This window comes from Gigantopelta aegis, chromosome 1 (assembly GCF_016097555.1).
Source record: "Gigantopelta aegis isolate Gae_Host chromosome 1, Gae_host_genome, whole genome shotgun sequence".
NCBI lineage: Eukaryota > Metazoa > Mollusca > Gastropoda > Neomphalida > Peltospiridae > Gigantopelta > Gigantopelta aegis.
The window spans coordinates 21416128-21488216 of record NC_054699.1 but is presented as its reverse complement, the minus strand read 5'-3'; the positions used below and the strand labels follow the sequence as shown (position 1 = coordinate 21488216).

Sequence of the window (72089 nt, the reverse complement as noted above, 5' to 3'; positions counted from 1 at the left end):
CCCTAAAAAACATCATCAATATATTATTGGAAATTATTTTGTTTAAAATATGTCCTTCGGACCTCTATTGTTGAATGGTATAGGCCTGCCTGGCGAAGATGTGAATGACTGCTGGTATATATCTATCGTAGCTTTTAAGATTAAGAGTGACTCCTTGTGTTGTATTTGTATTTATGACTATCTTCGATGGTTCTCCTTTTATATGTATAACTGTGCTTTATATTTAGACAGTGGTTGTTATTTATTAGATATATTATTGATAGTTATTCACAATGGTTTTATGTAGCGACTTCAGTATTTGTTCTTTAAACTGTCAAGGCCTTGATTCTTTTGAAAAACTAAAAGATGTTTTCAATTCTTTAAGAGCTAAATCATATTCAATCTATATGTTGCAAAATACTCACTTTACAAAGGGAAAAGAACCTGTTTAAGATCCATTTGGGGTGGTGATTGTATTTTTAATAGTAATAATAGTCGGTCTCGTGGAGTCGCCACCTTATTTAATAACAATTTTGGTTATAAAATACATAAGTATTATGCAGATAACAATGGCAACTTGTTGATAATAGATATTACAATTAAAGATTTTATATTTTCCCCAGTTAACTTATATGGACCTAATAGTGACCAGCCTAATTTCTTCACAACTATTACAGACAAAATAAAGGAATTTGGTAATAATTATTATTTAGTTGTTGGTGATTTTAACCTTAGTTTACAAAAATCATTCGATGCTTATAATAGAATGATCGCGAGATCTCGCCAAAATAGACCTATCTGCAAATTGGGCGGCAAAAGCAATGTGAGGCCACGACCATTGTTCAATTATTAACTGTTCCAATCGCATATGTCCGGAAATTCGTTATCCTTCCATCGATATCCAGCCAATGGATATCGGAAACGTTTTTGTATATAAAGAAAATATATGTATATTTCGGATTATACTCAATAAAATATATAACGTGTGCGTGTGTAAATATATCAAAAAATATATGTAGTCAGGACAGCTCTGTACAGAACGTTCCTATACAGGGCGGTCTAGTATTCTCTACTTAGATATGGTAGTAAACAGTAAATAAAATAAAATAAATATATATTTTGTATATACAGAAAATATATGTATATTTCGGACAATACTCAATAGAATATATATATATATATATATATATATATATATATATATATATATATATATATATATATATATATATGAACTTTTAATGTTATTATCACTCAGTATGTTTCATATTTAATTATAAGTATTGTCTGTTATTACTTTTACGTTCATCTAGGTATGAACAAAAAATCATCCGCAAACTTATGTGAGAACGGCTTCGCCGATTCACACAGTTTACTGATGATTTATTTTGTTTATACCCCGATGAACGTAAAAGAAATAACTCCTTAAATAATAATAATAATAATAATAATAATCTCTCTCTCTCTCTCTCTCTCTCTCTCTCTCTCTCTCTCTCTCTCTCTCTCTCTCTCTCTCTCTCTCTCTCTCTCTCTCTCTCTCTCTCAAATATATATATCGATCGATGCCATAACCTGTCATGTCATAACGTATGGAATCTGTCAAATGTTTTGTTTATACTTTTTACGAGATAGTCTTTTAATCTGGCGTTATCAAAACCCTCGGGTACGAGTCGCAGAGACTTTGTCCAAGTTGTTGCACTGCTTTTTAATTTGAACCATTCCGCTGTAAATTTCAGCGGACCGTTTTCTACGGCCATTATACCATCTAATTCGAAATATGTACATGTTAGTTGCCAAAGTTTAAAGTCTCCTACGAAGCTACTCAAGTCGCCCATAACAACCTGTCTGCCACGCCCCCCAATTTGTAAATAGACTAGTTTCAGTCTATTTTGTCAAGGGACGTTACTCTTCGCGCGCATGCGCAATAGGAATGCGTAATACCTCTATTATCAAAATATAAATAATCCTCGAGCCAGAGAAGAAGACTTACAAATGATGTGTGAACTAGATCTGGTTGAGGTATGGCGCGATCATAATCCCATGTCCCAACAGTTTACATGGAGAAGAAAAAATCCCCTTAAACAAGCTCGGCTTGACCTTTTTGATGTCACAAAACCTGTATCCTTTTGTTATTGACACAAATATAACTTCAGGTTATCGATCAGATCACTCTTTGATAAGCTTAAAAGAGAATTTACCTAACCAACAAAAAAGTAATACATATTGGAAATTTAAAGGTACATTCCTGAGTTTGCTACATTGTAAGATGTTTTCGAATAATAAAATATTTCTACGATTAAACTTTCATATTAAATATAGATTCTGGTTTAGAATATCAGTGTCTGTATATTTAGTGTATTTCTGATGGTCTTAATATTTGTAAGAAGCCCAAATTGGATTCTGTCTTCAAATAATTTCGTACGTACGAAAAAACAACAACATATTTTAGAAAATAATATTAAATTTAACTTAGTACATATATTAGAACGATCAGAAACATGTTTAATATACAGCCACTAATATTTTATGCAGAAAAATGTATTTAATATGTAATTACTATCGTCAAAAAGTATTTTATAGTCGATAACATGTTTAAAATTGCAGCAAACTCGAGAATGTCCCTTTAATAACGGTCTACTGGGTGATAAAGAATACGTAAAGGTGGTCAGAGAAGTAATTTCTAACGTAGTGCAGCAGTATACAGCCAAACAAAATGATCAAATATCACTAGACGATATATCTCTATCTGAAATTAATTTTAACTTTAATGATCAGTTGTTTATGGAAGTGTTGCTTGTGGAGATCCGGGGAAACACAATTTCTTATGCCTCATTTAAAAAAAAAGAAACAAATAAACTTGAAGAGATTTTAAACGTGGAAATAAAAAATAAATTGGAAAATAACATAGACAATAGTGATTTTGATCTGCTAGAACAAAACAAAAACAAAAAAAACGAGTTAAAAAATATAAGAAGGAAAAAGATGGAAGGCATTCTAATACGTTCCAGAGCCAAATGGATCGACGAGGGAGAGAAAGTTAATAAATATCTTTGCAATTTAGAAAACAGAAACTCTATCAGCAAATCTATGACTAAAATTGTATAAGATAATGGTACTATTGTAACAGACAAACGATATATATGTATGTAAGCTAAGAAATGTTATGAAACGTTGTTTTCATTAAAAGAAGATTTAATTCTAAACAATCTAATTAAAATTAGCTCCACTATTACATGTGGATCTAACAGCAGCCCGTTGGAGCTCATGTTCAGTTGACCTTTCATTCGACCAATCAAACTTTACTTGCAAAATCATGCCAGTGATGTGAAAAGAATTTGAAAACATTCGGGATTATGCCGAGGGTATACGAAATGATTCGGGTGAATTACGAAGTATGCCGGAAACTAATTTCAATATAAAAAAATTATATAAAATTCGTTTTAAGAGAAAAAAAAAACCCGTGATGGTATAGCCATAAAATCTGTTTATACTAGTATACAATCCAGAGTTTAATTATTACTGCACTTTTCCCCCTGTTTTTTCAATTTTGAAATAAACCAACAAGTTCGCCTATTGCATAAATAGTCTCGACCGATATTTTTCGAATTTGTATGCTCCCGAATAACGTTATAAAAGGCGAAGTGTAATTGGTCGATATTTAAATCGTTATTTATAGATGAAATGTCACCTGGACATGGGAGTCCATGCAATGCTGTTAGATCTACTGGTGAGACCAGTAGAGCTAATTTTAATCAGATTGAAATCTAAAGTATGATCTTGATTCCATTTTTCAAAACATTTCGTAGTAAATAAATTAAATGACGAAGAAGCAAATTCCCTTGAAGGAGAAATTACTTTTGATGAATTGTTAAATGCTTTTAAAAAACACAAAAAATAATAAGAGCCCTGGCACAGATGGATTTACCTACGAATTTTATAAATTTTTCTGGAAAGATATTGGCATCTATTTATTAAAAAGGTTTTAAAAAAGGTGAACTTTCTGTCACTCAAAAGCAAAGAATTACTACGTGTATCCCTAAAGGTGATAAACCAAAAAAAGTTTTAAAAAAATTGGCATCCAATCTCTCTCTTGAACTGCTATCTTAAACTACTGTCTTCAGTCATTGCTGAACGTTTAAAAAGGTTCTTACAGAATAAATTAGTCGAGACCAAACTGGTTTCATAACAAATAGATATATTGGTGATAACATTCGTTTAATGTATGATTCGTTGGTTAATACTGAATTATTTAATATTCCAGGGATGCTATTTTTAGTAGATTTTGAAAAAGCCTTTGATTCAATATTCTTGTCCTTCATTGAAAATACTTCATCTTTTTTCGGCTTTTGAAATGACATAAACAATGGATCCAAACATTACATACAAAATATTAAATCTTGCTTAATAATTAATGGTACCTTATCTCCATGGTTCGAAATTCATAGAGGCTGTAAACAAGGCGACCCAATATCTCCATATATATTTTTTATTATGTGCAGAGATTCTTGCTCTTATGATTAGGAATAATCCAGATATTAAAGGTTTAACTTTTAATAATCAGAATCTCCTCATGACACAATATGCAGATAACACCGAATTCATCCTGGATGGGAGTACAAAAACTGTTCGAAACAACAGTTATGGTACTCAATGACTTTTCAAATATGTCTGGCCTGAATATTAACTATGATAAATCCCAAGTTATATGGATAGGTTCCAAAACAAATTGTAAAGATGTCTATTTACCAAAACTAAAACCTGAATGGAATCCAAAAATATTTAAGATTCTTGGAATAAAGTTCACAAAAAATATTAAAGAAATTACCAACATTAATTTTGAAAATAAATTATTTGAAATTAAACAAATTATTAATAGATGGATGAAACGTTTTATTCCCCCCCCCCCCCCCCCCCCCCCCCAGGTAGAATTGCTATAATTAAATCATTGCTTATTTTTAAACTCAATTATCTTTTTTTGACTCTTCTAAACCCCCCAGGCCATTTTCTTAAAGAACTAAACCATATGCTATTTAAATTTGTCTGGAATAATAAACCTGATAGAATGAAAAGAACAGTAGCTTGCCGTCCTGTTAGTGACGGAGGACTTGGTATGGTAAATATATATTAATATGTAAAAGAACAGTAGCTTGCTGTCCTGTTAATGACGGAGGACTTGGTATGGTAAATATATATTCATATGTAAAAGAACAGTAGCTTGCCGTCCTGTTAGTGACGGGGGACTTGATATGGTTGATATATGTATATGTAAAAGAACAGTAGCTTGCCGTCCTGTTAGTGGAATTTTAAGACAATTGCGACCCTGAAATATCGTTCGTGACTTATTATGGTGTTGTTCAAGCAATTAGAAAATATTTCTCAAGTTTAAAAATTGTACAACCAGACACCTTCTCTTTACTGGATGACACTAATGTTATGAGGAAACTCCTCTCAATTAAAAAGGGCTCTAAACAATACTATTATATATTAACAAATAAAAAATAACATTATAAAGGCTGAATCAAAATGGGAAGAATTATTTCATTCCGATATCGACTGAACAAAAATATATTCCAAGCCGTTTAAGACAACCCCAGATACAAAGTTACGATGGTTTCAGTGCAGGTTACTACATATAATTATCACAACTAATCTGTTTTTATTAAAAATCAACAAAACTGATAATAATTTTTGTACATTTTGTAAAGGCACTCCAGAAACTATAGTTCATCTCTTTTGGGAGTGTATTCCAGTCAAAGCATTTTGGAATGCTTTTGTCCAGCTGATACACGATAACTGTCCACACATTTGTCTCTTGATTCCGAATTGATTCTTCTTGGTGAAAATAAAACAATAACAGATGATATATTTTATCTCTTTTTATTACTTTCAAAGTTCTTTATTTACAAATGTAAAGTAACGGATACATTACCAAATATTAAACATTTCAAATATGTTCTAAAATCAAGATATATAATTGAACGAAGCATTCATCGTGGTAAAAGTTTACACCATAAATTCCAAAGAAAATGGGCTATGTATCATAATTTATGTAATATGTAGCCAGGCAATACTTGGATAGCATTTTATAGTAATATTTTGTTTTTGTGTGTTTTTGTATTTCGATTGTCATATACAACCCAATTATAATGGTGTATGTTTTTGTGGAGGTTTTTTATAATGAAATGTTGTATGTGTATATATCAATGTATGTCTGTCTGTCTGTCTGTCTGTATGTATGTATGTGTGGATGGATGTATGTATGAGTCTGAACATGTAAGTGTATGTCGGTGTACATCGATATGTAAATATACCTTTTTCATCTTAATGTCTATATATGTGTGCGTGTATGTAATGGAAGGAATATTTTAATAAATGAATCTTCGCAGAACTCCTTTTCAGATTTAACTAGCTTACACCTAGCTTACAGTTTCAACTCTCTCTCTCTCTCTCTCTCTCTCTCTCTCTCTCTCTCTCTCTCTCTCTCTCTCTCTCTCTCTCTCTCTCTCTCTCTCTCTCAATTATAATACATTTACATGTTTAAATATCCATCACTTCTCCCTGGTTGGTGATGGATACAAGTGTAAACAGGGCTTCTGTGAAGAAGAAAAAACTATTACTACTATAATTACTACTACTATTACTATTGCTACCACCACTACTATTGTTGTTGCAGCTACTATTATTGGGGCCACATGCCCAAGATAAATACAAATTTAATGTTCATAGTTCCTAAATTCAAGAACCATAACTCTATTAAAAATGGACTTGATAACATTTCATAAAAGCCAAATTCGATCTGACCATAACTCTGTCAATTCCATCTTTAACAGTTATGTCCCTTTAAGAAATCTCCATGAAAGTCAAAAGTGATCTGTAACTGTACAAGATAAAGCTATATAAAAGCTTTGAGCTCAATAGTGGACTAATAAACATGCTGTCACATGTCATATTTTATGTATGCGTTACTTTTGTTGACGGGCATTCTAAATAAGTGAATTTGATTTGTGTGCGTGACTTTTGTTGTGTGGTGTAGTATGATGCACGGGCAGTGTGTGGATGAGCAGTGGAAGACACAGGATAATGGTGTATTGTATTGGGATGGGCAATTCATGGAAAGCACGTACTAATTGTGTCGGGGAAATGCGTAAATAGAAAGAATTATTAGGTGTTGGGCAGTTATCATTTTCGTTAAGGAGGAAGGTGCTCTCGTATTTCTCACGGTGTTAAGACGTAAGTTTTGATTCTTATTACTAGATTGTTGTAAATGACTTTGTGAATATTAGATACCGTATTTGTGCAATAATGATTATGTATAGTTATAATTTGTTAAATGTTGGGCAATGCATGTACACGTTTATAGTGATATTTGTTTGTAAATAATTTGGTACATGTATATATACTACTCAAAAGAATTTAAGGGTCAGACGATATTTTCGACATTATTTTCTGAATGTCAATTATATTAGCTAGACCATAATGTCACGCATGGTATTGTTCCATTTTGACGAAAGTGGGTCTAAGCAACCTATAAATGAATTAAAATCCACTGTCATTGACACTGTCGACTAGTTCTAATGGCGAAAACATACTTACATTTGCACGTAAATTAGGGCGAAAGCGAAAGGTCTGCTAAGTGCCCATAACTTGCTTTTTCACAAAGCGCTTCATTTGCACGCTTTGCACGTGTATTCCATGTTCCCAATGCTGAATTTCCGTATAATTGGAGCTTGCGTTCGTGTACGGTGCACACTCCAAATTCGACAATGGTACGACTTCAACTGACTATCGACTTGGCTTCAGGATGGCAATACGCAAAGAAATGTTGCTCTGAGACTTGGTGTCAGTCAGAGTGTCGTTGGCCGACTGTGGCAACGGTACCAAGCAACGAATTCTGTTCGAAATCGTCCACGTTCGGGAAGACCCCGAAGCACTACAAATAGAGAGGACCGCTACATCACCAATATGGCTCTACGTCAACGCACAACCACTGCACGCCGATTACGTGACAATCTGCGGACTGCGACTGGAACTCGAGTGTCTGATCAAAACCATACGCAATCGTCTGAGAGCCAATAATCTACGCTGCCGTCGCCAGGCTGTTCGACCACCACTCCTACCACGTCACAGAACGGCCAGACGTCACTGGTGCACGCTTCATCTGCGGTGGCAACGTGTTCAGTGGGGTCGAGTGATGTTCACTGATGAGTCCAGGTTTAGTCTCCAGTTCAACGACGGTCGGGTTCGTGTCTACAGACGTCCTGGGGAGCGCTTCGCTGACGTTAACGTTAGACAACGTCACCGGTTCGGTGGTGGCAGCGTCATGGTGTGGGGCGGCATCTCTATCCACCACAGGACCCCCCTTTATGTGGTGGATGGCAATCTGAATGGAATCCGCTATCTGAATAAGATTATCCGGCCGTTGGTTCTCCCAGGCCTTCAGCAGATTGGCGGCGGGGCAGTTCTGCAGGATGACAATGCCAGACCCCACCGCGCCAGGGTGGTAACGGACTTTCTCAGACAACAAGGTATCGCCAGGATGGATTGGCCAGCATATTCGCCTGACTTGGCCCCAATACAGAACGCCTGGGACGAATTAGGCAGGAGAGTTCGGGATAACCATGCCCCTCCGGCCAACTTTCATGATCTGGGTCAACTTCTTATGGAAACAGTTTAAAACAATTGTGACGTAGTTTTCGCAACTTTAAACAAACACGCGTCATAACTGGCTATGCCACGTGCGTTACATTTACTGTAGTATCTCAAGACGGCTGCGAGTGACGCTGCAATCACCTGCTATTCCATGCGCATGCGCTGATCCAGCTAATATAAAACGACATGAAACAATCTCATGAACAAGCGGGCATAGGCCCGCTAGACCAGTTCTTTAGGTGAGAACAATGTCATGGGAATATAAGTAGTCTCTTGATTAAAATGAATGGCATTTTGTTCAATTTATGAGGCTGAAATCTCACAGCTAGCTGGTCTACTTGGAATTGAGCCCACCACTGAGACCTATCGTCTGTCGTCTGCTCGACTGCTGCGCTTCATCCACATGCCACAGAAATCCTGTGTATTTGACGCAATATTTACCTAAAATACTCCCAAATAAAATCTGTGTGCGTCATGGTTGACAGAAAATATTTCCGATGTCAATCGATGTTATATTATTATTTTTTTAATTCGTAAAAACCTAACGATTACAAAGTTCAAAACGAAAATAGCCAAACGGTTTAACTGGTTCCCAACCTTATCAATATGTTTAACGTAACTTAATGTAAATCCAGTGTGACTGGTGTAGCGTGTTTGTTGTCTAAATGTAGATCATCGCGACAATGTCGAAACCGCGGTCTGTATACGAATATCAGATAACAGTTAACAAGCCGCGAGATTTTAGTTCGATCTATAGATCTTTTTTTTTTCTTCTTTTTTTCTTATTGTTCTTTATTGTTTTAATACATGTATTTAATACATGTATTTGGTTGAGCATATCTCGTAATAGAAGTTAGTCATAATTATTACGTAGTTTGTAAATTTAATTAATCAACGCGTTTGCTATGGTGCTTTAAAGACATTGGTGGAGATTTTCATGCAAAGAATACGGCGATGCCAGTGAAAAAATTATTTACATAATAACAGAATCATTCTTACACCAATCGAAAGATTTCCTTTCAAGGATGCAGTGAAACTTTGGGCAAGGATGACAAATCGCAGACTTACTCACAATTGAATAAATTGTGATTTCTCTGCCTTGCTGGCCATCTATCTTCAAGGTCCTTGGAATGAATAGATTATCAATAGGCTTATTATAGCAAAATAAACAAATGCATCACAAATTATATCTTTTTTATTTCATTCAGCAGTGAAGCATAACAAACTATCAGCACATAAAATAAAACAAACAAACTTATTATTTATGAGCAGGTTGATATATCATATCATATGGTGTTATTACAAGGATCAGAGGAAAATAGAAAAAAAGTACATTAAAAATCTGAAAAAATTCACAAGATTTTAAACTGTATTAGGGGCCTTATGAGTTGCTCAGATCGCATCTGAGGGCCTGCATTAAAAACATTTCCTGGGGGAGGGTCCCCAGACCCCCGCCACATCCGCCTTTTGCTGCAAAATCCAGTGGGGAAAACTTGCCACCACTCAAGAAATCCTGGGCAGAACCCTGTACGTGGTCGATTAATTTAGGAATTTTGTTAACTGGAAGAGCTAGGGATGTGTACGCAAGGTTGAGTAGTGAAGAGGCTAGTGACTATGATACACTTAAGAAAGCATTGTTACATAGATATGATCTTACAGAGGAAGGATTTCGATTAAAATTTAGAGGATCCAGGGTTCAACAGGGAGAAACGTATGCACAGTTTTTGAATAGAATAATAAGTTACGTGACTAGATGGATTTAACTTAGTGGAGCTCCATTAACATATGATGGTTTGTTAGACTTGCTCTTGAGAGAACAAATCTTATTTTCTGCAGGGTCTGATTTGACATTATTTTTCAAGGAAAGAGTACCAGAGAATGCGACAAAGATGGTGGAGTTGGCAGATAGATTTCTTGAGGCAAGAAAGGGGCAAAAATGGAAATAGTCGAGACAGAAGAGTGAGATCAGGAGGAAGTGACGGAGAGATGCACATGGGAAGAGGACGAAGCGGCATTGACCACGGGGGTAGTGGTAATTCAACGATGTCGGGTAATGATAAGAAAACTGAGATCAAGCCGTGGCAACCACGTTGTTTTGTTTGTGTTAGGAAAGGTCATATCGCTAGGGATTGTCAACAGAATAAGACTGTAGATAGACGGAATAGGGAAGTGATAGGATGTTGTGATATCTCAAGGGAGGAAAAACCATGGAGAGTGGGTTCAAATATTGTCAAGATGGTTGTGTCGGGGAACTATGTTACCATACTTAGAGATTCTGGTTGTTCAACAATTGCGATTAACCGTAAGTTGGTACCTGAGAGTGCTATGACAGGGGAAACTGGAATTTGGAAAGGTATTGATGGAGTTGAAGGTGAACGTCCTTGGTGTAGGATAAACATAGATAGCCCATTTTTCACAGGAACAGCAGAGGCACTTGTATTTGATAATGCTATATTTGATATTGTGATTGGTAACATTTCAGGAGCTCGTGAAGTGGTTGACCCAAACCCATCGTGGAATACGTTGAAGATTTATGGTACGAGTGAGATGGAAGATAAACTGAAGAAACCAGAAACAGAGGAGGTATACACAGTAGGAGTAGTGGAGACAAGATCACAGAAAAAGGTAAAATGCACCAAATCATTAAAGATGACCGATGTAAAAGTTGATGTGATGACTGTAAACGAGATCCAGACAGAACAAAAGGAGGACGCGACTTTAAAAAGAGAAGGTCACAGATGAGAATGTTTCAAGATTCATCTTTAGAAAAGGCATCTTAATGAGAGAGTTCAAGTCGAAAAAGGTAGAACATGGAAAAGCATTCACTCAGTTAGTAGTTCCAAGTAGCTTAAGAGCACAAGTAATGGAAGTGGGACATGAGACGATGATGGCGGGACATTTAGGTACAACAAACTATAGATAGGATACAAAGACATTTTTACTGGCCGGGAATGCAAAATGATGTAAGAAGATTTTGTCAATCGTGTGATGCCAAAAGACCATACCTAAAGGAAGAGTGGGGAAAGTTCCATTGGGTCAAATGCCATTAATAGATACACCATTTCAGAGGGTCGCAATGGATTTGGTGGGACCAATTGATCCGATGACGGAACGCAAAACTGACAATTGTAGATTATGCTACGAGATATCCAGAGGCCATTCCTTTACAGAATATTGATACTGTGACAGTAGCAGAGGCATTGATATCGGTATTCAGCAGAGTGGGTATGCCAACTGAAATCTTGACGGACATGGGGACAGTTTACTTCAGGAGTGATGAAGGAAGTAGGACGTTTATTATCTATTAAACAGATGACCACAACTCCATACCACCCAATGTGTAATGGCTTGGTTTAATGCAACACTAAAGTCCATGCTAAAGAATATGTGTTCTGAACAACCAAAATAATGGGATAGATACATTGATGCATTACGTTTCGCATACAGGGAAGTTCCACAAGAAAGCTTAGGATTTTCACCTTTTGAATTATTGTATGGTAGAACGGTTCGAAGGCCAATACAGATTCTAAAGGAACTATGGATGGACGAGGCACAAGGGGAAGATGTGAAAACGATGCACCAGTACGTGATTGATTTAAGAGAGAGGTTGGAGGAGACTCGTTCACTAGCGCAAAAGGAACTGGAGAAGGCATCTACAAGATACAGGGAGTATTATGACACAAAGGCAAAAGATCGACACTTCAAGGTAAACGATAAAGTGTTGTTGTTACTACCAGAAAGTCATAGTAAACTCTTAATGAAGTGGAAACGTCCATTTGAAGTAGTGGAACGATTAGGAAAGATGGATTATAGGATCAGACATGACGATGGAAAAGTAAAAACGTATCACGCTAATCTTTTGAAAGAGTACAAGGTGAGGGATGTTATTGATCAAACAAATGTTGGAAATAAAACGCATATAATATCTGTGTGTAGAAGATGATTCTTCAGATGCAGTGGAGATACATCCAGAGATTGAATTGCCGGTGTTGGAGTCGACTGAGGCTTGGGCAGACTGTCACATACCGAGTGAGTTAACCGAACAACAAACGAGTGAGGTGAGAGAGGTGTTGGAAAAGTATGATGATGTTCTAACAGACAAAACAGGTTCGACGAATTTAGATACATTTTCTGTAAAACTAACATCAGAGGATCCTGTTAGGTCAAAACCATACCCTACCCCACATAGTCTTACGGATGTAGTCAAGAAAGAGCTTGATCAAATGCTAAAGATGGATGTGATTGAGTCATCTAATTCTGCTTATGCTAGTCCAATTGTACTGGTAAAGAAAAAGGAAGGTACATTCAGATTTTGCATAGACTATCGGAAATTGAACAGAATTGTTGTATTCGATGCTGAACCGATCCCCAATATTGAGGAAATGTTTACAAAGTTGTCCAGGGCTTTATTTTTCAGTAAGCTCGATTTTACTAAAGGTTATTGGCAAATACCTGTTAAAGATGATGATAGAGACATAACGGCATTTGTAACACCAGATGGGTTATTCCGCTGGAAATTGTGAGTGCTCCCGCAGTTTTTACAAGAATGATGAGGAAATTGTTACATGGCCTAGACCAAGTTGTGAATTATATTGATGACATTTTGATTTATACAGAAACGTGGGAAGAACATGTGAAAATTCTGGAGTTGGTGTTAGAAAGATTGAGGAAAGCTAATCTTACCGCAAAATCAAGTAAATGTTTTATAGCACATCACAGTTTAGAATTCTTAGGACATGTGATTCAGAAAGGAGAAGTCATGCCAGAGGAAAGTAAAGTTCCAAAGATTCTTAAAGTGCAAAAACCAACGAACAAGAAGCAAATGAGGTAATTTCTGGGTTTGATACGATATTACCAAAAGTTTATTCCATATTTTTCAGCTATTGCAGCACCGTTGACTGATCTGACCAAGAAAGGAGTCAAGAATCATTTGGAATGGAATGAACCAGCCATCCGAGCATTCGAGAGACTGAAAGAGTTGATGTCCCAAGCACCGATTTTGAAATTGCCTAATCTAAATGAAAAGTTCATTTTACAAACAGATGCATCGGGAACAGGTGTAGGTGCCGTAATGTTACAAGAATGTGATGGCAAGTTATTTCCTATTAGATATTTGAGTCGAAAACTGAAACCTCGAGACGAAATATGCTGTGGTGGAACAAGAGTGTCTGGCAATCGTTTGGGCGATAGGCAAGTTGAAGCAATACCTATATGGTAAAGAGTTCATTTTAGAAACGGATCATAAATCACTGACGTGGATTAACCACGCGAAGATGACCAACAGTCGAGTTATAAGGTGAGCCTTAAGCATCCTTAAGCATGCAACCATTCAGGTATGCATGTCGAAGCATCCGTGGTGTGGATAATGTGGGGGCGGACTTGTTGAGCAGATGTGGAGACACCAAATATGAGAGTCTGTAAATAGGTGCTGTATTGTTTTGGTAGCTAATGGGGTATTCTTTTTATGACACATGAATTTGTGGAATTTTCTGGAAGAAATGTCTTAAGTTTGGGTGTGTGTCACATGTCATATTTTATTTATCCGTTACTTTTGTTGACGGGCATTCTAAATAAGTGAATTTGATTTGTGTGCGTGACTTTTGTTGTGTGGTGTAGTATGTTGTACGGGCAGTGTGTGGATGAACAGTGGAAGACACGGGATAATGGTGTATTGTATTGGGAAGGGCAATTCATGGAAAGCACGTACTAATTGTGTCGGGGAAATGCGTAAATAGAAAAAATTATTAGGTGTTGGGCAGAGTTAGCATTTTCGTTAAGGAAGAAGGTGCTCTCGTATTTCTCACGGTGTTAAGACGTAAGTTTTGATTCTTATTACTTAGATTGTTGTAAATGACTTTGTGAATATTAGATACCGTATTTGTGCAATAATGATTATGTATAGTTATAATTTGTTAAATGTTGGGCAATGCATGTACACGTTTATAGTGATATTTGTTTGTAAATAATTTGGTACATGTATATAAAATACGGGATTGTAGAATGCAATGCATGCAATGCATTTTATATTGTTACAGCGGGTGTTCCCAGGTGTAGAATCCTGAGGTTGGGGTGGATACTAAACTCTTTGATTGATGTGAGTGGACTCATATGGTTGGATTCCCGAGGTTGGATTCCCGAGATTGGATTTATGAGGTTACTCTGGCGATTGAATTCCCGAGGTTGGATTCCTGTGACTGGATTAGAGGTTGGATTCCCGAGGTTGTATTTTAGAGGTTGGACTCCTGCGATTGGATTCCCGAGGTTGGATTCCTGTGACTGGATTAGAGGTTGGATTCCCGAGGTTGTATTTTAGAGGTTGGACTCCTGCGATTGGACTCCTGCGATTGGATTCCTGAGGTTGGATTCCTGAGGTCGGAATCAGGAGGTGTATACGAACAACCAGGGTGGTGTGGATTGCAGACGTGGTCTCTTTAAAATTCCGTAGTTATTTTGATATTTATATTTGGAACGTTTGTAACAGCACTGAGTAATTTTCATTTCGGAAACTGTTCTAGAACAAACTGTGTACATTTAAGTACTGTGGTTATGTTTATTTTAGTTTTTTCCAACATGGGGTTGGATTGATGGATGAATGGGGTGAATGAGATGAGTGGTGAGTGATTGTGGGGCTTTGTTGTATATATATATATATATATGTGTGTGTGTGTGGGGGGGGGGGGGGGTTGGTATTAAATATATAATATTTAATTTTTGTTGAGTTATCTTTTCCATAATCTTTGGTACGTGACCCATGCATATTATAACGTTCAGGCAGAAAGTACATGGAACAAACTCCAGATACAAAATATTTCTATATCAGAGAAGTTATATTTTTATATTTTCATTTACAAATATTGTAAATTTTGTGTTTCGAGTGTCCGCTTTTCATTACAAAACTCTGTATACTGAAACGACTCCTTCTTTTCCATGCAAATAGACAGGAAATGTGTTCTCCGTTTCGAGTCTCAATTTTCCCTCTTCTGCCAGTTTCTTGAAGAGAGGCAGCGTGGTATCTCGGTACTCGTCGATCTCACTAGCGTTTTCTGCCCGCGTGACATTCACAAACACGCCACCTAGAAACAGGGATGTAAAAAAAAACAATACATTGAAACACAACAAACCTGGAGACTGGTAGGTAAAACAACACAACAAACCAAGCTACACTTCACCTAGGGATAGGCGGTGAAAATACTACATTGAAACACAACAAATCAAGCTATACTTTATCTAGATACAAGAAGGTAAACATACTACACTAAAACACAACAAACCAAGAGACAGGGAGGTTTTAAAAAAATTTCTGTGAAAAACTTTATAGAACCCTGGATACCAGGTACAGAGCTGGCAACTCCATAGCAAACATGGTCCCCAGGCTCCATATTCATAAACGTACTTAAGTCAATGTATGATACCTAAATACATACTTAAAGTACATAAATAAGTATCATACATTGACTTAAGTACGTTTATGAATACGGAGCCTGGGGTCTACCAGGGACATTTTAATATTGGACTACATGTTAATAAAGGCCCCTGCGTATGCTATAACCTCACCGTGGTGCAGGGGTGTAACATTCTCTTTGAGAATGACCAATACAGCACAAAATTGAAGTTTTGAGTAAAATTCTGTGATATTTGTGCTTTTGCACAGTTCTTTACACTGTTTTTGTTTAAGTCTTGAATTTTTATATTGATGTTGATCATCACTTTATTTATTTGCATTACCATAGTTTGATACCCAATAGCCGATGTATTTTTCGTGCTAGGGTGTCGTTAAACATTCATTCATTCATTCATTTGTTAATAAAGGACTACATTTCATTCATGTACACATCACAATGTTGTCATTCAAACCATTAACACTGTATTCTCTTTTTGAACTTTATTATATTAACAAAATTGCTAAAATATCTCTACAAATGCCTTCCTGTCCAATCATTTCATCATAAAGACCGGCTTATTGTCGAACTTTCCATCGCTGAATTCGTCATAGAATTCACTGAGCGTGACATCATTGTACACACAAACGCCAAACCAGTCCTTGATGGGTCGGTAACGACCTTCAATGACTATTGATGCGACAATGAATGACATACTGACCCGTCTTTTTCAAAATTTCAATGAATGCGGAATTTGCATCACAAAACATCCATTTTGTTTGCGGGAGTAGCAGCCAATTGCTGCTATCTAGACGCATTTTTAACAGTTTGTAACAAAATAAAAAATAAAATAAATTCAGGGGCGGGCGCATTTTTTCAGGTACAGGCGGGGACTATCACCAACTCTTTTTTTATATATTTGGCCTTAGATGTTTAACGTCACTCCACGGGGAAAAAATACATCGGCTGTGGAGTGTCAAACTATGGTAAATGCAACAATAATGTGATGATAACCATCAATATAAAAATTCAACAGTTAAATTAAAACAAAGTGTAAAGAATGTGCAAAAATACAAATATCACAGATAAGTCAAATTAAAATTTTGAATAAAAGTCAGTGTCATGTAAAAATTGTAATAAAGGTTCTGGATGAAATCGAAATGATTCCAGCACATTTCTTTGACCAAATATATCTTTTCTAGTTTCTTTTAAATGAGTACACTCCACCAAAATGTGCCGTACCGTCTTAATACACTGACAGTGGCCACACTGAGGTGGAGGATCCTTCTTCAAGATAAATGAATGGGTCAAGTAAGTATGACCGTTTCGAGCATGACACAAGACCATTTCATCCTTCCTGCACTGCCTATAGGAGGACTGCCATTCTCGCAAAACCGGCTTGATACCATGAAGCTTCTTCGCAACCACACCGTCCCAACCATGTTGCCAAGTCAAAAAGATAAATTGGTTGAAACTATATTTGAAATCAGTATACGGCATACCAACCCTGGCATGAGGCAAATCCAAAGCAAGACTTGGCAGCTGAATCTGCCTTTTCATTACCCTTGATGCCAACATGGCTGGGCACCCAACAAAATACAATATCTTTATTGGCAATGGATAAAAAGACACGCTTTCGTATTTCGTAAAGCTTGGAGACACGAAAGTGAATCTTGTGCAAATAATAAATTTAGATGCACTAGAATCCACTATTTCGTCCAAAGCTTTAATGACTGTCCAAACTTCAGCACTAAAAATTAATGAGGAGTCAAGGTTGTAAAACAAAATATGAAGGAGTTTCCAAAGTGTCTGCTAAAACAATGTTGGAAATCGACAAACAACGCTGAATGTGAAGACCAAATGTACGAATAGGATATGGCCTTGCATCAAACAACTTCATATATTTGTTATCAAACACTGCTTAATGTGTTGGGATGTTTTGGTGATGATTTAATCTTGGTAACATACTCTTGAGAAAGCTTTGCATGTCTAGCACCGAAACAAGGTTCGCGCGCATCAACATATACTCTTCAAAAGAAGAAACGCAAAACCACATGGTCGTAACATTTGGAGAATTGATTTAATTATTGAATGGTGAGTCCGATAATTACCAAATGTTGCAGGATTGTTCACAATTCACTCTAGTCCATTGTGAGTAAGTGATAGGACACACCACCAAGGTCAAGGTCATCTGGAGTCAATACCGGGTGTGGCCTCCGCGTGTGTTGACAACTGCCTGGCACCGCCTGCCCATTGAAGCAACCAGAGTACGGATGACGTCCCGGGGGATGGTGGCCCACTCGGCCTGCAAGGCTGCTGCCAGCTCGGGCAGGGTCTGGGGCTGTGGTTGTCGCTGTCGGAGGCGTCGGTCCAACTCGTCCCATAGATTCTCAATTGGGTTCAAATCTGGTGATATCGATGGCCAAGGAAGGACATTAATGTTGTTGTTCTGTAGGAAAGCCGTTGTGAGACGTGCTGTGTGAGGCCTGGCGTTGTCATGTTGGAACACTGCGTTGGCGTTGGCCATAACTGGAACGATGTGTGGCCGGAGGATCTGGTCAATGTAGCCCTGTGCATTCAGGTTGCCCTGCACGTGGACCAGGTCAGTTCTGCCAGTGTGTGAGATGACTGCCCACACCATGACACTACCCCCGCCGAATCTGTCCACTTCCTGCACGCAGTTTGCCGCATAACGTTCACCACGACGCCTATACACGCGACATCTTCCATCATGACGTCGGAGCAGAAATCGGGACTCGTCACTGAACCACACCTGTCTCCATCGCAGTTGAGGCCATTGTCGATGAATCTGGCACCACTGCAGTCGGAGTCGACGGTGTTGTGGTGTTAAGATGACACCTCGAACTGGACGTCTGGCACGAATTCCTACCTCACGTAGGCGGTTCCGTACGGTCTGGTCGGATATCCTGCGCAAACCTGGTATTGCTGCGGCTGTGGAGGTGGCAGTAGTCAATCGTTCCCGAAGGTGGCGTACCCGGATGTAGCGGTCCTGCCCGGGGGTAGTGACCCGTTGTCGACCGGATCTAGGGAGGTCACGTGTTGATCCATGTTGCTGGTAACGGTCCCACAGTCTGGAGATGGTGCTTGGGGACACATGGAATGCCCTGGCAACGGCCGTTCTGGATTCGCCTGCGTCTAGTCGGCCGATGGCATTGTTTCTCTGCGGTTCACTGAGACGTGGCATGTCCTGGATTGTCAACTGTCGGCCAGATACAGAGGCCAGGCAAGCGAACACCCTGCACTTTTATACTGTCGGTGTTCATGTTGCACGTGCAGACAACGCACGTGCAGTGGTGACATGGTTTGCACGTGGCTGCGTTTTTACGAATATTCACATTTTGGAACTTTATTGTACAGTAGCTGCGTTTTATCGAATGTAACCGTGGGAATGTGTTTGGGACATGCAATGACCTTATATTCACAAAGCATGATCCGGTAGGAAACATAAAATCGGAGTTATAACCCATTTGTACCCTTTTGCGTTTCTTTTTTTGAAGAGTATACAAGCTCTCTTTAGGAGATGTTCTAAATGCACAAAGACAAAGCCAAAGTCCCTGCTTGTGTATAAGATCTAAGTAAGACTTGCGTGTCGACCCATACACAATGCATGCATAATCAAGTTTTGACCTAAAAAGAGATCGTTACAGACGGAGCATAACCTTGCGGTCTACTCCCCATTCCGTATTACCAATAACTTCTAAAATATTGAGAGCTTTTCAGCTCTTCTTTTTAACATATTTAAGATGGGGCACAAAAGATAGCTTCCCGTCAAATATAACCACCAGAAATTTAGTCTTCTCCACAACTGGAATTGGATTTTTGTTCAATTTTTATCTCTAATTGGAGACCTCTTTCTGGCAGATATGCATACACACCGTTTTGCCTTTGAGAATCTAAAGCCATTGTCAGTTACCCATGGTAAAGTTTGTTTTATTTAACGACGCCACTAGAGCACATTGATTTTTTTTATCTTATTGCCCATGGATTAAGTTTATTTAAACAAAGCTGCAACTTACGTTCAATGATACTCATATTGGACGATCTATAGCAAATCTGAAAATCATCGACATGTAACGAGCAATCGACACCAGGTGTTAAACACTGGGTGATGCTGTTAATTTTCACAGAAAATAAAGGTACGTACAGGATACTACCCAGATATACACCCATCTTTTGTGGGTGAATATCGGACAAAGTAGACCCCACCCAGACTTTAAATGATCTATCTTTTAAAAATTGAGAAATAAAAACAGAAAGTCGACCTCTAAGGCCCAAGTTGATCCCACCCGGATCTATCTTTTAAAAGCTGAAAAAAAGGAAGTCAGCCTCCAATGCCCATGCCATGGAGATCGTTTAAAATCCCATACTTCCACGTGGTATCGTAAGCTTTCTCCAAATAAACAAAACACTGACACTAAGTGCTGATTATGGACGAAAGCTTCCCTACAAAACGTTTCAAATCAAACAAGATGATCAACTTATCAATTTATGGGATTCAAAATACCAGACAAATCTACGATTGATCAATCATTCCACAGTTTCACAAATGCAACTTGTCAAAGCGATAGGTCGATAACTAGTAGAATTAGTTGGATCCTTGCCGTGCTTAGGAATAGGAATGATAATTGCTTTCCTTCAATCAGAAAGAAAGTCACCAGAAATCCAGATATTATTAAACTTATTTAAAAGAATCATCAAACCATGATTCAGGTAAATGTTTCAATAATCGATAACAAATTTCATCTGGTCCTAATGAAGCATGATGTGCTCTATGAAGAGCATCCTGCAATTCCTCCATAGAGAATTGTTTGTTGTATACTTCATTATTTTCAGATGAAAAATGTATGGACTGTTTTTCAGCTTTAGTTCTGACAGATATAAAATCATCTGTACTGAAAGCAGAAGATGAGTTATGAGAAACGTTGTCTACCACTGCATTAGAAATGTTACGACGATGAACTATATTACTGGATTCTTTACCCTTTATTTTACGGATCCTATTCCAGACAGATTTCACATATGTTTCTGAATTCAACTTGAAGACAACATTTCTCTCCATTCGACAACATTTCGAAATAACTATATTTTAGACACCAAACAGCTGTGAATGCCTGGTAGTAGTTCAAGAAGAGCACTGGTGACGTACATAATACGCCAGTGAAACGTAGGTCGCGGTGACCTAGATATGGTATGCAACACATCACCATTCGATGTTGTACTCACATGCAAGGTTTGATGAACCTATATGAATTGATAAGGAAGATATGGCCAGGACAACGATTTCCCATTAATGTACTGTAATGCGTCAAAAGTAGGTCGCGATGACCTAGTTCATGTTAGACAACAAATAGCCGTAGTGTAAAAATGTGCTGATAAATCGATAAGCAAATATTCACAGATGCTCCGGTCCTTTCCTGGTACATTCCCAGTTTTCTCCGGCAGATGTCAACATTTGGTTGACAAAACGTTGAGACTTTTACAGAGTGGTTTTAAACAGAGACTTGTTTTTATTATACATACCTGGTTTTATAACAGCCAGGAGTTCCTTGAAACCAGCCACTGGAACACAGTTATGTCCTACCCCTCCACTCATCGTTACTGCGTCATAGATTCCTGCAACAAATAAACAATTCATTAAAGAATAGACCCCCCATGGCTCAACCTTTTTAATGACTGATATAAATACAATTAATATATATATATATATATATATATATATATATATATATATATATATATATATATATATGTATGTATGTATGTATGTATGTATGTATATATGTATATATGTGTATATACATATACATATACATATACATATACATATACATATACATATTGTTATTATGAAAATATAATGAATACATATACATGTAGCAATATATAATAAGACTGATTTAGTACATGGCTTATTTGGAGATCGCAGGGTTTCAGGTTTTTATATCATTCAAAACAACTTTTTTTCTTCTTATGCCATCTATCTCTGTCTTGTCTTATTCTTCTTCTTCTTCTAAATCGTCTCCCTTCTAATTCGCTATTTTCTCTGTTCTCGTTTAAATCTCGGATCATAAAAATATATAGTTATATTATAGATCACTGTCCACGTCCAACAGTATGTATGTGTTGAACTTTAGTCTGAATCAGTTTCTATTAGTTTTGTTATTTTTAACATATTTTGTTGTTGGTTAGAACATGGATATATATATATACTGTAAACCGTATTAATATTGCGACGTGTTTTTTTCGCGAATGTATACCTTAGCGCATGTTCGCGACGTGTAAATTTCGCGAACGATGGTTGACAGCTAAAAAAAAAAGTGGATAAAGACAGCTCACTGTAATTATTATAAAGTTACTGTCTGTAAATCAATATTCTGTCATCCTACATCAAGCAATTGTGCCTGGTACAGTGTCTATAGGCGTTGGTTGCTCGTTATATGTCGACGATTTTCAGATTTGCTACAGGTCGTCCAGTATGAGTATCATTGAACGTCAGTTGCACCACTTAGATCCTCAGCTGTTTCTGGACAGACCTCCGGTTCCAGTTGTGGAGGAGACCAAATTTCTGGGGATTATTTTTGACAGGAGGCTGTCTTTTGTTCCTCATTTACAGTATGTGAAAGAGAAGGGCATAAAGGCCCTCAATGTTGGCAAGACTAAATGGGAAGCAGATCGAAAGGTTATGCTCCGACTTTACAGATCTTTAGTTCGGTCTAAACTTGATTATGGGTGCATTGTGTATGGGTCGGCACGTAAGTCTTACTTGCAAATGCTAAATCCTATACACAACCAGGTACTTAGGCTTTGCCTTCGTGCTTTCAAAACATCTCCCGTATATTATTTTTACAGACTCACTTTCGTGTCTCCAAGCTCTACAGTACATGGAATTGGAGCATCCCTTAGTTGGGATGGTGATATGAAAGTGTGTCTTTTTATCAATTGCCAATAAAGATGTACCCAGCCATGTTGGCATTAGGGGTAACGAAAAGGCAGATGTTGCTGCCAAGTCTGCTTTGAACTTGCCCCATGTCCATGTTGGTGTCCCCTACAGTTTTTAAATTTCATATTAATAAATATATCTTTTCGACTTGGCAAGATGATTGGGACGGTGCGGTTCCAAACAAGCTTCATTCTGTCAAGCCAGTCCTGAGAGTGGCAGTCATCCTACAGGCGGTGCAGGAAGGATGAAGTAGTGTTATGCCGTGCCCGCATCGGCCATACATATCTGACGCAATCATTTATTTTAAAGAAGGACCCTCCCCCTCAGTGTGAACATTGTCAGTGTACACTGACTGTGCGCCACATTTTGGTGGAGTGTGATCATCTCAAGCGGACGAGAAATGATATATTTGGCAATAGAAATGTTTTGGAATCTTTTAAATTCTATCCAGAATTAATTGTAAACTTTTTAAAACACTTTGACTTCTATACAAAGGTTTAAAATATACTTACCTTGATTTTATGTATTGTATTATACTTTTCCCCCACAGCTCCTTACACTGTGGTTTTACATGAATATGTATAAATAATATTTCCATATACTTACCATTTGTGACACCCAATAGCCGATATGTATTTTAGTGCTGGGTGTCGTTAAACAAACATTCATTCATTCACTGAACCTTAATTATTTCTCGCTTCAGCCAGTGCACCACGACTGGTATATCAAAGGCCGTGGTATGTGCTATCTTGTCTATGGAATGTTGCATATAGAAGATCCCTTGCTGCTAATCGAAAAAGAATAGCCTATGAAGTTTCTTAGATCTCAATATCTGTGTGGTCCTTAACCGTAACCACGTCAAACGATTAGTGGTTCTTCGTCAGGTCAGGTCAGGTCAGACCGTGATCGGTAACAGGCGGAGGGGTGGTTTGGTGCTATGGAATTTTGAGTCCAAAAGAACGAGTCCAAAGAGAAATGGTGCGCATTTATGAGAAGAAAATTAGGCGCATTTTTGAACGGTCCGCCGAAATAGTAAAGAAGGGAGCTACGTATATAGTTTTGGAATTTAGTAAGCCGAGAGTAGCTCGTTAAGGGGACCTAAGGCGTTGAAATGTCTCCCTAGGTTGCCCATAGAGCCCCGAAAAAAGCCTGAACTGTTCAGCTGGTTCTTCGTGTACTACTGGATTTTTATATAGCAATAACCATTAGTGGTCATCCGTATAGGTGGCCCATCCACAGATAGTAAGCTCACGAATGCTCTTGGAACTTTATGGGTCACCTCGGAAGTTCACCAACAACATCTTCAATGTAACAACTTCAACATCTGGAGATCATTATGCGTTTCACCCACCTGCTCCTTTGGGTGGACGAATGGCGGACTGTTCATAAACATGACCATTCCTCTCCTTCCTCACCCCATCATTCCTTCCCATACCTATCGCAACAACCTTCCTTCATATACATTATAAATAGTGTGCCCACAAACAGTTGTAAGGATAACCCGGGGAGGATGTGTGTGTGTGTGTGTGTGTGCGTGTGTGTGTGTGACGCCGTGTCAGGATACGTTAGGACGATGGTGGTCTCGACCGTTAGTTTTGCCTGGTAGGAAGCCTCCCCCGCCCACACCCCCGGCGCGCCCTACCCATGGAAATCCGGCTCAGCAATTTTGGGTACATTCCTGGTATTGGAACGTCAGCAACCTGTCCGCGAAGCCCTCCCGTTTGCGAAACCTTCTTCCAGGACCTAATATATAAAAGACATTAATTAAATACATTACTTAGAGCACCGGCCAAAGATGTCCCAATTGGGATATTTTGGGCTTCAACATGCCCCTCCATATTCGATGCATATCAGCAAAGCTACGTATGGATCATGCTATCTGCTACAGATACAGACGTAGTTGCCGTAGCTATTGCGTCAGTGGGTGCACTTGAGAGATGTGAACAGTGGGTGGCTTTTAGTACATTGTATACATACCTGCTCACATTATTCCGACCAAATTCATAGGGTAAAGGAAATGGGGATTAGTTCTCCAATTTGGAAAAAGAAAAAAATAGCCTGTACATGTTATGGCCTGTATTTATGTGTTGGATGATTACCTAGATGAATGTCATAGTTTGGTTGATATACTGCATATTATGTTTTTAAGCACACACGTTAGTGTTGTTGCCTATGGTATTTTATATGGTATAGTGTAACCTATAACGGGATTCCAGTCGCCTATCTTGACGGAAAGCCTCGAGTTCAAAAGTTGATCGATCGAGATAATAAGTTAATCGATTGAGATAGTATGTCGATCGATCGAGATCAAATTGAAACTCTGAGGCACCAGATTTAGGAAAAAAGAAAGTATTTTAGACACAGTAGCTTGTGACCATTTGGTTGTCGACGATTGCAAAAACATTACATAGAGTTTCCTCTAGCCTTCCACTAGGTATAAATATCAATAAGCGGAGGGCTGGAAGTGACTCGAACTAAGTCACCCGATAAAACATACGATCTCGGCAGACAAACTAGCATATAGGCTCATCTCCACCTAGTTAAATAATAGGCCTACGTATGATGGACAAAATAGCATGCGCGATAATCTTCCTCTAGATAAAATAATACAGACGATCATAGACAAAATCGTACGTCGTTGCATCGTGTGCGCTAGCGTGCGATGAAATTTTTGTTGCGTGCAACTAAAATGGCTCCGATCAAACATGCTTGATTTTATTGCATGTAATTGCATCTAGTTGCACGCTGTCGCAAACGTGTGTGCCTTCGATCCAACAAAACGTTGACGCAATAATTTAAACTGCCAATGAACGGATAGATAGTGATCTCCTGACACACAATGGCAGCCTCCAGCAGCATGTGGTCTGCAGAAAAAGAGGATGAATTAGTGGTGACGTAGCAGACAATGCCATGTCGTTTTGACACAGCATCCCCTGAATAGAGCAACAAGACTAAAAGGGAGATGTGTCTTGCAGAGATGGAATCTGCGCTTGGAATACCAGGTATGTGTGTGTGTGTATATATATATATATATATATATATATATATATATATATATATATATATATATATATATATATATATATACTAAAGGACTAAAAAGCGTGCGGGACGAATTTAGTGGTACTTTACGTACATTCAGTCTTCTACGTCATACCAAATATGTTGTAGAACGTGTCTATGATCACCGTCCAAACAAATATGGGAAAAAACCGCCATTTTTTGAAAATCACGTGATAATTGCTTGATTAAATTCTGGTTGTCGCATGTGTGTGCGGATCAGTGCAACGAGAAAAAAGTTGCTTGCAATCATGCAATTTTAATTGCATGCGACAAAGTTGCAAATGTTTGCGATGGCCATTAAACTACCATTTTATTACAAGTTTTAACACTTCTTCTTGAAACTTCTGCATTCGACCCTTTTATGGCCGTCATATCAGTAATCCGGATGTGGCGATGAAATTTGCAGTCTTCCGTAGATCATCGACAGATCCCCATAATTTGTTGTTGAGGGACGTGTCTTCCATCCAAACTTTCTTTCGGATTTCTTCTAGGTGCGGGCAGGTTTGTTTTTAGGTGCTTCTTTAGGCCACAATGTCCAGTGTGAAGACGGAAGTTTGTTCTTTTTTGTCTAGTTGGTTAATGCTGTCACAGTCAGGGCTGTATCCACCATTCCTCGTCTTCCAATCACATTTGAATTTTCGTTTTAGGATTGTCTTGGCTTCACTGTATGATATGAAAGAGTTGGGTTGTGGGAGGCAATTGCCTGCTTTGGCCACTTGGTCGGCCTTTTTGTTGACTGCAACTCCTACATGTCCAGGGATCAACTGTAGTATCACCTTGCAACTTTGATTCAGAGCATTCAGTTTTTCTTGCAGTTGTATAAGCAGACGTTCTGAGTCTGTTAGAAGCACTGTATTCTGTTTCTTTCTTTTCTCTATCAGAAGTTCTGAAGCGTCAATCAGGGCTTGCAATTCTGCTCTAAAGTTTGAGCTTAGCTCACCAACTGGAATGGAGAGGGAGGCCGAGGAGCCATCTGGATTACTGGTGTATGCTCCACTTTCACCTTTTCGTACAGCATCCTCCATTGAGCCATCTGTGAATGCATGGATCCAGGTTGTCTTTGGATATCGCCTGTCTATCATTTCTAGGGTGAGTGCCAGCTGTTGAGATGGTGATTGCTCCCCCTTTGTTTAAGTCCTGGAACATCCAGTTTGATTTCTGGGAGATGGTGTGTTGGTGACCAGACATTTGGAGAAAGTTCTTCATATTGACTGGCATTTTACATGAGCACATCAGGGTGTATTTTGTGCTGGTCCTTGACATAGTGATTAAGATTGCCTTTTTTGGTCATGTCCTGGAGCTTTTGGTGATGGGGGAGTGACGACAGTCTTTTCATCTTTTCTCCTTGGATGAGGACCTTATATTCTCGCCTGGACTCCTGAGGCTCAAGATCTAGTATTTTTCCATTTCTCTGATTGGAGTGCTCTTCATAGCACCAAGGATGATTTTGAGGCCCATGTGCTGCACTTTATCCAACTTATTCCTGTTTGCTTTTGAAGCAGTTGTCCATGTTGGAGAGGCAAATTCCATGGTAGGTCTTATAGTTCCGGTGTATACCTGCTTGAAGATCTTGGTGTTGGCACCCCAGTTAGTCTCAGCCAGTTTCTTAATTATTGACAGTTTCTTGACAGCTCTTGGCACTGTGGCATCGATGTGAGACTTCCATGTCAGCTGTGTATCTAGTGTCAGTCCAAGGAAAGTTGGTGTATCTGAGTGTGGCACTGGCTGGTCTTCAAGTTTTAGCTTCACTTTCTCCTTTTGAGTAGAGAAGAAAAAAGAGTGTTGAAACTTTTTCTGTTTGGTTGAGCTGAAGTCCCCAGTTTTTGGTTCAATCATTTACTTTGTTAAAGGGACATTCCCGAGTTTGCTGCATTGTAAGATGTTTTCGACTAATAAAATATTTCTACAATTAAACTTACATATTAAATATATTTTCTTGTTTAGAATATCAGTGTATGTGTATGTGTATTCAATGTGTTTCTAGTCGTCTTAATATTTGTAAGAAGCCCAAACTGGATTTTGTCTCCAAATAATTTTGTACGTACGAAAAAATATACTTTAGGAAATAAAATGAAATTTAACCTAGTAGAAATATTAGAACGACCATAAACACGTTTAATATACATCCACTAATATTTTATGCAGAAAAATATATTTGATATGTAATTACAATCGTTAAAAAGTCAATAACATTTTAAAAAGTGCAGCAAACTCGGGAATGTCCCTTTAATGGTGAGTTGGATTCCGTAGGTTGCAGTTGATGTATGCTCCTCGGAGCTCCACACAGCAAGGTCATCAGCATGTAGGGTGTTGGAGACGTATTTTGGTATGACTGCTGTGATGTCATTTATGTAGACAAGGAACAGGGTTGGTGATATCACACTTCCCTGGGGCACCTCTTCTCTCATTTTGACGATGTTGCCGACTATGTTGTCTACCTCCACGCTTGCAGTGCGTTGGTACAGGTAATCACTCAGCCATCTGTGCACCGTCCTGTTGACACATGCTTGTAGAAGTTTGAGCAACAGCCCCTCTTTCAAACGGTATCAAAGGCCTTTGACAGGTCAAAGAAGATTGCAAGCACTTTCTTTTTCTCTTGGAAGGCATTCTCGATTTCCTGGGTAGGGTAAGCCAGCTGATCTGTATTTTGGTGCTGTCGGTAACCTGTCTGTGTAGGAGTCAGGATAGAGTTGGACTCCAGATGCCAGAGAAGTCGCTTGTTGATGACTCTATCATCAGTCTACCCACGCAGCTGAGGAGACTGATTGGCCTGTAACTTCTGGCCTATTGCTAGTCTTTTTCTTTCTTAAGGATATGTCTGGTGTGGACTTCTTTCCACTTTGCTGGGATCTTCCCTATATGCCAGCTTTGACTGAAAATATGCAAGAGGGTTTGCTTTCAGATTGGTAGACTTTTGCAAAGATGTTTGCCACTGCTTTCCCTGCGACTTTCTATGTTTTGAGAGTTCTTTTGGTTCTCTGTGTGTTGTCATCATTCAGCATTTTTGTGAGTTGCCAAACTTTTTGTGTCCTTTTCAAGATTCAAGATTCAAGGATGAGGTTTTCTCCTGTCAGCTTGTCCGAGTTTGTTTTAATCTTTTTGTCGATAAATGCTGGTTTGCATTGGTTGTGTTTAGCGATGTTTCGATTATTTGGAGTTTTCTCCATAATATCCCTGGCCTGACTTAGCTCTTTGTGCAGTTTGTTGAGAGTGGAGTTTCACAATGATTAGTAGTTTCGTCTTCTTCCCCTCTGTATTATTTGCTTTGCTGCATCGAGGATAGCAGTTGTGAAGCTGCAGACGTTTTTGTCAACACTCTGCTTTGAAATACAGCTTATTCTGGTGATAGAGTCACTCAGTTTTTTTGAAGAGATCCCAGGTTTTTTTGGGGTTTTTGTAGTTCCAGCTAGGTTGTTACTTACCTTCAGTGTGATCTATTTGCTTTTTTATGTTCAGGATGACTGGCCTATGGTCACTACCTCCGAGCTGCTGGCACACTTCACTGGCAGTGATCTTCTGGATGTCATCAGTGGCAATGGCAAGATCAGGGTTGCTGGTGGTTCACCATGCTCTGGAGTAGAATGTGCGTTGGTCATCTGGTTTATTTATTAGGATGACATGGTTGCTTATCATCCATTGTTGTACCTCTTCTCCTTTGGCGTTTAGGCTTTGATACCCCCAGCTGGGTAAGTGGCTGTTGAAATCACCTACTACAATCCAATTTTCATCATCACGCTGAATGTCATTAATCTGGATCATCTTGTTTGGTGGGCTGTAGAGATTGCGGACAGTGACGTTCCTTTGTTGTAGAATAAGTTTTACAGAGATGCATTCTGTGTCTGTGTCACTTGATCTTTCAACTTCCACAGAGGAGAGAGTGTTCTTGACAAGTGTAACAAATCCACCCTTTGGTCGATTTTCCCGGTCTTGTCTGTGAAGTTCATAGCCTCAGAAAAAGAATCTATGAGAGCTGTTGAGGTGGGTTTGGGTTTTGAGGAAGATCTGCAGCTCTGTATTCTTTTCTCGCACTCCTTCAGCATTCGAATGCATCATGCGAAATTGTTGTTGACTGGTAGCTCTACTCTGATCTCCCCCAGTCGTGTCAGGAGACTCAGAGCCACGGTAAGTAGCTTGGTTTGGGCCCCTTCGAGACTGGGAGCCTGGCGCCGTCCCATCCTGGCTGTGGTCAAACAGGACGACACCACATCTTTCTAATGATAATACCCTGCGTGTGCATTAACCTCATCGTGGTGCAGGGGTGAACATTCTTTTTATAGAATGGCCAATCAATGCACAACTCTTCGTATGAGGCGCCTTGTTTGCCGTGAGGTGCGACCCGTGAAGTGGATGATGGGATCCTGGTGGTTGAGTCGTGGTTAATGTCTGCAACCGAGTATATTGCCACTGACAATACACCACTTTGGCCCGGAGTTCACGTAGACGGGAGGTCAGGAATGGCCCGCCCTGATCAATCGGCTGGTCAAGCCAAGCTCGAGAACATACAATTATTGTTTTGTTTACATTAGTCAAGAACAAACATTGTTTTATATATCATATCTATTTGTTGCTCTTGGGGCGGTGGCTAGGGTCAATTGGGTGATTTTGTTTTCTTAATGCCCAAGTATATCAACCATGTATCCCTGGCATGGCTGTCTGCTGGTTATCCGCAGCACCATATTCCCTTGTTGGACTCGGTGGTGCATGGTTGATGAACCTTTTATTCATTAAATATGGATATACCAAAACAAAAATTTAATCAAAATTCAGATGGGACCCTGAAAAGAGTCCACACCGAAGTTTTGGACTTCTTGTCTTCGGACGAGGAGTCCATGAAACCAAGAACAAATGTGAAGAAATCCAAAGTGATTTCTTCACAAAATTGGTCAAGGTTTCTCGTCATCGGTTCGACTGATGACGGGGCCTTGAATAAACTTTCTCCTTTTGCCATTCAAAAGGCAATTATTGGCTTGGCTGGTGAGCCAAAATCTGTTAAGAAAATCAAGAATGGGTTGCTGGTCGAGTGTTTAACCGAAAAACACCCAGCCTGCCTTCTCAAATCGACAGTTTTTTGCAATGTTGCAATTAAGGTAACTGTTCATACCTCCCTCAATTCGTCAAAGGAGATCTGGAAGGAGTCAGTGAGGAAGAAATATGTGAAAATCTTAGCTCACAGGGTGTTACTGCCGTGAGGAGGATAAAGGTTCGTCGCAACAATGACATGTTACCGACGAATACTTGCATCCTCACATTTAACATCCCTACCCTTCCCCAATATGTCAAAGCTGGTTACCTTAATATCCCTGTTGAACCTTTCATTCCAAATCCCTTGCGTTGTTTCAAATGCCAGAGGTTTGGTCATGGACAGAACACATGTCGTGGTAAACTTACATGTGCTCGTTGTGGTCTTTTTGATCACGACAGCAAAACATGTAAAAACGATGTCATTTGTCTTAAATGCAAGGGTAACCACTGTGCATACTCACGCGAGTGTCCACGGTGGAAGCTGGAGAAACAGGTTCAGCAGGTGAAAGTACAAAAGAAATTATCCTTCATTGATGCCAGGAGGTTGGTGGAGACAGCAACACCGATTGTGGCTGACAAGTCTTATGCAGCTGCAGCTGCTGCCAAAGTCGCCACTAAAAGTGTTGCAGTCAACACAGACCTCACCTGGCATTGTGATGAAGCCAAATACAAAAAGCTGTCTGATATTGAGAAGGCTCAAAAACAGGTACAAAAAAGCAGCACAAAAAGAGAAAGTTCATCCCGTGCACAAAGAAATTGAAACCCAAGTGTCATTGGATACTAAGAATCCACCAAATAGGTTGAGCACTAGTCTCCCTAAGACAGGCAATGACACAAAAAAGTCACCAAAGAAATCTACAGAATTACTTTCTGGCAGACTGAAAAAGATCGAACTACGTTCGGTCCCGATCAGATATATTTATGAAACTTTGGCTGATATCGGTGATGATGATATGGAGATTTCATCTCCAGATCATTGCCGATCGCAAAGACCACCAGCAAAGTCAAAGATAAAACCCATACTTCCTCCCGATGGAAAATAAAGTTATCCAGTGGAACTGTCGTGGGCTTAGGCCCAATTTTGATGAATTAAGTCTTCTAATTCAAAAGTATAATCCTCTATCAGTGTGTCTTCAGGAAACCTTCCTGAAGGATACTGACAGTATTAACATCAGAGGATTTAATCTCTACCATAAATGTCAAGAAACTGAATATAGAGCGTCTGGGGGCGTTTCCATTATTGTAAATGAAAACATTCCCCAGAGTAAAGTTGCATTAAAGACAAATTTGCAAGCTGTGGCTGTAAAGGTCACAGCTCATAAAACTATTACTTTATGTTCAGTTCATTTACCCCCTAGAAACAATTATAATTTTTACCCTAGGGACTTTAAAGGTCTTCTTGATCAACTCCCAACTCCCTTTGTTATCATGGGAGATTTTAATGCTCACCACACTTTGTGGGGATGCGATGACATAAACACTAGAGGTAAACAATTAGAAGACTTAATTCTCAAAAATGACTTAATAGTACTTAATGATAAAGGTCATACATACTTTCATCCTGCAAGTGGTTCTTTCACATCCATTGATTTAACCCTGTGTAGTCCATCACTTTGTCTTGATTTCTCCTGGAAAGTTTGTCCAGACCCTTGTGGTAGTGACCACTTTCCAGTTATTTTGGAGAATGATGGACCTCCATCACTTGAAAGGGTTCAGAGATGGAAGTTGACAGGGGCAAACTGGGATAAATTTCGGCATCTATGCAGCACTCGACTGCAACAAACTGCCATGACTGGTGCCGATGATCCCATGTCTTTGTTTACCTCCATCTTGAAAGATATTGCAGAAGAAACTATTCCTAAGACTTCGGCAGTACCGAAGTATTTCAATAAACCATGGTTCAATGAGACATGCAAAGATGCAATCAAAGAGTGAAACAGGACCCTCGAGAGGTTCAAACGCGAACCTACCGGGGATAACCTGAATAGTTATTGCATTGCTCGGGCAAAGGCTCGTAAAACTATCAGACTGAGTAAGAAATCATCTTGGAGAAATTATGTCTCCAAGTTGAGTTCTCAAACATCTGTGAAATCTGTCTGGAATAGGATACGTAAAATCAAGGGAAAAGAATCCAATAATACAGTTCGCCATTTGTCTGTCAATGACACGGATGTTACATCTCATCGTGACATTGCCAATGCATTGGCAGACAATTTCTCTCATAACTCTTCTTCTTCTTTCAGTACAGATGTTTTTACATCTGTCAGAAATAAAGCTGAAAAGCAACCTATTAACTTTTCATCTGAAAATGCTGAAGTATACAACAGGCACTTCTCTTTGGAGGAGTTGCAGGACGCTCTACGTAGAGCCCATGATACTTCGGTAGGACCAGATGAAATACATTATCAACTCTTAAAACACTTACCTGAATCATACTTAATAGTTCTATTAAATATCTTTAACAAAATCTGGATTCCAGGTGACTTTCCTTCTGATTGGAGAAAAGCCATTGTCATTCCTATTTCTAAGCCTGGTAAGGATCCAACAAATCCTACCAGTTATCGCCCTATTGCTTTGACAAGTTGCATTTGTAAAACCATGGAAAGAATGATCAACCGTAGACTTGTCTGGTATCTTGAGTCCCACAAATTGCTTACTAACATGCAATGTGGGTTCAGGACTAGACGTAGCACGGTTGATCATCTTGTTAGATTTGAAACGTTTTGTAGGGATGCTTTTATCCATAACCAGCATTTGGTATCGGTCTTTTTTTACCTCGAGAAAGCTTATGATACCACGTGGAAGTATGGGATTTTGAAAGACCTCCATGGCATGGGCTTAAGAGGCCGTGTGCCTGACTTTATCTCAAATTTCTTACAGAATAGGTCTTTCAAGGTACGAGTGGGATCTATGTTATCCGATTCTCACTCCCAAGAGATGGGTGTGCCTCAAGGTAGCATCCTGTCAGTAACTTTGTTTTCCGTGAAAATTAACAGCATCACCTAGTGTTTAAAACCTGGCGTTGATAGCTCGTTATATGTCGACGATTTTCAGATTTGCTACAGGTCGTCCAGTATGAGTATCATTGAATGTCAGTTGCAGCTTTGTTTGAATAAACTTCAACAATGGGCAACTGACAATGGATTTCGATTCTCAAAGTCAAAAACCGTCTGTATGCATATCTGCCAGAAACGAGGTCACCATTTAGATCCTCAGCTGTTTCTGGACAAAACTCCGGTTCCAGTTGTGGAGGAGACCACATTTCTGGGGGTTATATTTGACAGGAGGCTATCTTTTGTTCCTCATTTACGGTATGTGAAAAAGAAGGGCTTAAAGGCCCTCAATATCTTAAAGGTTATTGGCAAGACTGAATGGGGAGCAGATCGAAAGGTTATGCTCCGACTTTATAGATCTTTAGTTCGGTCTAAGCTTGATTATGGGTGCATTGTGTATGGGTCAGCACGTTAGTCTTACTTGCAAATGCTGGATCCTATACACAACCAGGGACTTAGGCTTTGTCTTGGTGCTTTCAAAACATCTCCTGTGGGGAGCTTGTACGTCGATGCACACGAACCTAGTTTGGGTGCTAGACGTACAAAGCTTTCTCTGCAGTATGCAACAAAGATTAAATCAATGCCAAAACATCCTGCACACAATGCGGTGTTTGATGATAAATATATGAAGTTATTTGACGCGAAACCGAATGCGATTCGAACATTTGGTCTTCGCATTAAGCAGTTTTTATCAGTTTCCAACATTGATTTAACAGACATTTTAGAAACGCCTTCATATTTTATTTTGCCACCTTGGTGTATCAAACCACCAACAATTGTATTCGATCTTGTGCATCTAAAAAAACATCGCACAGATGCAGTTATTTATAAACAACATTTCATGGAAATCCAAGAGCGCTACTGTGATTACATTCCTGTTTACACAGACGGATCACGGGATGGGAATTCTGTGGCTTGTGCTACGGTGTTTCCATCAGACGCAATAATTTCCATGACATTGCCCGATTCAGCATCAATCTTTACTGCTGAAATTTGGGCAATTATTAAAGCCATGGAACAGAATAAGGATTCATGTGCATCCAAGTATATTTCCCCTGCGCGTGCTGTAACCTCACCGTGGTGCAGGGGTGTAACATTCTCTTTGAGAATGGCCAATACAGCACAAATTGAAGTTTAGAGTAAAATTCGGTGTCCGTAAAATTCTGTGATATTTGTATTTGTATTTTTGCACAGTTCTTTACACTGTTTTTGTTTAAACCTTGAATTTTTATATTGATGTTGATCATCACTTTATTTATTTGCATTACCATAGTTTGACATCCAATAGCCGATGTATTTTTCGTGCTGGGGTGTCGTTAAACATTCATTAATTCATTAATTCATTCCAAGTATATTATTTTTACAGGCTCGCTTTCGTGTCTCCAAGCTCTACAATACATGAAATTGGAGCATCCCTTAGTTGGCATGGTGATACGAAAGTGTGTCTTTTTATCAATTGCCAATAAAGATGTTATATTGTGTTGGGTACCCAGCCATGTTGGCATTAAGGGTAACGAAAAGGCAGATGTTGCTGCCAAGTCTGCTTTGAACTTGCCCGTGTCCATGTTGGTGTTGTCCCCTACAGTGATTTTAAATTTCATATTAACCAATATATCTTTTCGACTTGGCAAGACGATTGGGACGGTGCGGTTGCGAACAAGCTTCATTCTGTCAAGGCAGTCCTGGGAGAGTGGCAGTCATCCTACAGGCGATGCAGGAAGGATGAAGTAGTCTTGTGCCGTGCCCGCATCGGCCATACATATTTGACGCATTCATTTATTTTAAAGAAGGACCCTCCCCCTCAGTGTGAACATTGTCAGTGTACACTGAATGTGCGCCATATTTTGGTGTAGTGTGATCATCTCAATCCGACGAGAAATGATATATTTGGCAACAGAAATGTTTTGGAATCTTTTAAATTCCACCCAGAATTAATTGTAAAGTTTTTGAAACACTTTGACTTCTATACAAAGTTTTAAAATGTACTTACCTTGATTTTATGTATTGTATTATACGTTTCACCCACAGCTCCTTACACTGTGGTTTTACATAAATATATATATATATATAATATTTTCATATACTTACCATTTGTGACACCCAATAGCCGATGTGTATTTTTGTGCTGGGGTGATGTTAAACATTCATTCATTCATTCGTATGATACTTGTATGGCCATATGATTGTAAAAGCGTAGACATCCAATTATCTCCCACGCCGTGATGGCTGATGTCTTTCGACTTCAATGGTTGAGGTTTTTACTTGGGGTATTAAGCCTCCTCCCCAAGAATGGTTACCAGCCGAGGCTATCGAGTCCATTTCACCCGGGTGATTTATCATCGTCCTTCTCTTAGATAATTTGTCTACCAGGACTAGCGAGTGTTATCTGCCCAATGATGTTTTAGATTGGAGTCATCTTCTCCTAGGCTAGCTGCTTGACAAGACTATCGGGCCTAACCTGTTCGTGTTTTTGGGTCAAAGAGTTCCTTCTCCTAGACAGTCTTCCATGATTGGGGCTGGATTAGTGAGTGTCAGACTGTGTCCATACACACTGCACCTCTGCGGCTCCAGCTACTCCGAGATCCCCTCAGTCTAGCCTGGGTCCATGAGGGCCCAATTACCGTGGTGTGCCAAGCTGAGAGAGCAGGGGGCACTGAAAGAGTCTTGTCTGTGGAGAGGTTATGTACCGGGAGGGTAGGACTTACGTGCATATGCCCTCCTTTTAACCTTGCCAGGTTATCCAGCAGCTGCATTTGAAAGCGAGAGGGTTATAGGCCTACGTTACATTACACCACTACACATCACACATACCTGTGGTCAGGAAACCACTACATCACAAATTTAACACTGAAACCAGAAAGAGGTAAACACAAATGCTTTAAACTACGTGACGTCATTGTGTGTGCTTTGCCAAATCGTGATAAGGTCATATTTTGTACCGACAAGGTGACTGATTTGTTAACGTCAAATCGTCTCAACAGTAGTGTACGTTAAACCAATGTATGAGAAATTATGGTTTTTATTTTCTCCGTTATGAGTGCCTGCTGGGGTAATAAAAAAAACCCCAATACGTACGACTGTCAATTCCTAATTGATTTTCTCCCAGGTGTTGGCAGATCAGGTGCTGGTAGATGTGTTTCGATTCCGCTACAGCTAACATGCCCTTAGCTGCGTCAACAGCATCTACATTTTTAAATCCAATTTTAAACAGCTGAAAACAGGAAATAAAAGACACAGGAGTAGAAATTGTGAAATACTAGCTATAATTTCAAATGTTTTCTGACTTCCATCCCAACAAGTCCTAGGCCCCGTTTTACGAATCGATCTTAGCGCTAAGATCACTTTAAGTATGTACATAAGATAACAATGTACTTAAAGTTATCTTACCACTAAGATCACTTCATAAATCGGGACTCTGTTCTTATGCGTAATGTAATACTAGCTATAGTTTAAAATGTTTTTCTTTCATCCCAACAAGTCCTGTTCTTATACGTATGATAATACTACCTATAATTTCTAATATTTTTCTTCCAACCCCAACAAGTCCTGTTTTGATATCTACGATAATAGTGCTATAATTCCACATGTTTTTCGTCCACCCCATCAAGTCTTGTTCTTTTACATATAATAATTCTAGCTATAATTTCAGATAGTTTTCTTACTGCCATCCTAACACGTACTGAAATTGTGAAATACTAGCTATAATTTAAAATGTTTTCTTACTTCCATCCCAACAAGTCCTGTTTTTATACGTATGACAACACTAGCTATAATTTCAGATGTTTTTCTTCCAACCCAACAAGTCCTTTTCTGATACCTATGATAATAGTGCTATAATTCCACATGTTTTTCTTCCACCCCAACAAGTCTTGTTCTTTTACGTATGATACTACTAGCTATAATTTCAGATAGTTTTTCTTACTGCCATCCTAACACATACTGAATCCCGTTTTACGAAGCGATTTTAGTCGTAAGATCACCTTACGTGCATAAGGTAGGTACGTACGTAATGTCATCTTAGCGCTAAGATCGCTTCGTAAAACGGAGTCCTGATCTTATATGTATGACAATACTAGCTATAATTTCAGATGTTTTTCTTCCACCCCAACAAGTCCAGTTCTTATACCTATGCTAATACTAGCTATAATTTCAGATGTTTTTCTTCCACACCAACAAGTCCAGTTCTTATACCTATGCTAATACTAGCTATAATTTCCGATGTTTTTCTTCCAACCCAACAAGTCCTTTTCTGATACCTATGATAATAGTGCTATAATTCCACATGTTTTTCTTCCACCCCAACAAGTCTTGTTCTTTTACGTATGATAATACTAGCTATAATTTCAGATATTTTTCTTACTGCCATCCTAACACATACTGAATCCCGTTTTACGAAGCGATTTTAGTAGTAAGATCACCTTACGTGCATAAGGTAGGTACGTACGTAATGTCATCTTAGCGCTAAGATCGCTTCGTAAAACGGAGTCCTGATCTTATATGTATGACAATACTAGCTATAATTTCAGATGTTTTTCTTCCACCCCAACAAGTCCAGTTCTTAAACCTATGATAATAGTGCTATAATTTTAAATGTTTTTCTTCCACCCCAACAAGTCCAGTTCGTATACCTATGCTAATACTAGCTATAATTTCAGATGTTTTTCTTCCACCCCAACAAGTCCAGTTCTTAAAGCTATGATAATAGTGCTATAATTTCAGATGTTTTTCTTCCACACCAGCAAGTCCTGTTCTTATACCTATGCTAATACTAGCTATAATTTCAGAGGTTTCTCTTACTTCCATCCCAACAAGTCCTGTTCCAGCTGCAGCATCAAGCACCTTGACCTTGTCTCTCCCGTCCGGAAACAGATCCGCCATGGTTCGCGCCAATACCACCGGACCTTGGTAATCAATGACGCTTGACAGCTACAATTTGCAACAACGACGTCAGTCCATCATTCCACGACATCCGCACAATAGTAATAACAAGGTAAATATTGTTTCATAACCTACTTTCTGTGACCTTGACCAACTTTCCCGTGACCGTGACCTAGTTAATCACGGGACCGGTGGCCTCGTCATACTGACCAGGCCTCGACCTACTCACCCAGCCTCGGACCTTTGTCGTGAGTCACTGCCTAACCTTGGCATTTTGTTTGCAGGTGCTTGTCTGCCTTGACCTATTGAGAGGAACAACACACAACCTAGCCCAATTGGCTACTCTCCTGGCCCGGGCTCAACTCTGACTTAACCCAGACTGCCAGCTGTATTATGGATGGTGATTCTTACGTTGAAAACGTTTTGACATAGTCCCCATTGTAAAGGAGCACACGCATCCCGACCAGGGTCGGTAGTAGGGTGAGGTGTGGTTTGGGTTTTATTTATTATGATACAAATGTTTTCAAGCAGAACCCTTCTTCAAATGTAACGTGCTAATGTTCAAATCCTGTTCGACGATGAGACGTATACCTTTTCCATTAGTAGCAATGGATCTTTTATATGACATACAGGATAGTGCATACCACGGCCTTTGATATACCAGTCGTGGTGCACTAGCTGGAACGAGAAATAGCCCAATGCGCCAACCGACGGAAATCGATCCTAGACTGACTGGACATCAGGCGAGTGCTTTACCAATGGACTACATCTCGCCTCCATCGGACAGATGTGAATGCAGTAGGTGAGGCAGCAGGTCAGCTGGAGGGTTAAAGGTAGAGTAAACTCAAATAAGAGTCTTATGTGTTGGAAAGATGCATACTCGGACCACCAACACATACTGACACTTTAACAAATTAAAAATGCGTAATTTTAGAGTTAATAAAAAAACATGATTATTCCTGCTAACTGGTGGCAGCCATTTTGTTTCGGTTTTTTTACGTCCGGTGGTATAGCTTGGGGCGAAGTGACGTCAGCTCCGTCGAACTCCTCTTAAGTAGTGTAAACAAACGGTCTAATTTACGACAAGGCGCTTCGCTTTTATCAACCTGACTTGTAAAACAACATAAATGACTTGATAGTATAATAAACTATTTAACTAAATATATTTCAATTTGCATCAATAGAACGAAATGGAGTTATAGTATTTTTCTCTTTAAAAAAATCCAAAGAAAAAATCCTTATTATTAGGCCTATTGGTAGAGTACGTTCGAGCAAAAACGACCATCACGATACCCAAGTGATAATTTTATTTTATTTGGGACTACGTAATTGGTCAGTTTTGTGATTTTAGATGGGAAAGTCTACTTAATCAAGGGTTTTACAGAATTACTAAAGTGAGATTGTCCATTACGATTTTCAGGGGCGTCCGCGCGGCTATCAGACAATACCTTGTGATCTTAATAAAAGACGCACGTCTAGACACAGTGTCTGGGGACCGTCTAAACATACACCTGCCAATCAGGAACCACATGTACAGGCCACGGAACGAAAAGACCAATTAAACAAGAACACACTCCGATTATTATTTCAGTACGTAGGTTAATGTATGTACAAAACATAATAGTTATTTCAACAAGGACAATGGTGGCTTATTTTGTATTGAAAAATAATATATGTACCTGTTGCCGGCTTACTGGGATAGATATTATTACAGAAAATTGCGATGCATTCGCAAAAATCAGGTATGTTTTGTTTCTTCAATTCGAAGACTAATTCCTGACGTGACACGTTAGGTATTACGTAACCACCAGCTCGCCAGAGGGCGTATTCACTGGGAGGGTACAAAATGGCTGCGCCCGTTATATATAATAGCCGTCACATTTAAGCGTTTTATTAATTAACTATACGATTATACTTGTTGATATTAAACAATAATGTGCGATATATATCGTTGAATATGAATACCAGGCCAAATGCCTTAATTGTCCCTTCCTTTAACTATTGCTTATGGATGACAGTGGCGGGTCTAAGGAGCCCCAGGCACACCCCTACCCCTAAATGTTACCACAGTTAAATATATATATGTATTTAATTATTAAAAAAATTTACGTTCGAGAATTCGATGAACAACTAATAAAAAGGTCTGGTCTTATGCACACACACACACACACACACACACACACACGCGCGCGCGCGACTTCGTAAATTATATCACTGCTCAACACGATCGTGTTGACGGGGGCACCTTGAAGTCGCCGCACACCCAAGTTTCAGCCCGTATAAATGGTCACTAATTTGGTTAATTTACAAACCTGTAATACATTTGTATAACGTTACTGACAATTAACAATCACAATATTATGTCGTCACAAACATCACTTGCAAGGGCAAGTGTTAACAGCCCATCGAGGAAGCATCCACGTTTCTACAATCCAGAGAGGCATCACCCAATTTTCTCACGGTCCAGAGAGGCATCAGCCAAGTTTCTACAATCCAGAGAGGCATCAACCAAGTTTCTCACGGTCCAGAGAGCCATCAACCAAGTTTGTAACAGTCCAGGGCCCTGTTCTACGAAGCGATCTTAGCCCTGAGATCAATTTAAGTGCATAGGGTAGCTATGCGCTTAAGGCATCAGCCAAGTTTCTAACAGTCCAGAGAGGCATCAGCCACGTTTCTAACAGTCCAGAGAGGCATCAGGCAAGTTTCTAACAGTCCAGAGAGGCATCAGCCAAGTTTCTAACAGTCCAGCGAGACATCAGCCAAGTCTCTACAAGCCAGAGAGGCATCAACCAAGTGTCTACAATCCAGAGAGGAATCAGCCACGTTTCTACAATCCAGAGAGGCATCAGCCAAGTTTCTAACAGTCCAGAGAGCCATCAGCCAAGTTTCTACAATCCAGAGAGGCATCAGCCAAGTTTCTAACAGTCCAGAGAGGCATCAGCCAAGTTTACAATCCAGAGAGGCATCAGCCAAGTTTCTAACAGTCCAGAGAGCCATCAGCCAAGTTTCTAACAGTCCAGAGAGGCATCAGCCAGGTTTTTACAATCCAGAGAGGCATCAGCCAAGTTTCTAACAGTCCAGAGAGGCATCAGCCAAGTTTCTAACAGCCCAGAGAGGCATCAGCCAAGTTTCTAACAGTCCAGAGAGGAATCAGCCACGTTTCTACAATCCAGAGAGGCATCAGGCAAGTTTCTAACAGTCCAGAGAGGCATCAGCCAAGTTTCTAACAGTCCAGCGAGACATCAGCCAAGTCTCTACAAGCCAGAGAGGCATCAACCAAGTGTCTACAATCCAGAGAGGAATCAGCCACGTTTCTACAATCCAGAGAGGCATCAGCCAAGTTTCTAACAGTCCAGAGAGCCATCAGCCAAGTTTCTACAATCCAGAGAGGCATCAGCCAAGTTTCTAACAGTCCAGAGAGGCATCAGCCAAGTTTACAATCCAGGGAGGCATCAGCCAAGTTTCTAACAGTCCAGAGAGCCATCAGCCAAGTTTCTAACAGTCCAGAGAGGCATCAGCCAGGTTTCTACAATCCAGAGAGGCATCAGCCAAGTTTCTAACAGTCCAGAGAGGCATCAGCCAAGTTTCTAACAGTCCAGAGAGGCATCAGCCAAGTTTCTAACAGTCCAGAGAGGAATCAGCCACGTTTCTACAATCCAGAGAGGCATCAGGCAAGTTTCTAACAGTCCAGAGAGGCATTAGCCAAGTTTCTACAATCCAGAGAGGCATCAGCCAAGTTTCTAAGAGTCCAGAGAGGCATCAGCCAAGTTTCTAAGTCCAGAGAGGAATCAGCCACGTTTCTACAATCCAGAGAGGCATCAGCCAAGTTTCTAACAGTCCCGAGAGGCATTAGCCAAGTTTCTACAATCCACAGAGGCATCAGCCAAGTTTCTAACAGTCCAGAGAGGCACCAGCCACGTTTCTAACAGTCCAGAAAGGCATCAGCCAAGTTTCTACAATCCAGAGGCATCAGCCAAGTTTTTAACAGTCCAGGGCCCTGTTCCACGAAGCGATCTTAGCCCTATGCACTTAAGGTAATCTTAGGGCTAAGATCGCTTCATGGAATGGGGCCCAGAGAGACATCAGCCAAGTTTCTAACAGTCCAGAGAGGAATCAGCCACGTTTCTACAATCCAGAGAGGCATCAGCCAAGTTTCTAACAGTCCAGAGAGGCATCAGCCAAGTTTCTACAATGCAGAGAGGCATCAGCCAAGTTTCTAACAGTCCAATGAGGCATCAGCCAAGTTTCTAACAGTCCAGAGACACATCTGCCAAGTTTCTAACAGTCCAGAGACACATCTGCCAAGTTTCTAACAGTTCAGAAACACATCTGCCAAGTTTCTAACAGTCCAGAGACACATCTGCCAAGTTTCTAACAGTCCAGAGACACATCTGCCAAGTTTCTAACAGTCCAGAAAGGCATCAGCCAAGTTTCTAACAGTCCAGAGAGGCATCAGCCAAGTTTCGCAACCAGTTTACGATCATATTCATCAGTTCATTAATTGTTTACCCTGTTTTCCTATCTGTCTGAATGACAAAACCGTTATCCGTAGTCAAAGACCGTGTCTTTGTACACCGCAGAGTCGAATGGGTGCTTAAAGGGACATTCCTGAGTTTGCCGTAATTTTAAAGATATTATCAACTAACAGAGACTTTTTAATGATTGTAATTACATATCAAATATATTTTTCTGTATAAAATATTAGTGGCTGTATATTAAACGTATTTCTGATCGCTCTAATATTTGTACTAGGTTAAATTTCATTTTATTTCCAATAATAATTTTTTTTTCGTAAATCCAATTTGGGCTTTTTACAAATATTAAGACGACCAGAAACACATTGAATATACAGACACTGATATTCTAAACCAGAAAATATATTTCATATGTAAGTTTAATCGTAGAAATATTTTATTAGTCGGAAACATCTTACAATACAGCAAACTCAGGAATATCCCTTTAACAAAATAATGGATGGTTGATTCCACGAATATCTATCTAGTGCCTCGTCTATAAGAGGACTGCCACTCCCGAGGTGATCCTTTTACTGGACAATACATTCTTAAACTTCCTGCATCTACTAAATCTAAACTAACACAAGACAGAACTCATTGGAATAAATATACCTGTGGTGGGCTAACAGCTGAGCAAAATAACTCAAGTAACATTTTGCTCAGTAAAATGCAGAAGGAATTCAACACAAAAAGTCAGAACTCCAAGCCTTCTTGAATGAAAACAACATAGATGTTATGTGCATTCAGGAAACCCATCTCAGGGAAACACATAGGTTCTTCATCAGAGGATTCATTAACCCTCAGAAAAAGACAGACCAACAGGACACAAAGGCAGAGTCTTGACTCTTGTTAGGATTTGTATCCCAGCAGTCCAGACTAACCAGGCAGAAGACGGAGAATTCGAATTCATCACAACCAAGTTTCTCCTTTCCACGTGGATCCAGAAAGGATTACAAGCCATACTGGACTGACAAACTGAGGAAAATCCACAACAAACTGTCTGATGCAAGATCCCAAATGGAACAGGTACCCACACCTATTAACATAAGAATACACAACCAGCTAAAGGAAGCATTCACAAAAGAAAAAACTGAGGAACCCCGTCGCAGCTGGCATGACAAAACTTCCTATCTCAATCTAGAACGAGGCACAGAAAAGCTATGGCGCCTCACAAACAAAGTCACTCAATGAAGGTGTCGCATTCTCACATGGACTGGCTGACCTTTCTCTACACATGCAAGTTATAGTTCAGTAAGTTCTAGCACATTGTGGTATTGCAGGGAATGAACATGCTGACAGGCTGGCAAAGGAGGGAAGCGTAATGGAACAGCCAAATCATCCAATCTTCTTCAGAGAGACAAAAAACATAATTAAGAGAAATTCCGATGCACCCACGCTAAAACCAAGGATCCAATCCATCATCTGGAGAGATACCAAGAGACAACCATTTTCAGGCTAAGAATCGGTTACTGCCATCTCAGATGCCATATGTACTGTGTGAAACTGATAGACACTGATGAATGTCCATGTCAAACAGGACCACAGTCCCTAGAGCACATCCTGCAATTATGTCACTTCTACGAAGGATAAAGCATTGGCCAAACGAAGCAACGCTGGTTGTCAAGCTTTGGGGTTCCAACTATAGGTTGAACGCAGAAGAAGAAGAAGAAGAAGAAGATACTGCAGGACATATTTCGGTTACTTCCTATTTCGATACAGCAGGACATATTTCTTTTACTTCCTATTTCGAACAACGACATACCGAAGGGAAGAAAATTGAGTACAACAAAGCTTACCTTGTCGTATTCCCCGCTCGTCTTGTGGTAATGTTCGATACAGCAGGACATATGTATTTTACTTATTATTTCGATACAGCAGAAAATATTTCTTTTACTTCCTATTTCGATACAGCAGAAACTATTTCTTTTACTTCCTATTTCGAGCCCTGACATACTGAAGGGAAGAAAATTTGAGAACAACAAAGCTTACCTTGTCATATCCATCGCTCGTCTTGTGGTAATGTTCGACACTCTTTTTATGTCCGAGTTCTTTTGAAGTTTGATGAGCAATAATCTTCAAGCATTCCTCTAACTGGAATTGGGCTGAGCGGTCATCACGTGTTGCAGCATCCATATTAAGACTAGAATTTTAAAGATGTAAAAATCATACAGTAACTCCAATGGCCACGCTTATATAAAAACAAGTTATAGTTTGGTTTCTTTAACGACACTACTAGATTTATCAAACATCGGCTATTGGATGTGAAACATTATTGGTAGTAACTCTTAAGGCAGAGATGAATTTTACTTGTAGAATACAGGACATCTAGTTTTCAAAATGTTACGGTGAGCATATCCCTATACCCCATAGAAACTTTGCTCTGTGCCCTAGAAGCCAGTCAGCCTCCCTTCCCCCCTCCCCACTACACACACACACACACACACACCACCCCACCCTTCCCTCAATGTTTACTTGCTTCCGCTGTGCCTGGATAATAAGACTAAGGACTAAAGTAAAATAGCATTATGCATCTTAGTTCCAGCGCTGAACTTCACCTTGAATCTTCATCAAAGGAGAATGCTCTTCCTTGTACGGTACTGAGTCACCGTGGACGGTATGTTTATGTCCACTAAGTATCAATCAATTAATCGATTCTTTTGTTGTATGTTAGGCCAAAAGTCCACATACACAATAACTCGTATATTGATATTTAAAGGGGAACTAAACTCAAATATGAGCCTTATGTGTTGCAAAGATTCCTACCCGGACCACCAACACATACTGACATTTTAAGAAATGAAAAATGCGTAATTTTAGAGTTGGTGAACTTGTTTTCCATGCGCATATCCCACGAAGGTTTCGCACACGCTTGTCACGGGCTTAACCTCTGACATCGCCAGTGACTAAGTCCGGGCCAGGAGGTAATTTTAGAGTTAATAATAAAAAAAGGTGATTATTCCTGCTATTAACTACAGAATGTTCAAGCATGTATTTAAATTAGAAAATTATTTGTTGAAACTTTCAACAAAAAACATGCTAGAATTCTTTGTAAATTTAGAACTGGTAATGTCAGATTTCCTATTGAAACTGGTAGATTGTTTAATAGTAAGAGAGAAAACAGAATATGTCACTTGTGCAAGACTGATGTTGGTGATGAGTCCCACTATTTTTTAAATGTACGTCTTTATCTACTGAGCGAAATAAGTATATACCTAGTTACTATACTAACAGAGCAACTGCAATTACCTTTTACAGTTATTTTCTACAATTAAAAAATCACTTTTGTGTAAACTATGTAAATATTTGCTAATTGTCATTGAGAGGGTTCGTCTTCCGGGTTAATATTACTTAAATATTATGTCCATTACCACTACAAAAAACACGTTATAACTTTTTTTAAATATATTTTCTCTGTGCAGTTTATGAGAATAATTTTTTTGTCTTGTCTTGCTAATTGGGGCCAGCCATTTCCTTTTGTTTTCGTTGCGTCTGGTATTCTACCTTGGGGCGATGTGACGTCAGCTCCTACCAACTCCATTTACAAGGAGTTTCGCTTTCATCAACCTGTCTTGTAAAACAACATATATGACTTGATAATATAATAAACTAGTTAACTAAAAATATTTCAATTTGCATTAATAGAACGAAATGGGGTTGTAGTATTTTTCTCTTTTAAAAATCCAAAGAAAAAATGCATACTATTAGACCTATTGGTAGGGTACGTTGGAGAAAAAAACGACCACTCACGATACCCAAGTGATAATGTTCTTTTCTTTGGGACTACGTCATTGGTCAGTTCTGTGATTTTAGATGGGAAAGTGTGTACTAAATCAAGATTTTTACAGAATGATTTACAGTAATAAAGCATGACGGCTGATAATGTCCATTACTATTTTAGGGGTGGCAGGTATATACCAATACCCTGTGATGTTAAAAAAAAAAATACCGCGTACGTAATTTTGTGTCTAGATAGCAGTAATTAATGGCTTGTCTACCTACCAAATATACATCTGCCAATCAGGAATCACAGGTGGACGCCACTGAAAGTACCGAATAGACCAATTAACTAAGAAAACACGCTGTTTATCATTTCAGTACGTATGTTCTTGTATGAAAACATGATACAGTTATTTAGGCATGTTGACAATGGTGGGTTATTTTGTATTGTAAAATAATATATATTTATTGCTGGCTTATGCTACAGTCACATATTCACCGGGCCCCGTACGAACTTTTCTACCGACGGCGGATTTCTATGATTTCAGGAAATCGGGGGTATCGGGGGTCTGCGGCATCCGTGTGTAGCAGTCATATATTCAGCGGGGCCAGCGCGGTTCCCTTTGAAGTTTTCTCGACTCCAATCCAATCCAATATTTATTTACATGCTTATATACCACTAGGGTTTCAAGCATGTCCATCCCGGGCCCATCCTCCGGATAGCCGGTGAAGTGGTCCGGGACAGAAATATAGGGGTCATTTTGAATTTTATCATCAAATCATTTGGGACTTTTATTAAATTTTGAAGTGCTTATCTAATATTATACACCTAATTCCTAACTTGTCGCCACAATTTTTGATCGGGTGGTCTAAACTTAAAATCTTATATTCTATATTTAAATTATTTTAACCCTTATTGGAGGGGCAGGGGAGAGGTTCATAAGAAGATTGAGCTCGCCTCACAGGAAGCAATTATTATTTACAGAGGAACTACCCTGGTATCGGCAACCTAAGTGTGGCAGACCAGGGGCCGGCCGAGCGCGAGGGGGGAAGCGGGAACCCCCCGGACAACCCTAACTCCCCCTAGGCCGAACCTCCTACGCCTACGCCCTAACCACCTAACTTCCGGTGGTATCCCACCTCCCCCCACCCCCGCCGTCCCAACCGCGGTGTCCTCCACCAACGTTGTCCTCCATCCAAATATTTATTATTTCTTAGAAGATTTTTTGGCCACTAGCAGAGTGGTTCATCACTTTTAGAGTGATATGGTGTACTGTATCTGTATTTAGCAGGGGTTCTAGGAAAGTTTTGCGTCTGGCCAGCCATTGGAGCAGAAACGTATTCAGGTCGATCACTTGGAGCCGGGCGCATCTCTGTAATCCTCAAGAAACAAAAAGTTATATCATCCACAGACGCCATCACCCTTTAATCTTTAAAAACCGAAAAGGGGACCAGGGCAATACTACCAAGGTCCTCCAGCCGGCATGGGTGCAGTTAACCGCCCCAATTAATCATCATTTTTATTAAATCAATGGTTAAAAATATAAATAAAATATAATATTATAAATATTAAAAAACAGAGCACGCTTGTAAACATTTATACAGATATATTTTTAAAAACAAAAACAGTAACACCAAATATAAATTTATATATAATATATAAGGTAGCCGGTGAGCTATAAGGGGATACCTTACTGCCAGGTTAGGCATCCCCCAACTTACACCCAAGCCAACACATACATCATTCATACATATAACACATTCTTCACATTCATTCATAAAAAGAACAAAAAGGAAGGAAAAACTCCCCTCCTTTTGTTTATCTTAAAATATATAATTCTCAATGTAAAATTATTTTATTAAAAAGATATTTTTAAAAACCGGTATTTACCCCTATATGTCGGAGCCATCTACCATCAAGAGGATAGTACACAAATGTGGAAACCGCCCCGGCACATTTATCCCCCCCCCCCCCCAAAGCCCCCTAATAGACTCCCGGGTTTGCCTACCGCCAAGAGGATAGTACACAAATGAGGAGGCGAACCCGGTATGTCATTTATTACTTACAAAATTAATCACCCATATAAAAATCAGAGTGCTAGGGCCACTAAATCCAAAAGGATAGTACACAGATGGGTAGAAGCCCCAGCACCCAGTTTTCTTAAAATAATAATTAATTTTAATTATCTATTAGGATCTATAGAATAAATATGTCCAAGGGCAAGTGGGGTCAACAGTAGAACCCGCCACAGACAGCCACATGAGATTAGAAAATTTATTTATAACATAGTGATTAGATGGTAAATATACCATCTATATATCTATTTTAGTTTCAAGCACAAAGGCCACCAGGAGCCTGTCAATAATTTTCTTGTGTTCAATCGGCGGGCTTAATAAATTTATGCCGTTGAACACTATATTAATTTTCTTAAAATAATTTTCTAATTTCTTTCGTTTCAATGTATGTCTGGTGCATTCAGGCAGAAAATGCTTAGCATCCTCTACCTTATTACACACCATAAGGCCATAACAAACTCCCATTCTAAGCCTCGTAATTATTTTAGTGGCCCTAATGTTGAAAGAAACGGGACCGGGTCCTGCGGCCTTCGGCTTGATATCTGCATGCCACACCCTGGTATGGTGATCCCATTCGGATTGCCAGAGTCTACCAAGGTGTGGTTCTAATAAAGAATTTATTTCACTATAATTATATGCGATCTGGATTCCTATATTAGTATCACGCAGGCTATTTCTGGCGTTTGTGTCAGCCAGCTCGTTTCCTGGGATACCGACATGAGCCGGCACCCATTCAAGTCTTACTTTGGTTCCGTTGATGATGATGCTATTGTAACATTTATAAATTTTGTTAATAATTTCGGGTCTTATACCCCCGCATCCTAGTATAGCCTGAAGTGAACTTAAACTATCAGTGAAAACCACATATCCACCAGGGCCCTTTCTTCTTAAATTATCATTTTGGATCCACATTAACCCATAAAGTATGGCAATAAGTTCGCTAGTATAGACCGAAACATTATTAGTGAGCCTGGCCCTAATGGCTATCGGTTTTTTTGTTTTATTCATTTGAATAACAAAAGCCATACTTGTTTTCCCAGTGGTGGGGTCCTTCGATCCATCTGTGTACACTTGTACACTATTAGGGTAGAATTTTTCCACCACTGCTTGAATTTTTTTTTTTTTAATTATTGGGTTATCATATTTAATTATCTCATTTCTAATGTGGAAATTAACCACTGGGCGCTCGAACTGCCATGGAATGTCAAGCCGATCATCGGCATTACTAATGGCCAGTCCAGCAACACCAAAATCAGTGGCAAATTTATTGAGATAAGATATGATGGATATGTCCTTGTCTCTGACAGTCCTTATCTTTTGAGGTGTTAATTTATTTATAGGAGAGTCAGGCACCAGGCTCCTTGTTTTATTTATATATCTGAAGCCCTGTCTGACTCTCTTTAGAGTCAAAGGTAACACTCCCAGCTCCACCATTATGCTATCATATGGAGTACAGATAGCCCCCCCCCCCCCCCCCATCCCCAATTATTATCTTAAGGGCTCTACCATATACTCCATCAAGTTTTTTTAGGTGAGTCTGTGCGGCACACCCAAAGGCCAGCGCGCCATATTGTAATCTGGACACTATGAAGGCCTCGAAGACCATGAGCAGAGTTTTTCTATCCGCGCCCCATGACGTACCGGAAAGTATCCTCAAAAGATTTAAATAAAAGACACAGTTACCGGTAACCTCAGTGATGTGTTCGCCAAAACTGAGAGCATGGTCAAAGATTACACCCAGAAATTTGACTGATTGCACCTGTTTAATGATAATATTTTTAAATTTCAATTCCAGATTACAAATTGTTTTAAAATTTCTACATTTTTGGAAAACTATACCATTAGTTTTCGCTTTGGAAATGGTAACCCCCCAGGCTGCTGACCATCTATGTAAATTATTTAGATCACTCTGGAGGTCTGTGTTGATGTCAACACAAGTTTTACCTATCCTCCAGAATGCTGTATCGTCAGCAAAAAGTCCAACACTTAAAGATGTTTTAGTGCTTTTGTTTGTTGTGATTAGCTCAGTATCTAAGTCGTTAATAAAGATGCCAAACAATGTGGGCGCAATCACTGAGCCTTGTGGGATACCATTTTCCAAATCCAAAATGGGGGAGAAACAACCATTTACATTAACGGCAAATGTTCTTTTTTCTAAAAATTTTACTATAAACGTGAACATTGCCCATTTAATCCCCATTTGGTAAACTTTAAACAACAACCCGCGTCTCCAGACCATGTCGTAAGCCTTTTCAATGTCCACAAAAACTCCGGCCACCTTGAGACCCTTCCGGAAGGCATCCTTGATCTCGGTTTGAAGTCTAACCAGGTGGTCGGTGGTTGAGTGGTGTCTCCTAAAACCACTCTGGAAAGCCGACAATAATCTGTTGGTCTCCAGAAAGTGGATAAGGCGTTGGTTAACCATACTCTCCATGGTCTTACAGACGCTGGATGTTAAAGATATTGGTCTGTAATTTAATGGGTTAAGGAGATCCTTGCTCTGTTTTGGCAGGCCAAAGACCTCTGCATGCTTCCAATTGAGGGGAAGGATCCCCTCTAGCCATATTAAATTAAATAACTCCAGGAATAGTTCAAGGGTCTTGGTAGGCATATTTTTAAAAAATATATAACTAAATCTATCTGGCCCTGGAGCTGAGCCTTTACGATTACCAAAAGCCTCTAGCATTTCCTGGAGTTTAAATGGTGCATTATATGGTCTGTCATAATCTGAGCTATGATCTTCATGGGGGATAGGACTGTCTCTTTCCATTTTCATTTTTCGAGTTTGAAAAAAGGGCGAGTAATTAGTTGTTGCAGAGTTTTGTTTAAAAGTTGCTCCTAAAGCATTAGCTTTTAGTTGATCATTAATATATATTTTACTATTTTTAAGTATATTATTAGTTTTGGTAGATCTCCCCTGAATCCTTTTAATCTTAGACCATACTTCTTTTACATTTGAATCTCGATTCAGCGAACTACAGAACTGATGCCATGAGGCGTTTCTTGTTTTAATAATATTTGATTTTAATTTATATTTACTTTCTTTAAATTTCTGTATATTTTCTAAAGTTCTATTTTTCTTTAAATTACGTCTGCATCTGTTCCTGTTAGCTTTTTGTTTGGATAGTTCCTCGTTCCACCACGAGACGGACGAACGGCTACCCTTATTACTAAACGTTGGTATAGTCTTAGTAGCTATTTCAATTATTGCTTTAATTAGATTATTATTAAAATTATCTATATTCTTATTCCTTAATCCGCTCATGGTCCAGGAGACCACACATGCGTCCAAAGCCCACCCAATCAGCTTTGTCTAAATTCCATTTACTTTTATTATTATTATTATTTTTATTCCAGTTTTCTAAAATATTAAATTAAATTTTTATTGGGAGATGGTCGCTACCCAAGTCATCAAGAATCTCCCACTCACACTTGGCCGCCATGTTATTTGAGACAAAGGACACATCCAAACAGGCCCAGGTGTGATGGGTGTCCGACAGAAATGTTGGGCTTCCATCGTTTAGGCAAGCCATATTTAAATTGTCCATACATTTTTCAATTAAACTGCCTTTAGTCGTATCTGAACCTCATAAAATATTTTTACAATTAAAATCTCCAATCACTATTAAATTTACATTATTTTTACCTATTGGTTTCATAAAATCATCTACCGTTAATTTTTTCCCCGGTAATCTGGTATGGACATAATAATTAAAAATATTTATATTATGATCTTTAGTATGTATAACCACCCCCAACACCTCAATCCCTGGATTCGTCCTTGTCACAGTTATTTGAAAGTGGGAAATTCCATTTCTAACAAAGGTAGCTACTCCCCCCGTGGATTTATCGCTACTATTAAAAAAGAGTCCCGTATAACCCGGTATTTTATAATCTATAAATAATTTATCTTTCTTATTTTTAACTGATATATTAGGAAGTAAGGACTCTTGAATAGCAATAATGTCTATATATTTATTATTATCAATATATTTTTTTAATTCGGGGCCATTGGCGCGCAGGCCACGGGCATTCCACTGGAGTATATTTAAACCATATTTAGTTAGTTTATTATTACTATTATTATTAACATTATTATTATTAATGCCTATAGGGCCAACCTGCATAATGAGGCACGGAGCAATTCTAATTTCCCGGGGACTATCTTTAGCTAACAAAGATTAGTCCACATTATCATTGCCCCGTGTCTCCAGTGCTACCAAGTCCTTGGCCCTGTACCAAGCGACACTACGTGCCTCAATGGCACCCGGGTCGACCTTGATAGCTAGATTTTGATTATGCACCTCACAGGCGTCCCTTGAGGCTATCTGGATGTCTTCCAAAGAAAATTTTGAAATCGGGACCTTTTTGTTCTCTCCGAGTCAAAAATATGCCTGAAAGTTCTCGACTCCAATCGCGAGGCGCCCGTGGGTAAGCTGCAAGGGTACCGCAGGCTAATCCTACGGACGACGCACGGCGGTCGGACGGGAGCCGTTAGGGACTCGCACGGACATCGTAAGATACTCGTACGATGATCTTGGAAATCGGACGGATAACGTACGATTTGAGAGGCCCGAAATTCAGTCCCAAAATCGTACGGCATATGTACGAATGTTGCGGGGGCCGTACTGGGCCTGTGCGGTGCCCGTGCAATGCTGTATACAACGTGTCTATGGGTTTACGGGCAATAAAAATCGGGAACATCGGGAACTTTTAACTCCGCGCTGAAAGCTTCCGATGCGCCCTACGGCGAGGAAAGAACACCAAGACGCCCGCAGGATAGCCACTGCACCGTCGCGGCCGCCGTGAGATTTTGCAAATTTTCCCGAAATTTGGGCCTTATTCCAAATCGGTGGATAAGTGACTGTAGGATTACTGGGATGGATATTATTACAGAACACGGCGCAAAAATCAGGTACGTTTATTTGTTCAGTTCTAAAACTAATTCTTGACGTGACGCGCTACATATTACGTAACCACCGGCTCGCCAGATGGGATGGTACAAAATGGCTGCGCCCGTCACATTTAACCGTTTTATTAATTAAATATTATAATATGCAATTATGTGCATTATATATCGTTGAAGGTATCGGGTCGTTTTTCCCTTATCCAGATTCGCCCTGAGTCGTTTCGTCCCGGGTAGGTTCGTCCTCCAAACGGGTCGTTTCGCCCCTTGACTCCCACCCTCATATGTACAATTATGTCGTTTGTTTTTCAGCAAGGAGCTATTTGAACGGAAATAAATAAATCATGGTAGCGAGCTATGGCTAAAGATATAATAATATTAGTAATAATTAAAGGCGAAATGACCATACCGGGGGATGAAACGACTCGGGGTATTCCACACATTCGACTTTTGTTGTTTCCCCTTCATATCACATTTAAAGCGGCATTCCCTGGACTATTTTTATTATTTAAGCTTATAGAAAAGAAAATCCAATTACGTTTGGTGCATATATACTCTTCAAAAAAAGAAACGCAAAAGGGTACAAATGGGTTATAACTCCGATTTTATGTTTCCTACCGGTTCATGCTTTGTGAATATAAGGTCATTGCATGTCCCAAACACATTCCCACGGTTACATTCGATAAAACGCAGCTACTGTACAATAAAGTTCCAAAATGTGAATATTCGCAAAAACGCAGCCACATGCAAACCATGTCACCACTGCACGTGCGTTGTCTGCACGTGCAACATGAACACCGACAGTATAAAAGTGCAGGGTGTTCGCTTGCCTGGCCTCTGTATCTGGCCGACAGTTGACAATCCATGACATGCCACGTCTCAGTGAACCGCAGAGAAACAATGCCATCGGCCGACTAGACGCAGGCGAATCCAGAACGGCCGTTGCCAGGGCATTACATGTGTCCCCAAGCACCATCTCCAGACTGTGGGACCGTTACCAGCAACATGGATCAACACGTGACCTCCCTAGATCCGGTCGACCACGGGTCACTACCCCCGGGCAGGACCGCTACATCCGGGTACGCCACCTTCGGGAACGATTGACTACTGCCACCTCCACAGCCGCAGCAATACCAGGTTTGCGCAGGATATCCGACCAGACCGTACGGAACCGCCTACGTGAGGTAGGAATTCGTGCCAGACGTCCAGTTCGAGGTGTCATCTTAACACCACAACACCGTCGACTCCGACTGCAGTGGTGCCAGATTCATCGACAATGGCCTCAACTGCGATGGAGACAGGTGTGGTTCAGTGACGAGTCCCGATTTCTGCTCCGACGTCATGATGGAAGATGTCGCGTGTATAGGCGTCGTGGTGAACGTTATGCGGCAAACTGCGTGCAGGAAGTGGACAGATTCGGCGGGGGTAGTGTCATGGTGTGGGCAGCCATCTCACACACTGGCAGAACTGACCTGGTCCACGTGCAGGGCAACCTGAATGCACAGGGCTACATTGACCAGATCCTCCGGCCACACATCGTTCCAGTTATGGCCAACGCCAACGCAGTGTTCCAACATGACAACGCCAGGCCTCACACAACACGTCTCACAACGGCTTTCCTACAGAACAACAACATTAATGTCCTTCCTTGGCCATCGATATCACCGGATTTGAACCCAATTGAGCATCTATGGGACGAGTTGGACCGACGCCTCCGACAGCGACAACCACAGCCCCAGACCCTGCCCGAGCTGGCAGCAGCCTTGCAGGCCGAGTGGGCCACCATCCCCCGGGACGTCATCCGTACTCTGGTTGCTTCAATGGGCAGGCGGTGCCAGGCAGTTGTCAACACACGCGGAGGCCACACCCGGTATTGACTCCAGATGACCTTGACCTTGGTGGTGTGTCCTATCACTTACTCACAATGGACTAGAGTGAATTGTGAACAATCCTGCAACATTTGGTAATTATCGGACTCACCATTCAATAATTAAATCAATTCTCCAAATGTTACGACAATGTGGTTTTGCGTTTCTTCTTTTGAAGAGTATATGAAGCCGCGCTCCGCATTGGTTTCACTACACTGGCTTATCTAGGTCAAAAACAAAGGCAGTATTTCGAAAGTGGGACACTTTTCTCGATTTTCATTGGCTTATCACAAGTGTGGAATTCCCCAACAAGAGATCACGTGAGATTTCGCAATTTTTTAACAAATTTAACTGTCTTGATTGAGGGGTCGTCTCATATCTCTAAAACGTATTTATATCCATAGAGGTATGGTACAACGGCTTTCCAGGGGTCGGTGGGTGGGGGATTTGCCTTGAAATTTGGACAGTGGCCAGCTGTTGGCATACGCGTTACATGTAAGGGGGTGTTACTAATTATGGAAGAGGGTACTGTGTTCGATTTACGTAAAAAAATTTAAGACTATATGTTATTTTTATTCATTACTTAGACCTAAAAAGGTGGGGGGTTTTAAATGCGCGGTCAGTCTAGGATCGATCCCCATCGGCGGGTATATAAAAGACCATGGTATGTGATATCTGTCTGTGGGATGATACATATAAACGATCCCTTGCTAAAAAAAATAAAAATGTAGCGGGTTTACAAGGCGCGTGTGCTGGGATTTCAGCAGGATTGGGGTTGTAGACTGTTTTGAGCGAGGTTTATATGAGGCCATGCTCCCCCAGAAAATACATTTCAAATTTTTTTAAGCTTGGGCAAGTAAGGGTTTCGACCTCCAATACCCTCCCCCTGCAAATACACCCGATTCCTCTCTAAATGTCAAAATTACCAAATGTTAGACACCCAACAGCAGATGGAAAGAAGGATAGGATATGTTTTATTTAACGACGCACTCAAAACATTTTATTTACGGTTGTATGGCGTCGGATGATTATTAAATCAATATGCTCTAACTCTGATGTCGTTAAACACCCCCACCCCTAACTTTACCCTTTCCAAACGAAAGAATATTTATTTGAATTTTTCGATTTTAACACGTAAAATTAAGAAGTGAAAACGTTCATTGTCTACTTTAGTATATATATATATTTTTTTTTAATATATACATGATTAATGTGTTACTACTATACAAACTAAACTTTGAAAGTTCTACTAACACTTTATAAAATATTAATTCTGAAATAGGAAGGTACGATTAATTATCGATAATACGTTGTCAAGATCAAACCGGTTTTAACGAAAGACTCTAGTACCGTATCCTTAACCGAACGTTCTTCGTACAGCGCAAGATTTCTCTTTTAATTTTTTGAGACGAACCCTACAGTTTGAAATCGGCAAACGCACGTGTTAACTGAAACTGACAACAGGCCGTCGTTTGTGCTTTGCCGAGCTATGGCGGCACAGGCGACGAATCAAGCATATACTTTTGACGATCTCCGTTCATAGCGAACAAACACGAATTTTTTAAAAGTGCATTTGAGCTTGTATTTCATATTTGTACATGATGTTATAATATGGTAACCAGAGAATGTAACTTTAATAGCCATATAATGTAACCGGCGGTAGATATGTCAAAATGATGTTTAAAAAATATTATTAAATGAGAATACTCTTCCTTGCACGGATACTTGAGTCCTGTGAACGGACTCGAGTCTTGTTAGAGACCATAATGTCCAGGTTTACAATGACACACTAAATTAAAAACCTGTAATTATAGTTGGCCTTTAACAGTTGTTGGTAAATTATGTTTTCTTAGGTATAAATATTCCACGATTGCAGATTTAAAATTAAATTTAAAAAAACTAGCACCTCACCAAAATGTGACATCACGCGTATGTGTCTGTGTGTGTGTGTGTCTCTCTCTCTCTCCGTGTGTGTAAGTGTGTGTGTGTCTCTCTTTCCTCCCTCTCTCTCTCTCTCTCTCTCTCTCTCTCTCTCTCTCTCTCTCTCTCTCTCTCTCTCTCTCTCTCTCTCTCTCTCTCTGTGTGTGTGTGTGTGTGTGTGTGTGTGTAATTTGATGTGAAACCAAAACAAACAATAAAAACACAAAAAGGTACTTACCTCAAAGACTAGAAGTAGAAAATCACCCTGTCACAAAGCTAACCTGGCTGAACGCAGCTGAATACCAGTTTGGCGTTTGCATGCGTTTGTTCACGCTTTATGTGTTTGAGATTGACACGCCCCCTTATTGTCAGTCAATTCGATTAGGCAGAGGGCAAAAATTAATCGAGCTGTCGGTTAGGTTTTATCATCTTCATTCGTTTACAAATATCATTCTTTTATTGAAAGCCGACCGTTAAGAGATCTTTAAGTATTTTGCTATAAAGTACATTTACGATTAGGCCTATCAGGGCCGTAATTAGGAGTTTTTGTTCGGGGGCGGGGGGGGGGGGGGGGGGGGGGGGGAATCAACTGAGTAGTTAAAACTGAGTAGTCTAAAACTCCTTAAACGGTTAAGAAGAGAAATTTCTTGTAGTTTCTATAATTTTTTTGGATTTTGTTTTCGGGTGGGAGGGGGGGGGGGGGGACTGGGCCACTTGTCCCCCACACTAGCTACGGCCCTGCCTACAATTAGGAGATAAACATATTCTCATTTCATTTTTGAGGTTGGTTATCGTTGATTTAAAGGCGCTCAATCACGGATGGTTGACCTAATTATTGATCCAACAAAGTATTATATGACAATATATACATTTCATTTGTACCTAAAAATACTTTATTAAACCATCTACATAACCAGTATATTCCACTTATTATTGATATTTTGTAAAAATAATTGAATTATGTCAACGGTCCATAATTCAGAGGAAAAATAACGGCTATTTGGAGAGCAGAGGTGTGACGTATTATTTTGAGTCACGTGACGGGCATTCCCTGAATAACCGCAGTGTCAAAACGATTTACCAAGCTCATGTAACGAGAACGCTTTACCGTCCTCTGCGAAGTAGGGTAAATAGAAAAACCCCACAAAAACAATGAAAATAAGTTAATAAAAATTAATAAAAACATGTACTGAATGATAATAAGCTTATACATTAATTTCTTTTAGTAACAGAAGCATGTTAAACGTCGATAATCCCGACTAATTAGGCCATTGCATCTATAGGTAAATTTATCGTTAGTCGTACACAAAAATCTCTAAACATCTGGATCACAAACACCTTCATTTTCCACGTTGTCAAATTCATTTTATGCAAACTATGCCATAACAGCTGACATGGGATAGGAATTGTTACATTTTAAAAGAATACTCTGAACTAGACGGTGTTTGTTTACGATTTGACTATATAATATATACGACACCCGTGTATATAGCCTCCGCTAACGAGGGCTGGCTATATTCACAGTAAAAATGTATATAGGCGACAAATTGATTGATACATATTACCGAACCATCTGGAACAGGAGGAATACATACCAAGTACTGTACGAACAGTGCGTTTTCTAAACAGGGAGACAAAACCAAATCCCAGCGGGTTGTCATGAGTTCGGAAATTGAAAAAATCCTAAATAGTGTTCATACTGATGAGCATGCAGGTCACCTAGGAGTTAACAAAACGTGAGTGTTTATTTATTTATTTATTTATTTATAACTGTCGACAAAGTCGCGAAAAACATCTTATTTTGATTAAATATTCGACAATCCTGATTAGGCCAAATAAAAAATAAAAAGAGTTGGTGATCGTCCCCGCACGTACCTAAAAACTGCGCGCGCCCCTGAATTTTTTTTATTTTTTACTTTATTAAAAACTGTTTAAAATGCGTCGGGATAGCAGCAATTCAACTTTCGTAAGCACCGTAACGGGTTAAACAGTCCTTTCATCAGTCTAGGGTGGTCCAATATTAAAATGTCCCTGATAGACCCCAGGGGACCAAGTTTTCTATGGAGTTGCCAGCTCTGTACCTGGTCTCCAGGATTTTATAAAGTTTTTCACAGAAAAAATAAAAAAATAAAAACCTTCCCCCTGCCCTGATTTGTGTGATCAAAAAGGACGATCACCAACTTTTTTTTTTATTTGGCCTTAGCGTTAGTTTATATTAACCAGATGTGGAGAGTATGATTCTTGTAAGATTATCATAGTTATTTATCACAAGTAAATGATAAAATGCACATGGTATGACACCGTGTTATCGGTATTAGGTACCCGTAACCGGAATTCTCGCCGCAACCGTAATCGGCCACATGAAGCCGTAGTAGCTTACAAACTGTGCCCTTGAATAGGCAGTCAGGCGATGGTGTTGTTATTATTTATCTGAAGTTAATATTATTATTATCTCTACACATCTATGTGTAAAAGAACTGTATGAGTTTCTAAATGTAGTAATCTAAAATATATATGTATTTCATTTATAGATGGAAAAGGATAAGACAGAGGTATTACTGGAAAGGATCCTATGATGAAGTCAAGAAGTTCATTAATGAATGCGAACAGTGCCAAAGAAAAGGGACGATAAAGAAAGCCAGAAAAACACTCAATCCAATACCAGTTACGTCAACAGCATTTAAGCAGATTGGGATGGATTTAGTGGGACCTCTTGAAAAAACTGAAAATGGTATGTTTTAAGTATACCACGCTATTTTGTAATCTTTATAGTAGTTGTAAATCAAGAGATTAGCATGGAAGTTAATATCTATACAATTTTTAAAAGATACATGTATTATTCATAAACTATTCTGACTATGTAAGCCTAAAGGTTAGAGAGCCTTGATTTCATAGACTTTTTTTTATTTTATTTTATTTTTTTATTGTCCCCAGAAATATTTGGCAGTGTCAGGATTGAGGTGCCCTGAGCTCACTGACGTACACATATTTTAATTATATTTCATATATATATATATATATATATATATATATATATATATATACAGACTATTTACATGTACACAATGTTCATGTTTAAAACATATACTGCATTAAAAAACTCTCTCATCCACTCACCTACTCACCCCCCCCCCCCCCCCCCCCCCCCAAATATCCATCAGTTTTCATACATGTCGGTAATTAGTTTTAATTATTTCTGGGAGCAAAAAAGAAGAGAAAGAAGAGAAAGAAGAAAGGGGAAAAACGAAATATCAGAAGTGAAAGAAAAGAATAACGGGTTGCAAATTTTATCTTTTAATGTTTGTCTCTAAGCCAGTATGTTAAACTACAGTTGAAAAAGTTCATGTAAAATTGTCAATAAATAAATTATACCATTTTTTCCAATATGTTTCAAAATATTCGTATTCACAGTTTTTAAGCAGAATACACCTTTGAATTTCTAATTTGTTTTTAATTGTCCTTTGTAATGATCGTAAGTTCAATTTTTGTTTTTGCATTTTTATAGAATAAATATAATATTTTATATTAATAATCATCCAATTTACTACACTGCTGTTTTGTTCATTAGGCAAACCTAAGATAACTGTATGTTTATCAAAAGTAATATGTTCACCCATAGTATTTGTTATCCAATTTGCAATAGATTTCCATAGTTTTTTTTAACAAAATGACAATTATAGAATAAGTGTTCCATTGTCTCTGGCAGCAGATTACAGAAAGTACATTTATTGGTATCTATATAGTGAATAGTATATAAAAAATGGTTATTTGCGAGTATTCGATGCAATATTCTGTACTGAAACCATCGCAAAGTTGTATCTCTAGTACATTTAAAGGGTATGCTATAATATATTTTCCATTCCCTTAATGAATAGTTAAAACTTTTTTCCCGATATTTTAATTGTGATTTTGGTATTTGTGATGTTTTGCATAACAGTTTATATTGTTCCTTGCAACCTTGTTTCTCTTTTAAAATCTGCTTTAACTTTTGTGGATAAACTGGTTTATAATTAGGGAAACAATTCAGAGTTTGACAATTTAACTTTCCATATTTTTCAATGAGACATTTTACTGCTTTAATTAAAGACGTATAATCTAAAAAAATCGTTATTATATTATACTTAACCATAAATTCGTCAACAGTTAGAAAGCCACCATGTACACCAATTAAATCATTTATAAAAATAATTCCCTTTTCGGCATACTTTTTGTAGAAAATAGGTTTTTTATCTTTTAATATTTTACTGTCGTGCCAAATATTGACACCAACTATGTCGTCTATACTTTCAATGATTTCTTCACAATGAATTTCCCTCCAGCTTTCAAGAACATCTTTCCAAAAAGGATTACTTGTATTTTGCATTTTCTTGCTAACAAATTGATCCCCATATATAATTAAATCATGTATTGATATCTTTGTAATAGATGAAAAAAGATGTATCCATTTTGAATCATTTGTAAGTAGTCTTCTTATCCATGTTGATTTTAAGGCTGTTATATAAATTGAAATATTAATCATTCTTAATCCTCCGTTTTGATAATCTTGAATTATAGTTTCACGTTTTATTTTTTCTGGTTTATTTTCCCATATAAAACTATAAAATCTGTTTTTTTAACTTCTGGACTAATTGTTCAGATGGAGTTGGTAATGAGATTAGTAAATTTATTATTTTGGGTATTATTAATGTTTTTAAAACAGCGAGTCTGCCTAATAGCGTCAATTTTCGTGCACTCCAGATTTTCATTGTACTTTCCATTTCTAATACTTTTGGTTCAAAATTTTCTTTAACTATATCTTTTAGATTTAAAGAGAAGCGAATTCCCAATAAAGTAAACTTAGTTGAACCCCATTCTAATTTCCATCTAGTATGATGAAAGAGTTCATTTGAGAATTTGTTTCTGCCAGTCCATATTGTCTTTGATTTAGAATAATTTAGCTTCAAACCTGACATTTTTGCAAAGCAGTCTAGAGTAGTAAGTGTGCCGTACAGTGACTCTGGAGATCCATCCAAAATAAAAGTAGTATCATCTGCATACTGCGAAATAAGATATTCTTCTCCATCAATATAAATTCCCTTAATATTCTTGTTATTGCGTATTAAAATGGCAAGTATTTCTGCACATAATATAAAAATGTAGGGCGATAACAGATCGCCTTGTCTGCAGCCTCTGTATAACTTAAAACTTTCTGATAGATGTCCATTTTGGATTACAGCTGAAACTGAATTTTTATACAGTGTTTGTATCCAAGTTTATATTGAACACTTAAAATTAAAAATGTCTAGAGCTTTTTGAATAAATGTCCAGGATAAGGAGTCAAACGCCTTTTCAAAATCGACTAATAATAGCTGACCTGGTATTTTATATCTTTCTGTGTATTGCATAATGTGATATATCAACCTTATATTTTCTCCTATGTATCTTCCCTTTATAAATCCTGTTTGGTCTTTTTCAATAATTTTGTCCAATACGGTTTTTATCCTATTTGCAATGCAACCAGATGCTATTTTATAAGTACAATTTAAAAGGGTGAGTGGCCTCCAATTTTTTAAAAATTGCTTCGGTTTGTTTGCTTTTGGTATGCAGGTTATGATGCCTAGTTTTTGTACATGTAACATTTCTTGAATACTGTAACTATAATTGATGGCTCTAACTACAAAGTGCCCCAAATCAAGCCAAAAGAATTTTAAAAATTCTGCTGGAAATCCATCAGAACCAGGACTTTTTTCATTCTTCATATTTTTAAGAAATAATAAAGCTTCAGCGTACGTTAATTCCCCCTCCACCTCTGCTGCTTCGTTATGGGAGAGAATATTAAAATTACAGTTTTCAATTAATTTTGTTATATCTTCACATTCAGATTCCTGTTTTGAATATAGTTTTTCATAAAAACGTTTTGTTTCTTTCAATATTTCAGCTTGGTCTGTGATTAAATTTCCGTTTTCTAATTCTATTTTGGAAACTAATTTGCTATGAAAGTTTTTTGCTTCCATGTTACAAAAATATTTTGAAGGTTTCTCTCCTACTTCTACCCATTTAGCTCTAGATCTAATAAAATGCCCTTTTAATTTCTCTTTTCTAATTTCTACCAAGTTTTGTTTTTGTTCTTCCATTTGTTTAAAGTTTATGGCTGCATTTTCTTCTAACGCCTTAATATGTTCGCACAGTTTAATTTCCAGGGGTTTTTTTTCCCTTTTTTTGGCAGAAGAATATGATATCGTTTTCCCTCTGATTTCCATTAATAGCGTTTCCAAGAAAAGTTGATCATTAATGGTAAATTGAAGTGTGTCATTTGGAATTGTGTTTATTTCATCTATATTATATACCGGGACAGCATTTTGCGTTTTTATATTATTTATTATTTCTTTTACTATCTTAGCATACTCTTTGTCGTTTAATAAAGAAGTATTAAATTTCCACAAACCTGTACCTTTTTAATAGTATTTAGTTTTAATTTTAAAATCACTCCTGCATGGTCAGATCTACAGCTGTTATCAATAGTTACTTGTTCTACATGTGTCATCAAATTGTTAGAGATCAAATAAAAATCTAATCTCGCATGCTTAATAGGATTTTTCTTTCTCCATATATACATTCTTAATGTTGGGTACAATTCCCTAAACGGATCAACCAAATCATACACTTGTAAATTATCTAACAATGTTTTCTTTGAGTTAGGATGATTTACATGTAGATAATTACTAGTATCCAAATCCTGATTTAACACTAAGTTAAAGTCGCCACAAATTATGTACTGTTCATTTTCAAAGTCTTCAATATTTTTCAGAACATTTTCAAAAAAGGTAGGGTTATCTTCATTTGGTCCGTAAATATTTAATAGCGTTATTGTTGTATTTTCTATAGCTATATCCATTGCTATGTAATTTCCAGAATTATCCGTTTTGGTTTTATTAATTTTACACTCAAAATTATTATTTAACATGATAGCTACACCTCTGGAGTTACTAGAGTAGGAATTAATAATGCACGTGTAACCCCACTGTGCATTTATGTATGGTTCCAATTCGTTAATGAAATGTGTATCTTGCAGGCAATATATATTATATTTCTTTTTTTCAGATAATTTAATACATCTTTTCTTTTTGCTGGATCTCCCAGTCCCTGACAGTTTAGTGTCATAATTTGTACCGAAGTCATTTCAAAATGTGTAATACATACTTAATAATATACATGTATGTACAAAATACAGGCACCGTATACACTGACTGTTGTCCACTACTTTGCTTTACCCGAATGTAAATAGAATCAGTTTGTAAGTAACAATTCACCGGCTCAAAAATAAATATTGAAATGCGACTTGGCAGAGAATAGATGAGTGATGCGAACAGAGCTTATAAAGACAAATATGACAGTGGAAGATAGCAAGAAATGTATGCAGAGAATAACAGTGTAAAGGATATGAATACTCATATGCAGAAAGCTGTGACCAACCAGGAGCCTATCACACACAGAGTCATATTATTAAAAGTAAATACATTGTGTGTATACAGATATAGTAATATTAACTGTGTTGTAATCCAAATAATTTCAAAAGTATATTCATGTAAACAGTTTTTAAAATTCCGTCAAATATCTAGAAATTTGATACTGTCTTCTGAAAAAACAAAAAAACAAAACAAACAAACAAACATGCACCATACATGTACATGAGTGCAATACAAAAAGATACATAATGGAGTTTGCTAAAAAGTAAAATTACAAGAAACCAAACAGGCAGAAAGGCGCACGGCGTACGCAGGTCTGAAAACATGAAGCCTAACACGCCGCAGTGTGCTGTTAATAGACAAGCCGTTACGTTTGATGCACTGGCGACTGAACTTCATTCACACTTGTGCTAAAAGTTAGAAAACGAGTTTTACAGCTTAAGCTTTAACAGCGTTTGGCGAGGACCTTACTACCTGTTTCCATTTCACACAGTTATACTTCTAATCTCTAACAATGTTTTTATGATAAACAGTTGTATTGGTTCAATCCGTATCTCATAACTTAAAAATCCAACGTTCATACTGCATGAAACTCAGTTTTTCAGTGATAATAGCAATAGCAGTACGTAGTAGGAGTAGCAGCAAGAACAGCAGTAGTAGTAGCAGTAGCAGTAGCAGTAGCAGCAGTAGTAGTAGTAGTAATAGTAGTAGTAACCAATAATACTATTAACTATACTACTAATAATTTTAGTCGAAAATTAAACGGGGTAAATAATAGTACAAATAATAATAGTATTGATGATGATGATGACGACGACGACAACAACAATAATTAGGAAATGAGGGGTAAATAATAGCCGTACAATACTGATAGTTATGATGCTGGGAATACTACCACTACACCTGCCACTACCACTTAAAATAATAATAGTGATAGTAGTAAAACCAGAAAGAGAAGACCCGCTTGCACTGACAAACAGTACAGAAAATATTATAATAAAATAAAATAGTAGGGGCGGCACGATAAACACAATTTTGCAGCTGATAGTTTGTATTTTTTTGGATCATATCAACAAAACTAAAAACTAACTAAATAAAAATAAAATAAAATAAAAATAAATAATTAAATAAATAACTAAATAAATAAAAATTAAGACGATAGTATACACGTTTCCTTTAGCAATGTTTGGGTGTGACAAATAACGAGTACCGGAAATATTAAACAACAGTATATACACTTTTTGTATTTACACTTTTATAAGAATAAATTTAGTTCAGGTAGTTACAGCGTCCAGAGGAATTACTATAGACTTCGGGCGAGTCTCGTGTGGATCAAACCGGTCTCCGTGCGCAGGTGTGGAATGTCGGTTGGATAAAGCACTGAGGTCGGTGTGGTGGGTAACTTTTATGATCCTGTGACACAAGTAACTCCAACATGCTATCAATTTTTTTGTGCAAACTTTGAATTTGGTTATCTGACGTAAACAGTTTCATAGACGTTTGCTCTTTTGATTTTTGTCTAACAGTCTCACCTGCATCTGTGGCGTCCATGTTTTTGCAGTTCGCACCCTCGCTAACCATAGTTGACAGGGTAATGTTAAAACTTTCACTTTGACTGTTGTCCGAGTCTGAGGTTTTCTTTCGTTTCGCCGCTTGCTTCTGTTTTCTTCCCATGACCAGTATTAAACTAAGGGTTGAGTCATGTTAATGGATAAGCTCGCTGGTCAACGTCACATAATGGCTATTGTCCGACAATCACATGGTATATGTATTTTGTTTTGATTAATTTTCTCGACCAATATACTTATTTTGGCTTAATAGTATTATACATACAGAGTCTCTGATACTTACAGACAGTTATGCTAGTAGAAATAGTATCTGAACCGTGTTTTTGTTGTCTGTAAACTTCAAAAACTCTCAGAGCGACGAATTCGCGTGTGCTTGTCTGGCGGCCATTTTCTTTTTTTTATTTCATAGACTTAATATGAAGTTAAACACGCACAGTCTCTATTTCTCTATCCGTCTCTCTCTCTGTCTGTCTGTCTCTCTCTCTCTCTCTCTCTCTCTCTCTCTCTCTCTCTCTCTCTCTCTCTCTCTCTCTCTCTCTCTCTCTCTCTCAGGGGGCGGGATCTAGTTCAGTCGATTGAGCACTCGTTTGGGGTGCCACGATCGCAGAATCGAACCGCCTCAGCGTAAATCTACCATTGGGCTTTTTTCCGTTCCAACCAATGCACCAGAACTGGTATATCAAAGGCCGTGGTATGTACTGTCCTGTCTATTGGAAAATGCATATAAAAGATCCCTTGCTGCTAATGGAAAAAGTAGCGGATTTCCTCTGACTACGTGTCACGAAAACCAAATGTTTGACATCCAATAGCCGAAAATTACAAATCAATGTACTCTAGTGGTGTCGTTAAACAAAACAAACTCTGTCTATGCCCCCCCCCCTCTCTCTCTCTCTCTCTCTCTCTCTCTCTCTCTCTCTCTCTCTCTCTCTCTCTCGATAAATATTCATTTCATTTCGTTTTTTCGTTTCAGCCAGTAGTCCGCATCTCTAAAGGTACTCTTGAAATAATAATTGAAATAAATACGCACCTATGTATACAATGACTATACAATTATTGCCATTTTATCAGGTGAATATCCAGAATTGACTATACTATTATTGCCATTTTATCAGGTGAATATCCAGAATTGACTATACTATTATTGCCATTTTATCAGGTGAATATCCAGAATTGTCTTCCCGAAAGGGATTGTTTTTCTCGATCTGAGTAAGACTATTATGAAAAAGAAAAATATTGGTACATGTATTACTTCTTACCCGACGGTGGTGACTGCGTCATCATTTCTGTTTAGCTCCAACGTTAAGTTTCTGTCGTAGCCCAATTTTTACAAACTGTGTGGGGCCGCTCAACAATAACGTCGGGCTTTATGCGGGGATTCCTTATATTGTTACAAAATAACAACAACAACAACAACAACAACAACAACAGCAGCAGCAACAGCAGCAGCAACAACAACAACAATAACAATAACAACAACAACAACGACGGGAAAGCTAAGAGATTATTGACGATCGTTACATACGTTTAGAGGGGAGAGTGGTCTTAGTATTACACAAACATGACATTGGAGGGAGGGGGGGGGGGTAAACATGCCAACGTTTGCGTTACATAATTATTGTTGAACGGCCTCTAAGTAATAGGCCAATGGAACTAGGTTTATGGATGAATGTTCATCTCAATGGAGGTGGGTTGTTGGTTGTTGGGTTGTTGTTGCGTGTTTTTTTTTTGTGTGTTTTTTTTAGGTTTTAATTTTGTTTAATTTAATGTTTAATAAAAATAGTCAAGCTTTAAGTTTAATATTAGGTTTTCGTCTTTTGGTCAGTTTATCGCGAACTGTAGCAGTGTAGGTCATAAACTTGATTTATAGTTGTACCTGAATGTTCATCCCAATGCATGTGAAAACATTTTTAAAAACTTGTTATATTAAAATAAAGTTCCTTTAGGTTTTTAAAAGTGAAATTTTAAATAACTAAATTAACTACGAATTTTATATTACAATTGTTTAAATATTTTAATAAATTGTATTTTGTTAACATGACTGAGATGAATATGAATGAATGTAACATAAGCGACACAAATGCCCTATGTTTATGGTAAGCGATGCATTTTAAGTTGGCAAAATTATTGTATTATACCGAAAATACATCCTAGAAACAATGCAGTAAAACTAACTCCATACGGTTTTAATTTTGAAGGAATATATGGCCATTTCATATTTAGCTTTTTATGTATTTTATATACTGTTAGAGAAGGGAAAACAATGTGTCCAAATTACTATAGGTTCTCTTTTTTCCATTAGTATATCTTGATTGCTGGATAGTAACATGGCATGCAAAAGAATGCTTAATGGGATTTTTCTTTTGTTTTAGTAGGAAACCGATACATTTTGGTTTTCACGGAATACTTGACAAAATGGGTTGAAGCCGAGGCAATTGTTGACAAGTCGGCACACAGTGTCCTGCGTGTGTTAGTAAAGTTTGTATCGAGCCACGGTTGTCCTGAAGTTCTTATCACAGATCAAGGAAGAGAGTTTAGTAATGATCTGAACGACAGGTTTTGTCAAAAGATGGGAATTGACCACCGCATTGCCTCGCCCTATCACCCACATACAGGAGGACAAACTGAAAGATACAACAGAACACTGTGTAGCATGTTAGGATGTTACGTCAATAAACATCAAAATGACTGGGACGAAAAATTGCCATATATGCTGTTTGCATACAGAACGGCGGAGCACGAGTCAACGAAGAAGACCCCATTTTTTCTTGTTTATGGGAGATCAGCTCGGCTACCTATTGAACTAGATATACCTAGTGGGCCAGACACTGAATCGGCCGATTTAGCACTGGGAAATAGAGGCAAGGCATTCGTTCAGCTTTCGTTATATAGAGAAGAAGCCAAAGACAACATTAAGATTGCGCAGAGAAAGCAAAAACGGTATTATGACGCAAAAGTGAAACGTGTAAATTTCAAAGTTGATGACAAAGTTTTAATGCATAACACAAGGAAAACCACTAGGAAAGGCGGTAAACTTGGCGCACGCTGGACTGGTCCATACATAATTAAGTCTGTGAACAACAGAGGAACTTATAATTTGCAAGGTGTCAAAACGGCAATTAATGGTAATAGGCTAAAACTGTTCACGACAAGGCACACCGAAGGAAACGAAGCTGTAAATAACACCGACAAAAGTCATGCTATAAAAGAAAATGGTAAAGAACTTCCATTTAAGAAGAGGAAATTAAAAGTATATGAGGATGAGTTCAGTCAACAGAGGTCAGAGGTTGAGGTTGAAGTTCGAGACCAAACTGAAGAACCAGGAAGCACCAGTATTCGGTTCCATCCAGTTGACAAGGAATGGCAAGCCACAAAATCACACTTATTTGGTTTAAAAGTAAGAAACGGACACGCGGAGATGGGAATTTGCCGTAAAATCAGGTCAGATACATCACCCGTCAAGGTGGTTTCCATGAGAGGTGATGGGAATTGTCTATTTCGTTCATTTAGCTACATATTAAGTGGAGTACAATCCAATTATAAGGTAATTAGAGAGAAAGTTGTCAACTTCATTAACGCCAATAAACACATTTTCCAGCAAATCCAGTCATAGCACTTCCATCAACACGTAACGAAAATGCAACAAGATGGAACGTGGGGCACAGAGTTAGAAATTTTCGCTTTCGCAAGCATTACAAACACAACAGTGTATGTTTACTGTGTTCACGGGAAGGTACATGGGGAACCATTCTACACATGGTTACCATATAAACCCTTATTAAATACAGGTGGACTGCCATCCCAATGTGCTGCTTACATCCACTTACATCCACATGAACGATCACTTCTAACCAGTTCTTGATGTCGAAGAAACGCTGTTTTCTAGACCACCATACAGACCTGTCAAAGATTTTGTGCCATCAAAATATTGGAGGTACATATCTGAGCAGACCTTAACTTCTGCACTGGTGAACAGCCAAGCCGACTCTGATATTTTGAAAAAACGAGACGGAATGGAGATGGTATTTGTCCAGACGTTTAGAGATGCCCCCTACACCATATCGGGTTTAGAGCATGTTGCTAAGGAAATGGATGCAAATATATTCAATTTGCTATGTGACTGGGAGGACCTGGAAGTAAAGTTGAAGTAAACTACACAGACTGGTTTCACGAAAATAATATATATACGGTACATGCAAACTATACACAGAAGCGCGCGCACACCACATACAGACGTACAAACACACTGTACATACTAACTTCCTAATTGTATTTGTTTAAAGCGTGTCCAGTTTGGAGGGAATGTATCTTGCCAATAAAAATTAAAAGTCTTATAAAATATATAGGCTATGTTTTCTTTTCAGAACTCTAAATAGGTTTTTCAGACTGAAGATAGTTCGATTTGCTGTTCTTGAAGTTTCATTGCAGTAAACAAAAATGAATTTTAAAATGGAAAGTGAAACCTAGAAACTAAATTTTAAAATGGAAAGTGAAACCTAGAAACTTAATTGCCCTGATTTGTTCCATATGTGCAAACTTTTATGTAAAGAAATTTGATAAATTAATTGATTAATCCCCCCAACTATTAGGGTATTTTTTAATTCATATTTTATGTCTGCATCATAATAAAATCAGTTGTACTGGAATGAGGCAACAAGTCACGTGACAGTTACTTCAATATTGTCTGTTTACCATGTTTGGTATTTGCTGTTGTTATAGGCACCTATTTGCCGAATAACAACCTGACATCATGAAAACGGGCATTACTGAATGAATAATCTCAATACTGTTATAAAGGAAATCTCTACAGACATTTGTTTATCATAGTATTATGTTGCTTTGGACACCATATTTGTTGGTAATGAAATAAAAAATCTCATATCATCAAATCAGACATTTTAATCAATCCAGGCGTGGGTGCAGAACATTTTGCAAGGGGGGGGGGGGGGGGGGGGGTCTAGACTGGCAGGCTGAGTTTGCATGTTTCCCATGAAATGTTTTAAAACCTAATGGGAATATACAAAATCTTTAGTGTGTTTTAATGGGCTACCATACCTTATAATTACACCCAAGTTTCATTACATTTGGCTGATT

General features: G+C 38.6%; 1 protein-coding gene across 1 annotated transcript; it reads right to left on the bottom strand.

The window, feature by feature from the left end:
- Positions 1-15436: 15436 nt before the first annotated feature.
- LOC121366374 (demethylmenaquinone methyltransferase-like) lies at positions 15437-47828 on the bottom strand. The gene is made up of 6 exons (XM_041490871.1): positions 47498-47828; positions 45488-45638; positions 38904-39032; positions 37182-37317; positions 21549-21641; positions 15437-15701 (listed from the first exon to the last, which is right to left on the bottom strand). Exons 1-6 carry the CDS (start codon positions 47506-47508, stop codon positions 15517-15519), a joined length of 705 nt encoding a protein of 234 aa, XP_041346805.1. The 5' UTR covers positions 47509-47828; the 3' UTR covers positions 15437-15516.
- Positions 47829-72089: the final 24261 nt, after the last annotated feature.

Coding starts and splice junctions, on each gene's coding strand:
- LOC121366374 (XM_041490871.1), bottom strand. Junction 39,033..45,487: donor CGAGCGATGGATATGACAAG/GTAAGCTTTGTT, acceptor TGCAAATTGTAG/CTGTCAAGCGTCATTGATTA. Junction 37,318..38,903: donor CAGGACTTGTTGGGATGGAA/GTAAGAGAAACC, acceptor TCCTGTTTTCAG/CTGTTTAAAATTGGATTTAA.